The 71083-nt window shown below is 43.6% G+C and overlaps 5 protein-coding genes across 7 annotated transcripts; 3 read left to right on the top strand and 2 right to left on the bottom strand.

The window, feature by feature from the left end:
- Positions 1-2951: 2951 nt before the first annotated feature.
- Positions 2952-6042, bottom strand: LOC117741443 (complement C1q-like protein 2). Its single transcript, XM_034548503.1, has 2 exons — positions 5201-6042; positions 2952-4678 (listed from the first exon to the last, which is right to left on the bottom strand). Exons 1-2 carry the CDS (start codon positions 5798-5800, stop codon positions 4499-4501), a joined length of 780 nt encoding a protein of 259 aa, XP_034404394.1. The 5' UTR covers positions 5801-6042; the 3' UTR covers positions 2952-4498.
- A 5087-nt stretch (positions 6043-11129) lies between these two features.
- On the top strand, positions 11130-17203 carry steap3 (STEAP family member 3, metalloreductase). 3 transcript variants are annotated; one of them, XM_034548479.1, is made up of 6 exons: positions 11130-11232; positions 12047-12280; positions 12747-13013; positions 13109-13633; positions 13723-13881; positions 15680-17203. In XM_034548479.1, the coding sequence occupies exons 2-6, from the start codon at positions 12053-12055 to the stop codon at positions 15965-15967; spliced, it is 1467 nt and encodes a 488-aa protein (XP_034404370.1). In that variant the 5' UTR covers positions 11130-11232; positions 12047-12052; the 3' UTR covers positions 15968-17203. The 3 variants fall into 3 exon arrangements, with proteins under 3 accessions (XP_034404370.1, XP_034404379.1, XP_034404361.1); XM_034548488.1 differs by having other exon boundaries at positions 11164-11266; XM_034548470.1 differs by lacking the exon at positions 11130-11232 and having other exon boundaries at positions 12023-12280.
- A 1753-nt stretch (positions 17204-18956) lies between these two features.
- On the top strand, positions 18957-21001 carry LOC117741450 (acyl-CoA-binding protein-like). Its single transcript, XM_034548515.1, has 4 exons — positions 18957-19033; positions 19301-19421; positions 20285-20347; positions 20496-21001. The coding sequence occupies exons 1-4, from the start codon at positions 19028-19030 to the stop codon at positions 20579-20581; spliced, it is 276 nt and encodes a 91-aa protein (XP_034404406.1). The 5' UTR covers positions 18957-19027; the 3' UTR covers positions 20582-21001.
- Positions 21002-21238: 237 nt separating this feature from the next.
- On the bottom strand, positions 21239-26090 carry LOC117744502 (vasoactive intestinal polypeptide receptor). Its single transcript, XM_034552850.1, has 13 exons — positions 26049-26090; positions 25873-25972; positions 25369-25482; positions 24783-24889; positions 23849-23958; positions 23615-23747; positions 23384-23537; positions 23227-23287; positions 23056-23125; positions 22557-22648; positions 22215-22353; positions 22068-22109; positions 21239-21986 (listed from the first exon to the last, which is right to left on the bottom strand). The coding sequence occupies exons 1-13, from the start codon at positions 26088-26090 to the stop codon at positions 21801-21803; spliced, it is 1350 nt and encodes a 449-aa protein (XP_034408741.1). The 3' UTR covers positions 21239-21800.
- Positions 26091-27465: 1375 nt separating this feature from the next.
- On the top strand, positions 27466-42127 carry cfap221 (cilia and flagella associated protein 221). Its single transcript, XM_034551986.1, has 25 exons — positions 27466-27595; positions 27729-27829; positions 28206-28292; positions 28412-28507; positions 28803-28903; positions 29052-29155; positions 29979-30138; positions 32173-32302; positions 32763-32889; positions 33068-33179; positions 33367-33454; positions 34346-34435; positions 34881-34976; positions 35370-35457; positions 35747-35835; positions 36035-36115; positions 36729-36836; positions 36955-36963; positions 37045-37128; positions 37261-37346; positions 37480-37555; positions 37758-37858; positions 40892-40984; positions 41069-41176; positions 42004-42127. The coding sequence occupies exons 1-25, from the start codon at positions 27466-27468 to the stop codon at positions 42125-42127; spliced, it is 2469 nt and encodes an 822-aa protein (XP_034407877.1).
- Positions 42128-71083: the final 28956 nt, after the last annotated feature.

Raw genomic sequence — 71083 nt, forward strand, 5'->3', positions numbered from 1 at the left:
CAGATGTCCCTCTTGTACAGTTTTTTTTAGCTCGTGCACACTTTTGGCATTTGCATCTCAGGCACGAGCGTTACTCGCGGATCAATCATGGCGGGGCCAAAATCAGAGCGGCGAAAGAACGAGGAGAGCTTTTAAAAATGTCACCCCTATAATTGGTGGCCTGTGCGGGGAGCTCGTCGATTGTCAATCAGGCACTTGCTGAAAGGCAGGCTGCTCCTAACCGCTGGTGTGTTTGGGCTTCATTAGATGGGACTCTTTACACGCAGGCTTTCAATTAAAAAGAATCATAGTTTACTCTAACGAGGGCGTCATGTACATCACCAAAAGACTGCAGCGACACACGCTTTCATTACGCCGGTATGATGCCTGTTGCTCAGCTGCCTGTCAAGCTGCATTCTCCTGAACACAACGTGTGTGTGTGTGTGTGTATATGTGTGTGTGTGTGTGTGTTATCTCATCCATCAGAGAATTTCACTACTCCGTCTGTCAGTCAGCGATCCCTCACTGTCACCCAGACATGGGGGGATGGATGATCATCTATCGTGTTTTATATGTGTGTGTGTGTGTGTGTGTGTGTGTGCGTGCGTGCGTGTGTGTGGGCGTGTTCATCCGTCTGGCAGCCGGGTGACACGCACTGCTGTTGATGTCTCAGTTGGTGTCAGCAGCTCCACTTTTCATCTTAAATGTGTCTGGAGTGGAGGCTGAGAGCCTGTACAATACCATCATGCTCTGATCTTTAAACGCTTTGAGAGGGGGGGCCCCGTGGCGCCCCACAGAGCCCCAAAACAACAACAACAACAACAAAAACACTTATAGCTATCTTTAAAGAATGTCCTTGAATAAATCATGATCATCTTTTGCTCTTGCAGACGCTGCTGTGTGTTTACATATGTGACTTACATGTTTTTTAAAGGCCCTCTAAATTGTAGGAAATTAACAAAGATTTAATGCATTTTTATATATAAATAGAGATTAAATACTAGAAAAGTGGTGTAAATGGAAACGAAAAGTGCATCAGAAACCACATTGACCTCATTGACAAGCTCAGACAATGAGGACGCTGGGAACTTGAGTGAAAACAAAGTCATGTACCAGCTTTATTTCACTGCACCCAGGGTCTACTGTTAAGGTATACTGTGCATTGTATAGAAGTCTATGGGGAAATGACCATACTTTTCACTTGATTTATTCCCTCAGTAAACATTGTAAACAAACTTCTTCAATACAGCATGTTTATTTGGTCAATTATGGTCCATTTAAACTAAAAATGGCAGGGCTACGTTGTGATTGGCAGGGCTACGTTGTGATTGACAGGTCGCTAGCACAGCGTTGCCAGGTCTGGGAGTTGTACATGTTAAACCGCTTTGCTTTGTGTTTTCAGTTTCTAGAGGTTAATCGTAAAATGTCCACCTGAAATGGTCTGATTCAGCGTTTGGTTGCACTCCATCCTCTTGTGTCACTACTTACTACACTAACAAGGTGACAATGGCAAAAAAACAAGATGGTGACGGCCAAAATGCAGAACTCGAGGCTTCCCAAACCAATGGGTGCTGACGTCACACTGGCTTCTTCCACTTCTTATGAAACCGTCTATGCCCCCCCCCCCCCCACCCCCCTCCCCCCAGCTCAATGACACCAGAGGAGCACATCCCCAGACCGCGGACTGACAGAACACGGCCCAGTGGACCACCTGCAGCATCACACGAGGCAGCGAGAGTGTAAGCCAACCCAGATGCTCTCTTGTTTTTGAGCCAGCGTCGGCTCATAATGAGGGCTCATAATTTATGATTGAGCGGATTATTTTAGTTTGAGTACCTTTAACTAATTTCCTCCTGCTGTATTCCCCATCAATGCGTGTCATGCCGGGCTTTTCCCCATTATCTGCACATAAATTGTACCATCTTTGTCCCCCCCAAAAAAACTGTCTTCCACCTCTGTTTGTTTTTCCACAGTCCCCTCTTAGGAGGGGACACAGCCCATTTGTAGAGCAAAGCTAAATGAGCAGCCACCTTAATAGAGGTTTATCTAACCAGGCATGCTAATATTTGTTTTCCATAATTTCCATTTAAATTGACAGGGCTGGTGTGTAAACAGCTGTTTAGTGTGTGTTCCTGGGGGGGGTAACAAATAAATTATAATATTTAAAAAAAACATACACACACACACACAAAACAGCCATCATCTTAATGAAGCCTTACAGCCACGTCTGGTAAAGCATTTTGCAAATCTTAATACAAGTTAATCATAAGTGAAACAAAGGAGCCGGCAGCCACCGCTTTTTCATTTTTTTTACATCTGAGACGATCTGAAGAGACGCATGTTATTTAATTTCCTTCATGCTGAGGACTCGCACAGACAGCCTCTTGCTAACAGTCTGCTCTCTACTTAGCCGTCTTACCGTCCTTTAAATTAAGAGCATTGAAGTTTCAGAAGTACTGCTTATAGTGAAGAGATGCATGTTAAACATGTTCATGATAAAAAACTCCTTCTGTCTATGTAATCAAAACACAAAGATATTCAGTTTACTTTGCAATATGACAAAGAGAAGCAGTATAACTATCGATTATCAAAATAGTTGCACATTCTATCATCCGTCGATCAATGAATGAACTAAGAATTTCTTGACTTTGTTCCAGTTGCATGAAGCGAGGCTCACTGACCACAAATGTCTGCAAGCTACAGCCGATCAAAGGACATTCAGGGAGGCACCTGGAACCCGTACTGTGGGCTACAATGCAATGCAACACATTTGGACAGGCAGCCTGCGGAGCAATATTTATATATATATATATACATGGCTCTGACATTAAATCAAACCTGAAACACTCGGATTCAGTTAGTGTGTCCACACGAAGGCAACTTTTTGTCAAACAATATTTATTTGCATATATATGACAACAAAATGTAACCGATTCGGTATCGATGCAAGACATCCCAATTTGCTATCCTTCAGGTGTGGTTACTGGGTTATTTAGCGAAACACCAAACAGAACTCGAAGCGCCACGGTTTACGCTCGTGGTGGCGGCAATCGAGACGGAGGCGATCGAGGCGGCCTAGATTCATTGCAGCTCGTCAAAATGCGTTTAGAATGTGTTACGCTGACCTCATCGGACAACTTCAGCCGATTATGTCTTCTGGAACCGGTCCAGCTCATCCAGTTGTTGTCAAGTCGTTGCTCCCATTTTGCCATGTATGCTGATGATGCGCTTACTTGTGGGCAGATAACAAATAAATAAAAAAAACACGGGAAAATGGCGGGTATTCACGTGTCCGTAATTTAATAACCATTCGAAGGTCCGGTCGCACCAGAAAGTGGCATGAAAAGATTTGGTTGCAGAAGCTTGATGACGTCGGGAACTACTGGCGAGCGAACAGCTAACATGCTCTCCAGCTGGGAACATGCTAGCCAGCTGGCGAGCTAACGGCTAACATGCTCTCGAGCTAGGAACATGCTAGCCAGCTGAGCCAACAGCTAACATACTTGCCAGCTGGGAACATGCTAGCCAGCTAAGCTAACAGCTGTCATACTTGCCAGATGGGAAAATACTAGCCAGCTGAGCTAACAGCTAACATACTTGCCAGCTGGGAACATGCTAGCCAGCTGAGCTAACATGCTAGCCAGCTGGTCCCCCACCGTAGCCTTCTGAGCTTGTGTCTTGCCCCATAGCTCCCCTTCCATGTCCCGGCCTTCATTGGATAGCCTTGGTTTTAAGCTAGCCCGCTTACCAACTGTCAGCGACAAGCTTGCTATCAAAGTTCGCTGTTTATTTAAATCACTCGTCGCGTAGAGCTATCCGCAAAACACGTCTTTTTAGCGAAACAGTTAAACACAAGTGGACGCTACTAACCCTTCCCTCCACTCTCCAGCTCTCGGCCTGTGGTTGCAAATCTGTGTGACCAAGTTCAACAACTAGTTGAAAAACCAGCGTCTGTTTTATTACCGCAAAAGAACGGGGTGAGTTGGCATGGATGGCGTTAAATACCGGTGTGACCGGGCCTTGAGTCCAAACACTGGACTCTCAAAACAGCTGATCTGAGGGTACATCTCATTTCTTGACTAACCCCCTCTATCTGTTGTCATTGGAGCCTGAAATATTAGGTGCCATTAATACACACAGCTCTGAGGCTACACTCCCCCCCCCCCCCCACCCCCCTAAGGTATTTTAGAAATATGTCAAAGGAACTTAAGAATGATGCCTTCTCAGCTCAGAGCGCGTTCGAGGTGTTACTGCGAGTCTGCACAAGGAGGATCCGTACTCTGGTGATAGCAGAGCAGTTAAACTTGAGTCAAAATCAAACACACGCACACACACACACACACACACACACACACATACATACACAAAAGGTCTCTCACTAGATGAACAAGAACATATATACATATATATATACACGGTTGTAGATAATATGCTTGTGTGCTGCGGCAAGCGCCTTCAAACGAGGAAAAAAAAACACAATTTGGACTTGTGAACAGTTCTCGGCGCCGGGTACCGGCGTCTAGTCGGGGTACAGGATGAAGCCGGAGAAGGTGCTGTACTTGTTGTTGTTGCCCCCGTGCGCCTTGCCGCCATCCAGTTTCACGTAGATCTCGTCCCCAGAGTCCAGGTGCAGCACCGCACTGTTGCTGGCGTAGTCATAGTTCTGGTCGGCGTCCTGGGCGATGGCGCTGGCCCGTACCTGGGGGATAGGGGATAGGGGATGGGGGGCAAATGAGGGACGAGACTACATTAGTTGACAAGAGACTAAAGTTCACTTATGGCTGAGAGGCAAAAACCCCAGCTGTGATGCAGCTTTAAAAATAGACACTAAAAAGGGAATGCTGGGTAATTTAGAGGTTTAAACCACTTTAGCTACTTTATACTATATATATGGTAGTAAATACAATTATTAAATCGCCCCACCCCACCTCACTCTTTAGCGAACACATCTGATAGTATCTGACCCCTCATCCAGCTGCAGCTGTAAACATCTGACATCACACACAATCAGCGTGTGCACACACGCTCGGGTTGGACAAGAAATATCACCGATGTTACCATGAAATCCTCACTTATGAATAGTAAGAGTAGGGCAGGTATATAGAGGGTGTTAATAGGAAGAAGGGATCGAGCATCGTGCACGTTGTGAGAGCAAAATTAGGAGGTTATAATCTTTATCTAGGAAAAATAACCCCCCCCCCCCTCGATCATCTACACTCACCTGTCCGTTTTTGCACAGGTCAGCCCACATGCTGGTCCCGTCCCCTCCGCGCATCAACACATGGTAGGTGAAGAAGTAGATCCCGGACACATGGCAGGTGAACTTCCCAGTGCTCGCGTCGTAGTGGTCCCCCAAGTTTGTAATCACGTCGTCAAACTTCAGCACCTCGTACCCCTCGTGCGGGTTCTTCAGGCCGACGTAGAACGCGATCCTGAAGCTGTTGGCGGTGGAGTTCGCACCGTCCGTCCCGCCGTTGTCGGGGCCAGCGGGTCCGGACACCGCGGGGAAGGCGAGCCTGCCGTCGCCGCGCTGCCCCGGTGGCCCCCTCGGTCCCGGGGATCCCGGCTCTCCCGGCGGGCCCCTGGATCCGGGTTTACCCGGTCGCCCCGGCTCCCCGCGGCTCCCTTGCGCCATCGGTGGCTGAGGGGCGACGCCGTTCACGTTCTGGATCACCTCCATGGCGGTGGCGCCCCCCGGTTTCGGGGTGTACGGGTCGCAAACCATCCGACAGGTGCCCATCATCTCGTAGTAGTGCCCGGAGGTCTCTGGGGTGCGGAGCAGCAGCAGCGGGACGGCGACGGCCAGAGCCAGCAGAACCATCGCGACGACGGTCACCAGAAAGACCGACCACTTCCTCCGCGCGGTTCGCGGACGAAGGGACGACAGGAAACCCACGCAGCCGTTCTGGGGGGGAATTGTGCCGGAGGACGAAGGAAAAGAAATGGAGAAGAAGTTGATTAAGTGCGCATCCCTCGGCCCGGCTCTTCTAAGTGGCGGCTTCGTGCCCCTGGGCAGCGGCTGTGACCGGGGAGAGGGGAGCGCGTCCTGGCTGGCTGGATGGGTGCGCGCGGACAGCGGCGGTCCAGCTGCGGCCAGCTGCCAAAGTTAGCGAGGAGAAGACCGGAAGATAAGGGGGAGGTGGCCTTCAAATTAAAACAGCAGGACGGGTGGCGCCTCTGAATAAAGAATAGAAAGACATCAGCTGAGTAATTTAAAACAGACACAGGTTTAAGGGTTAAGGTTAAAGGCACGAGGCGGGTCAGAACCAAAACGGAAGTTCATTTTTAATAAGCATTCATTAAGATGGGAGGCTGCACATTTTCTGGGTCATAATTATAATTTGCAGTCAGAAGGCCACTGCCTACATTTACTCAAGTACTTTTTTTGAGGTACTTGTACCTTACTTTATAGTTCTGCTGCGCTGCAATACAGAGGGGGGTGTTGTACTTGACAGCAATAATTAGCAGGCAGATCTGTGTAGGATTAACATTTTTACAAATGATCAGTTTGTGAACTTTGATGCATTGTGACGCCGAACAGTATAATTGTTTTAATGAGCTGCTCCTCAACCGGCTGCAACAATAACAACAACAACCGTGCACCATTAATAATGACACACCGACAGTGACCGTGCTGCATAATTCAGCATCAGTCATATTTCTGCATTTGGAATATTTCCAGGGTGGTATATTGTAATTTTACTGAAGTAGACAGGCTAACTTTCGAATATCGATATCAGGAGACGTGATTATTAGAATTACAACTAGATTTTCGACCAGGGTTTTATTTTTTTAATACGCAACAGGAAGTGCTCTATTTTCTTTCGACTGACTTGAGGAGAGGTACAGCGGGTGCGTAAAGTTTAAGGTAATTGTCCCTCAAGATTGCACAAAATACGTAATCAGCAAAAAAACCTCACTCATATTTATATGTGGGGAAAACATCTCGATAATATTATACTTAAATGTGTCACTCCGTGCATATATACATAGCCTTAAAATGCCAAATGATTGCATATTTATTTTTCATAAAACCCGACAGTGTGGAGCTGGTTTGTGTTTTCTTATAGGTGGAATACATTAGAGGTCAAATATTACCATACAATGTATTCCCCCATTCCCCTTTGGAAACAGATCCATCAATTCTTCAGTTGCAAGATTGGGGATTTGGATTTATGTCGAGCCCATCCACATATTATCATAAGTCAGTGCTCAAAATCTATTTATATATTTTTTAAATCTTTTTGGGCAATCCATTATATGCCACCTATAATAGGCTCCCCAAATCGATGCATAAATGAATGAAAAATGTAAATGTTTTACTTTTAACATTAATATAATAATAACAAAAAATATAAAGGTTAAAGACAAGTTTTAACTTGTGATGATGACAGCAAGTAAATACGTCCAAATATTTGACTCAGACCATGAGGGGTCTTTTCAAAGTCCGAGCCAATGTCAGGTTCACTGTGGTGCCACCGCCAAATGACCAACTGCATTCACACTGCATACACTTCACACGCTCACACATGCACACATTTAGACAGAGGGGAGGGGGGGGGCGACAGAAGATAATATATACAGGAAATGGAGCGGAGATGTCTGAAGGCTGTCCACACCTTCGACTCCGAGCTCCCCAGCTGCAGGGACGCTCTTTTTGATGTCTTGTTTCGCGAGGTGGAGAGCCACGGGCCTTGAATTCTGATTCTCTAGCAAATTAAAATTCCCCCCTGTGCACACAGGCAATCACTACTCTGTTGCATACAGATATGTCTTAAATACCTCGTTAGCCACCGTGCACTTGAACCGTGCGGTTCATAAGCCCGTCAGCCGAAGTGGGAGAGCGCCACTGAGGCCGCTTCCACGAGTGGAAAACAATGCGTGTGGCGGCTTCGTGGTTCGGATTCGCTCTGAAACTAAACAGGCTCTTCCTTCACCCCATCCTATACCCTCCAGTTTCATGACAACCGGGCCAGTATTTTTTTATAATCTTACTGACAAACAGACAAACAAACAAAAACAACCTCATTGGCGTTGGTAAGGCTATCAGCGATGCCTTTCATTGGTTATTTTCAAAGAGTACAAGTTTCTCAGTGAAGAGAACATTTGCTCATTGAATAAAAGTGTCTATTGATTTTGTCCCTGGAGTTCAATCACCCCCTCCCCCCCTTCCACCCCCCACACCCTGAAGGACCTGTAATACTTCAAAAGTGCGGGTTGGGAACTAAGCACCTGGAATTGGAGCACAGGCCCCACATCCACAGCAGAGGCTTTAGAGCTCAAGGCAATGTTGGGAAATCTTCAGAGGCCGTAGACAAGGCTTATCTGAAGCCCCGCAGTCACACTGCAGAAAACCAACCTCCCTCCCTACTCCCTAAGCAATTTTCAACCCGTGCTCAGCTCAGCTTTTGACTCCACTGAACATGGCTGTAGCCGGGCCTGCCCATGTCTGAAGGTGAGAAAGAGCGCCACCAGTCACGAGGAAAATAAAATCGTGGGGTGGGCTATAAAATATGAGGGCCGCCCGGACGAATCTGGAAATCCATCTTTGAATTTTCATCCACAGCGGATGACAATAATCAAAACAAACGAGCGCAGAGAGGTACACGCGGAGAACAACCCGCTCCCAGACTCTGCTCTACGCAAGTGCAGGAGTGACCTTTACTCAGGGTTAGTACAGTGAACGGCATCTTGAGGCTGTGGTGAGCCACACACGGCACACTGTGGCACTTCCCCGCGTCTAATTCAGTGTCTGCCTTTGGACTTTAAACTGTATGCATTCAGGTAAACATGAAGACTGCTTCCTGAGCGCTTTTGTCTTGGAGAGAGAGTGGAGTCCAGAAAGCACAACCAACACCAGGTGGATGGAGTATTCAGTCCAACATTCAGAATGCAACAAAACCCGTTTTTTAATATTATTTGGGGCATTTGTTTCTCCTAAAGCCAATCAGTAATAATCTCTCTCTGTATGTGTTTTTTTATTGGTAGTGGCGGAGTCTGCTGTTCCCATGCCAGATTCAAATTGTTATGCATGAGGGATTCACAGGAGAGCAACTGTTAAGTCCACTCTATTTCCATCTCGTCAATCTCCCGCTCTCGTGAACCTATACCTTTCCCGATGGCGACCAGGGGAACGACTTGCATCGTGATGATTGCTCTGCGTGATGAATTACCGCACTGTATTGACTTCATTGTGGGAAACGTTCATTGTGGGAAACGTTCACTGTGCTACAACGATGCAGCGGTGAGAACCTGCAACATCAGCTCCTGTCTCAACATGTGTCCCTAATCCCCGATGAAGGGCACTGAAGACGCCTCCGCCCTTAAAAGCATAGAAACAAATGTCTGCCTCCATGTGACGCTTTGACAGTGAAGCCCCGTCAGATGTTAACATGGCTCTACCTGTCCACCTCGGGCTAACCGCCTACGACCGTGCTTTCACTTCTAAGACACAATATTTCCCATCCCATCCGACTCTTGAGATTGCCGGGGTAATAATAATAGACTATGAACCTGAAAACAGCATCAAGGAAAGGTTAAGAGACCCTGCTGTGTGCCAGTGCTGCCATTTGTCAGCTTAACATTTTCAGCCCAGATCACCAGGCTTGTCTCAGGTCGAGTAGTAAATCTGTCCCCACCGGATCAGAATAACTTCCATTGATTTGACTTATGAGATTAATGGGTTACCACCCTGGGAGACGCCAGTAATCGATACCAATGAATGAAAAATCTCAAAATTAACACACGTATGTCAAGGACTGTGACCTTAGAGGGGAAAGATCCCAGATTGGGAGCATTTCAGTTGCCTCTTGACAGCTCTTAACATGGTGGTAGCGAACCGGCGGCTATAAGCTAACAGTGTAAACAACGCGTACAGTGCAAACTAGGGCGAAATGGCTGATCATACACCTTAAATAAGGGACAGATATTTAACTGTTAACAGTATGGAAGAAAGTGGCAATTGTTGTACTCTGTACACGTATCTGGCTAGTTAGCTAGGTAGCTACATTGTCCTCATTTTTATGTAACCAGTGAAGTGCGATTAGCAATGCTAACTAACTAGCCAGCTTTCCAGTAGTTAGCTAGCTATCTTGCTAATTACAGGATGGCTAAATGCTACACAGGTTACCAAGCCTCTATGCGTTCACGCTGTGCGGATAAAGCATTAAGTTGTTAAGTTGTTCGTCTAACGCCACTCTGGCTCTCTAACGTATCGTAGCAGTGCAGACAAAAATGGCCGCCGCTCAGGAAGGAACGAGAGGGTGTGGTAGAAGCTCTCATGACGACACACACACACACACATACACACACACACACACACACACACACACACACAGGGAGAGCGGCTTCATTCTCTGCTCAGGCTTGACATTACTCCGCTCTATCTTTATATAGCAAATATATTTGTTTGCTGCTATATTAATGTTCAGAATGTAAAATACAGCTCCTCTAAGCGGTGTAAACAAACACGAGGCCACGGCCTCGAGAGAGTGAAAGAGAGGGTGGCATGCAGGCGCTCTGTGTGTGTGTGTGTGTGTGGTGACACTGATGCAGTGCTGCGAGCCAGAGGGGTTCAACCTTTTGCAAGTGGCAAAGGCAGACTTGATGAAGTCATGTTGACAGTGTGTGGCCCACGGCCAGACTTTTTTTTTAACGCGCTTTTTGCTTTTTTTGTTCTAATCCCAGGGCCTGTTTATCAAATAAACTGACAGCAGCAGATGGAGTCCAGGGAGAAACTGCTATTAACAGTCTGCGTCTAATGAGACAATACAACAAACAAAGGATTACACTTACAACGAGACCATCGCCACAACTAAAAGAAGACCAAGACCAACCACGGCGCGCTAATATGATCTCAATCACGATGCTAACACGTGTTCAATTTAGCATCTTTATTTTTGCATGTGGATTATCACTAAACAGTAAACACAAAGTATGGCCGACGGTGGTGGAAATGTCATTCATTTTAAACCGACTGTTAAGTTGGCCACATTTTTATTTATTTATACCTTTTATTTGATGTAAAGCAATTTCGATTGTTTTGATGTTTTGTAAATCTGTAATATAGTATATAATACACTCGTATTTCTACATTGGTGGAGCCCACTGCTCTCGCTCTCTCTCTCTCTCTCTCTATTTTTCTTTTATCTTCTGCACACACGCGGAGGCGTGGCCGGGGAGGGGCGGGGCTTTGTCCACAGCGTCACGTTATCAGGAAGAAACGTCCACCGAGCGGAGAAGCGACCTGACTAAGTAAGTACCTGAAAGTAGCTAAAAATACCGCCGGGTAAGTACTAACAAAAGCTAAGTATACTAAGTTGTGTTGGGTAATATATCGTTTTTATCCAAATGTCCGTTTATGTTCGCCTGCGTCGTCCTGTTCTCCAAGGAGAGGAACTTTATTTCCGGAAAGTTTCCACGAGTTGAGTCAAGGACAACGAGCAATGTGACGGGTCTGTTTTTGAGGAGAATATCAACGAGGATTAGTTGCAATGAAGCGTCTTTTTTGTCGCTCAATGAGCCACGCGACACCAGTTGAAACATGTTTCTGATTCTGCGCTTGAGGAGGATTCAACGGCTGAAGTAAAAAAAAAAAAAAAAGTACGTTTTGCACTATTTTTCCAGCGCTAATGTGCGCCAAGTGCCGCACGCTGAGGCTGTTTGGAGTTTAAACGGCGCAGTTCGAGAGGAGGCTTTGTTAAAGCTTCGTGGATATTGTATTAATATTGTGGCGTCCAGTTTTTTGTGCCAGCTGGATGGAGCAACTACAGCGTTACTGTCATCAGGCTGTGTAATATCTTTTTATTTTATTGTTGTATACAGTACTGTACCGTCTAGACATGACAGCTGAGAGAGAAAGATGATGGGAATCCCAGAGCAGATAAAACTGCATTCTTTTAAATGATGTGATTGCTTTAAAAACAGTCTGTGTGTAAAATATATTAAAGTCTAATTAAAGTGCTCGGCTTTTTAATCTCCTTTCTTTTTCTTAAATGTGCATTTTTTTCGGAACCAGTTGAGGTAGTATGGGTGCAAAAAAACCAACCACAATGTCCTCATGTCCCAGTGCATTATGCCAGATGAGATGGCGCGGCCTTTAATCCGAGGCAGGGGTGTAGGAGGAGGCTCCGGGCGCCTCGAGGCCTCCACGTCTGAACCTGACGCCCCAGTTGTCGGCATTCTGGGCACGGGCGACTTCTCCCGCTCGCTGGCCAGAAGGCTGGCGGCCTCCGGCTACCAAGTGGTGGTGGGAAGTCGAAACCCCAAGCGCTCTGCGGCTCTGTTCCCCGAGGAGGCTGAGGTGACAACACTGACACTCGCGTTCACACCCGCAATGTAATTGGTGTTTTGGTTTCTCTCCCTGTGGGGATAATTATATATTTGCTCTCTTTACCCATGAGCCATGATAACTGTTGTTATTATCCCGAATAGATACGTATCGACTGTAGTGCACAACAGAGCAGCTAATCTGACTCTTTTTTTTTTTTTTTTTTTTCTTTCTTCAAATTTCCTCTTTATATCGTCACACTGTCAGTTGGTACAACTCTCATGTTTGTGTACTAATATGAATTTAGAGCCAGGAAATGCTTCGCTTTAAGTCTGAAGAAGAGGGAAACAGATATACAGTACTATACTCATACTGAATGTTAGATTGTACAGAACTTGTCCAAGAATGTCATCTTTTGCTAGTTATTTAGTTGACCACATGATACTACGATGTTCCCGTGATTATGTGGAATCAAACCACTTTTGTCTCTGTCCTCCAGGTAACGTCCCAGGTGGAGGCCGCCAGCCAGGCCGACCTGGTCTTTGTCGCGGTGTTCCCCGAACACCACTCCACGCTGGTGGAACTGAAGCCGACGCTCGCCGGAAAGACGCTGGTGGATGTCAGCAATGGGTTGAGCATCAACCGAGACGGGCCTTCGAATGCCGAGCAGCTAGCCAAGCTGTTCCCGGAGAGTTCTGTGGTCAAGGGGTTCAACACCATATCGGCTTGGACGCTCCAGGTGGGACCTCGGGATGGTAACAGGCAGGTAGGATACATACCCTTGTGGTGCAGATTGAAAAAAGAAAAGAGGTTGTCCAGATTTAATGAATTTCTGAACCCAACATCACCGTGTCTCTCCAGATTTTGCTGTGTGGCAACAATAGCACGGCCAAGAGCTCGGTGATGCAGCTCTGTCGCAGAATGGGTTTCGTCCCCGTCGACATGGGCCTCCTCTCCTCCTCCCTCGAGGTCGAAAACCTCCCCCTCCGTCTCTTCCCCTCCTGGCGCGTCCCTGTCCTCTGCACCCTGTGCCTGTTCGCCTTCTTCTACGTGTACAACTTCCTCCGCGACGTCCTGCAGCCTTACATTATGGCGAAGAAGAAATTCTTCTACAAAATGCCCATCGAGACTGTCAATGCCACCCTCCCCGCCGTGGCCCTGGTGATGCTGTCGCTGGTCTACCTGCCCGGCTTGTGCGGCGCTCTCCTCCAGCTGTGCTGGGGCACCAAGTACAACCGCTTCCCATGTTGGCTGGACCGGTGGCTGACGAGCAGGAAGCAGCTGGGCCTGTGCAGCTTCTTGTGCGCGGCACTGCACGCCATCTACAGCCTGTGTCTCCCCCTGAGGAAGTCCGCCTACTTTAAACTGCTCATCGATTCAAAACAGGTGAGGGGTTAGACGCAATCATAGTGCACGCTAAATACCCCCACCTCAGGACGCGGTGAGGATTGACGTGTTTGCTGTGTGATGTCCAGTTGAAGGAGGGGGACGTGTGGGTGGAAGCGGCGGTGTGGAGGATGGAGCTGTACCTCTCGGTGGGCATCATGGCCCTCGGACTGCTCTCCCTGCTGGCTGTGAACTCGTTGCCCTCGGTGGCCAACACCGTCAACTGGAGGGAGTTCAGCTTCATACAGGTACCCACAAACGCACACAAACAGTGATTTTTCTAGTAAAATAATCAGAAGTTCCCCCAAATCTTTTAAATACATACCGCTACAAGGCTGGGTTTCTATTCTTCTTGGGCACAGCAGGGTAAAAGTCAGATGAGATTAATACAGACTGATGGCCAAAGACTGACAGCCATGACACTTGACACATAAAACACGCCGAAGTGCGGACAGATGCACACCACGTCTCCCACTGCGTCTGCACTCCCGCAGCTGCCCCAGATTTTCTGTTAAACTCGGACTGTGACAAAGCCATCAGGAGTGTCGTGACTCACGCACTTCCTCCTTCACGGCTGCTCCTCAACTCCCCCTCACCCCCCTGCCCCCACCCCTCGTCGCGGCCTCCATTTCTCCAGCACTCGCGGGCTCGTCAGTGGTCGCCTTTTCATCTTTCAGTTCGGCTAATCCGCCGGCCGTCAGATTAGCCGCGTGGCGACAGCTCTGAAGGAGCTGCGCTGCCCACAGCTGTAGGACAGCACGTCAGTCAATCAGTCAGTCACATGATTTACCAACTACACACTGCCTCAGCCCCTCAAGTCAGGACATTGTCTACTTGACCTGCACCTGTGAATTACAAAAACTGTTAAGCTAATTGAAAAGGTTGTAAAACCAGAGCAATTCTTAAAAAAATACAAATAAAAAAATATATAAAAACCTGTGTGCATCCGTGTGTTTTAGCTATTTGATCATATGTAAAGAGCCAAGAACTAAAATGCAACAGTGTATGATTACATGTTTTTATCTTCGGGGTTTAAAACGTGACCGAAAGTGCTCGCAACGTTTGGAGTGCTGTGAGATTTTGAAGTCAAAATGATTAGCGTAGTATTTTGTTTCAAGCGTTATAGTAATTGTGTACAAACAGTGGTCGCTGGATTGCATAGAATACCACATATTGCCACCCTGTGACCAGTTTTAGTTAACAGAAATGTCAAAAACGTGCCTCGGATTAGTTTTAAGTAATGCCCTAATCTCAGACCTGCTGTTACTGTCACAAAAAGACCAACAAAGCTTTCCAGCTGCCCGTGTGTGTGCATTTTTAAAAGGGATAATGGTTCCCTGAAATAGCTGGGCACCGTCGGTTAAGCCAACCTTTCTCCAAAAGGAGGGTGACGTCATATTTTCAGCTGACATAGATGACACCTTTTTCACGGCAGAAGTTTTGTCATGTCGAAGCAGGGCCGCCCGCACAGGTCTCACTACCAACAGGGTTTTGTACCTATCCTCTTTTGCAGTTCTCTAGAAACATCACTGGCAATGCATTTTTACTTTTGCCATCAAGCTACGATGACTATTTTTGCTGCTGCTTTTTTTTAAAAAATGTTATGTTGTAATACTGCTGTCGTGCTGCCCTGAAAGCACCACAATACATACAAAAGTCATCACTCCTGTCGAGTGGAAACAATTATGATCCACTCTGCCCAGTTAGTGTGAAAAATGAGGCCATTTTTAACCCCTTGGCCTCAACCAAACTCAACCTTGGGAAGCTTTTTTTGCTTTTTTTTTTTTTTTTTTTAATTGGGGTGCCCTGTAGGTACATTATATATAGTGCACACACACCCACTCTGGTGGGGTTCATGCGGGTCACGAGTGGTAGGTCAGTGCGTTTCCTCGGGTTCTGTAACACAGTGAGCTAATGTAGTGGACTGGCTGGATTGTGAGCTGAAGAGGAGTCACTTTAATTTTGTATTTTCTTTAAACCATGTGTGTCATATATTTAGAGGATAGGACAATTGTTACGCTGACGCCCCTCTTTCGCCTCCTGCAGTCCACACTAGGTTACTGCGCCTTGTCGATGGCCACACTCCACACGCTCCTCTTCGGCTGGGACCGCGCCTTCGATCTGGCCCGGTACCACTTCTTCCTTCCTCCCACCTTCGCGCTGGCCGTGGTTCTTCCCCTTACGGCCCTGCTGGGCCGACTGGTCCTGTTCGTGCCCTGCGTGGCCCGGCGGCTCGGGCTGATCCGCCGCGGCTGGGAGAAGAGCCGGCACATCCGCTTTGACCTGCCGGATGAGGGCTGCTGCAACGGGCTGGAGGACGCCAGTTACGTGTGAGGGTCCAGACAAAAACCACCCGTGTGTGTCTCGTGAATGTTCACAGCGGTCTCACAGGAGATGTATTATTTAAACACTGTTGAAACGTATTGAGGTCTCCTCTCTGAGGCCTTTTGAGAGGCCTGTGAGCGTCTTTAAAAGATTAGCCGGTAGTTCCTTCGAAATGGTTAACCAGTAGAGATGTGCTCGTCAACCGTATTGCACTAACATAGTCACTAACGAATATTTAATTAGTTATGCTTTTCAGCTTTAACTTATTGTTACGTGAACTGGTGAGAACAATGTTGGCTTCTCGTTTCATTTTATGCAACTTTGGAGCAGCAACACAGAATTTCGCCTCAGTTCACATTTGAGTCTCTGAAATGTTATTGTTCTCTTCTTTTCACTCTGATCATCAGAAGCAGACATGGCCTTGTGGATTCCTGTCAGTAATTTTTTTTTGGCTTCTTTTTATGCACTTCAAGACTGCTCCAGACTTTTGTTTTATTTAGTTTTTATATCTCTTTTTTTTTCTTTTTTTTTTGCACGTCAAACTGTTGGGTGAATTATCGGGCTGTGGGATGGAGGAGAAGCGCAAAGAATGTTACATGATGTGCCCCAATTTAAACATTTGCTGTCCTCCACTGTAATGTGAATGCAAAGCCATTATCAAGTATATGGCAAATAATGTATGTACCTTTTTAAAAAAAAAACAACATTTTGGCCAGTTTCTAGCTTCTGAATCTGGTTTCACGTGCCAACTGAAATGTATGCGGGGAAAGTGCTGTTGTGTTTTGGTTCCAGTGTTAACTTTTGAAGAAGAAAATTAATCTGTGTTCCAAGAATGTCCCCCCACCCCCCCAAAGTGTTGCTTTGCATTGTCTAGTTTGGACAACGTTAGTTCCTTCTTTTAGACATGGTTACCATTAAGGTGTTGTACTGAACTGACCTGCTGATCGGAACACATTTGACTTACAAAAATTTTAAAAAGGCTGTTATCAAACTTTTTTGTTTTGTTTTGTTGCTGTTTTCTAATACGAGCACGAAATGCTGTTGTGCGATTTCAGCCATTTTTGTGGTGTTATGAGTTTGTAGTCTCAGTTTTGTGTTCTTGCCAAAGATCTTTCTCTGTTACGTGATAAGTAGATGTTCTCTGAATCAAAATGCCACAGTAGTTTACTTTTAACTTCGAACGCATGAATGTGAAGAATTCAAATGGAAATTTCTCCAACATATAATAAATCTTTTTTTTTTCTACAACATTGTTCCTCCCCAGTATTTTATTCATGTCTTTAAAATCAAGTGAAATAAATGTATTTGTATATGCTTCACGTGAGAAGTTCTCAATTGTGTCCCAGGCTGAAATGAATAAATCTTCATTGTTTAACGATTACAGCGATAAAAGCTAAATCTCATCTCGGGCCCAAAGTGTGCAACATCAGATAAATGAACATGTGGATGCTGCCATCTTGTGGCGGAGAATCAAATCACAACGGAATGTTTGATTGAGAAATAATAAATATATATATATATATATATATATATATATATATATATATATATATTATTTCTTTTAAAAAAAATGTTTTAAATTTATATATACACACACAACCGGTCCAAACACCCCCATTTTTCCAGTTTTTATTGAAATGTAAGCAGTTCAAGTCCGATGAATAACCTGAAATGCTACAAAAGTAAGCGGCAAACTGCAAGAGGTTAAACACAAAAGTTTAGGTTACCAACAACTGAAAAATAATAATAATAATCATTTCAGAGTTATACAAAAAGTCATTTTTCAGGGAACAAGTAATGGGTTTACAACTTGCAGCTGCATGTAAATTAAGCCTTTAAAGTTGACGCTAACAATTCCTTACAAACCCTCTGTCTGTATAAAAGCAGTGTTGGAACAGACTGTGTTACTACACCCTCTTAAGCATTATTTGGACAGTATTGTACTGCAGGAAGTAGTATATTGCTCTTATAATGGCAAGAAAAAGGCAATTAACAAAGGAAGACAGACAGACCATTATAACCCTTAAAAGTGTCTTTCCTTTAGAGAAATTGCAAAGAAAGCCAAGGTGTCTGAGTACAGTTTCCTACACCATCAAAAGGCATTTGGAAACTGGAGGAAACTCTGACAGGAAGAGGTCTGGCAGACCCAAAGCCACAACAGAATCAGAAGACGAGTTTCTGAGAGTCAACAAGAAGAAGGTCTTATTGAACGACGAATCAAAATTGGAAATCTTCGCTTCATCACGCAGGGTTTTTGTACGCCACCGAGTAGTCGAAAGGATGGTTCCTGGGTGTGTTCCACCAACTGTAAAACATGGAGGAGGAAGCGTGATGGTCTGGGGCTCTTTTGCTGAGTGATGACACCCTGAACCAAAACGGCTACCACAGCATTTTGCATGGAATGGCCAGCACAGTCTCCGGACTGAAGGGTGAAAGCAAAGCAACCTACAAGTGCAACATGTGGGAACTTCTGCAACAGTTTTGGGAAGAACTTTCTGAACAATATTTGATTTCCATTGTATAAAGAATGCCACGAGTGTGTTCGGCTGTTTACATCTGCTAAAGGTGACTACTTTGATGAGTCCAAAATGTTGATTTTTTTAATCTCCAATTGTTTATTTGTTCTATGCTTTAATTTCAGAGTACATCGAGAAATTAAACTGTACATTTCAATAAAAACTGGAGAAATTGAGGTGTTCTAAAACTTTTAACCGTGTACCTGCAAACCCTCAGTGTGCCATGGCCACGGCGTGACTACATCTTCTTTCCATCAGAGTTAATTTAAGGTTAATTATTGTGGAATACAATAAAAAAAAAATGTAAAGTAGTTTTTCTTCATATTTTGCCATGGCTTCTTGCATCTTAAGTCGCCACCTACCGCTGCCTCATTATTTAATTAGAGAATTGTTCAAACTAACAAAAGCAGGTGGCTGCCTCGCAATGAGGGCGTGGCCTTAAGAAACCACCGCCCACTTTATTATGTGACAAACAACACAACCGGACTGGTTGGACGAGCACCGGCGGAGAAGAGCAGCACACGGCAGGGCGTGCCAGTTCCCCCCGGCAGTCATGAATGTAAGTACCGTGTGTTTCCTTCCATGTTTCATTGAGGATTCATAGTACTACCAAGTTGTCTTTGTAGTTTTTTTTTTTTTTTTTTAAACTTTGCTTGTTACAGAGCAGGAGTCTGTCTGCTTGGCTACAGGTGTTAAGTCCTGTGTAGATGTAATGAAGCCATAAGTCACATCATAGAACTAGAACAGAAATCATAAGTCTTTACCAGTTTTTAGATTGTTGTTGTTGTATCTGCTTGTGTTTTCTCCCCCCCCCCCCGTCCCCCCCCCATCCGAATTTGACAGAGCAGTCGAGGACGTGAAGGTGCTGAAGCAGAGGCCCGGGTACGGAGTCCTGGGAGACGTCTATGGGCTGTACAAGCAGGCCACGGTCGGCGACATTAACATCGGTGAGTCGCCCTCTCTGCTGACGTTTCTGCCGCGGTATCCACATGGATAGAGATCCAGTTTCTACCCACAGGAGGAGGACTCCAGGCGGGGTGGGGTGAGAAAGAATGCGGTCGAACACGTTTCTGTGTCTGAACACGATCCCAGAACGGATACGTTCACATAAAACCCTTCATTTGAAAGAAAAATGTTCCATTGAAATGGTGGAAAAAAAACAACTCTTTTTGACTGTTCACAAACAAAAAGTAACACTGACATGAATATTCAAAATGAGGTTTTTTTAAAGCGCCTCACTAAGTATTCCACTATAACATTAAATATGGATGGATGAATGAGCAAAACGCTACATTAAAGTAGCTAAAGTCAATATAAAAGACATGACTTATCTTACACTGTACATTTTATTCTGTCGTCACTTTGTTGATTGTTTATTTGTTGTCTACTGTTGTTGCTTGTGGTTTGTTATGTTTAACGTCCTATGTTGCACCACCCTAAACCTAGTGTGTGTGTGTGTGCGTGTGCGTGTGCGTGTGTGTGTATGTGCGCGTGTGTGTGTGCGCGTGTGTGTGTGACTGTGAATGTTTTAATTATTTTCATTTGATCTATTAACAACATTTTCCCCTTTTTTTGTCGAACATTTATCTCGCAAAATAAAGATTTCAATATTCCAAATCCTATAATTGGTGAAGAAATGCATACTTATTAATTTGTTTAAAAATAGTCGAATTAGTAAGTAGAATCAGACTAAAAAAATACCCCGTGTGTGTGTGTGTGTGTTTTCTGATGGTAGAATGTCTTTTACTTATGATACTTAAAATACATTTGGTTTCAGTCATTGATGGTTTATTTGCTTTTATGTCCACAGAGCGTCCAAGTATCTTTGACCTCGCAGGACGAGGAAAATGGGACGCATGGCAACGAAAGAAAGGTCAGAACTTTATGTAGAACTTTAAGAAAAGAAAGAGTAGATGCAAAACATAAAACTGATAATAATAAATATTCTACCTTTCACATGGATAAACAGATTTATTTATTTTTTTGTGCAAAAACCCACTGGTTTGCTTTTCAACCGGCAGGTCTGTCCAAAGAAGAAGCAATGATCGCCTATGTTGACCTGGTGGAGGATCTGAAAGAAAGATTTGGGTTCCCTGATATTATGTAGCCTTTTCAATGTCGCATCTCTCCTCTTGTTCTCAGTGGAAACTTAATAATATTGGCTGCACTCTTTGGTACTTTATTACTGTGTACGTCATGATGGGTTCAGATGCTTGAGAGCACAGAAGTCTGGAGTACTTACTGGTACTTTAAATTGGTTAAAACCCCCAAAAAGTTTGTCAAGGAATGGCAACACTGATTTGCTTTCTTGTTGAGAGCAGGAAAAAACAACAACAACCGGCTAGCCTTTATGCTAAGCTAAGCTAATCGTCCGCTGGCTCTAGCTTCATATTTAGCTTCCTGAATGGTATCAATCTTCTCGTCTAACTCTCAGCAAGAATGTGAAAAGATGTGTTTCCTAAAATGTCTAAGTAATGCTTTTAAGTGCGACTTCGATGTATTTAAAAATAAAGAGCATCTGTTTACAGGACTGGCTATTAATAATCAGATAAATAAACTTGTGCCTGATCTCCTCGAAGAAGCAACTACTCTGGCCAAATATCCTACACGTTACAAAAATAAATAATATAGTATTTCAACAGCATTTTATATATATATATATATATATATATATATAAATAAATAATATATATATATATATAAATAAATAATGCTGTTGAAATACAATTCAACAGCATTATAAACTAAAAAAGTTATAAAATAATATAAATATAACAGGAAGCCTGCGTTACAGTCTTTGGGCATTGAGTTCCACAGACATTCATGAAAAGATGCTGTTGCATTATGGGAAATGTAGGATCAAGTGGCCTTTTGGAGCTTTTACCATACTTGGGACAAAAGGGCGGGATATATTGGTCTCTACTTCATCAATTTGGACCATTCTTTTCCTAATCTGTCTCATCTTTGACCCCAGAACTTAATGGCGCGATACTAAACCTTTAAGTGTTTTTTCCAATTTTCTATCTGTTACTTCTGGACTTTAACAAATCATTTCCACAATAATCTTGTAACAGTATTGAGTATAGTCACCTACAAAAGAGTAGTCTGAGGCCTCCAGCTAACTAACTGGGCCTCAACAGTGCATTTCACATCCTTACGTCGCCAAATAAATGAATTAGAAAAATACCCATTCGACAGTATCAACCACTCAAGCTGCAGTTGTGCACTCTACGACCGTCGGCACTAAGCCAGGATCCATTAAATAAGCCAGGATCCATTAAAGTATCGACGAGGAGAGCGAGGAAATGAGCCGGCCCTAACTGGAGTCACATGTCCACCGTATCCACGGGGAGTCCGCTGGCTGCCGGGCTGCCTGGAGAGCAGGGCAGCAGGGACACCTGTGTGTGGGGAGACCCGCTGTGGCTGATGGAGCTGTGGTGCTGCCGGCGCCGGCTGGGGAGGTGCTGAGTCAGCTGCCACCTCCGCCACCTCCTCTGGAACTCATGCTGCACCTGGAAATGTGCACATCACATTCAAACCCCCCCCCGTCTGAATTTTACAAACTTGCCTCTGATTGGCCGAGCGGTTCTTACCTCTCCGTTCATGAAGCAGTAGAGCACGGCGACCACGAAACCCTTGGGTGATGGGAAGAGAGAGAGAGAGCGAGAGATAGAGACCAGTGAGTGTGAGGTTGTTGGTCATTGGTCGGACGCTCTGTCTCAGACATGTGACCCGTTTACCTGTGTGGAGGACAGAGCGAGCTCGGCAAACGTCCATATCTTAAACATGGAGCTGCTCACTTCAACAGGCAAGAAAACAAACAGGATGTAATGCAGACCAAACAGAGCCACCAGAAAAAATGTGGATTTGATCAGCCTCCTGGTGAAAGGAAAAAGGGAAAGGGCTTTATACCTATTGTACGGTGTCTTTGTATTTACATCTGTGTGTTATTTTACTGGGATTAGGAAGAGGCTCCGTCTCATCCTTTTATGTAAAATACATTCCCATCCCTATCCCTCAGACACGGCTTTTTCATATGTTAACCACTACCGGCTTCAAATCTAGTAGTGATCTCTACTCACTTATACTGGCAGAATTCATTCCTCTGTGCATCTGGCATGCGGAGTTTGTTCACCAGTATCCTCAAAAGGCCCAAGAAAAAGATGAGATTCATCTGAAATGATTAAAACACTGTTATGCCGTTTTGTCATGCAAATAGTTTAACATTTTGGGAAATTGGCTTTCTTGCCAAGAGCTAGATGAGCAGATTGATACCACTCATGTATGCTGAATATGGAGCTAGCTTCTGCAGTCAGTTAGCTTAGCATAAAGACTGGAACAAAGCACTGTACAAACTTGCTAGAAAGCTGATTTGGTTTGACCTTTTGTGGACAGAACCAAGCTAGCTCTTCCCCATGTTTCCAGTCTGTATGCTAAGCTAAGCTAACCAGCTGCTGGCTGTTAATTCTAATTTAGCATGCGTGTGTGGTGTCAATCATCTCGTCTGACTCTTGGCGAGAAAGTGAATACGTGCAACTTTTGATCATGTTTTAAAGAAAAAACTGAATAATGTTTTTTTACAGATATCGTCAGAAGGACTGGCACTCGAAGAATCCACCAAATCCATTCATGCTTCCTGGTTTCCCAACAGCTATGGCAATAAAAATGAGAAATCATAATAACATCATATGCCTGATAAATAGCACAGATAACTGCAAATGAACCAGTGAAACACACGTTTAACCCCCTTACCCCTCGTCTTCATAAAAATACTTGGCACATCCCCAGGAGACAATAACAATCAACGGTAAGCCTGTGGGATGGAAATAAATCTTGGGTAAACCTAAAGAGTGGGTATTTGTAAAGAGAGAGGGAGGCGCACTTGAGTTCCGTGAGCACGTGTCCCTACCCCAGCTTAGGACGATGTACCAGGCGAGGTGTTTCCTCAGGGAGAAGAAGGAGCGGCTCACCAGCGTGAACAGGAAGTGGCCCTCCGCCAGCAGCCAGCTGTAGTTTGCCAGAATGGAGTAGTTGGACAACGTCAGCGCTACCTTGCATGCCACCTGAGGGGAGAAGGTGTGTTAGTGGCGTGGTGGATGAAAGGGGACGACGAGACGGAGGGTTGTCCATCCAGCCACACCGGGTAGTAGTCACAGTGGTAGAGCTCCTCATCGGTGAACAGCAGAGAGTCTCTGACGAAGATGAAGATGGCTCTCAGGATGAAGGAGATAAACAGCTGGATGTGGATGTGGTTCCTGGTGCAGTGCAGCTTTCTGGAGATATATTAACACCCACTGTTTAATCCCTCAGTTTTCAGAGAACAGCCCAACCAATGCAATTCACCTAGGATGGCAAAAGAGAAAGAGATTCTCACCTGAACAGGCAGAATATGGTGACGGCGATGGAGAGGGAGATGAGGGAGAGCGTGTACCCGGCGGTGTACATGGTCTTCACGTAGGAGAAATACATGTGGGCGTCTGAGGACTGAACACGGGGAGGAGAGCATCACTTTGACAGAAGGACCGGTCCCAATTGACTTGTGTTTTGGGTAATTACAGGGGGCGATTCTACAATTTTATATTTTATATTTTATTTTACCAGAGTTGAAGTTTACATTTAATGTTTTTTGTTGGGTAAAATAAAGAAAAAGAAGCTAAATATTCTTTCTTGTTTTGTGTAAAAATGTGATAGAAATACAATATGCTAATATTTTACTACAAAAGACACACATAACTGCCCTGTAATGCTTAAACACTCTTCTTCCAGTCATAGCAGATTTTTGACAGAAGACACTTTAAACCTTCTCATTTTGAGTAACACAGATTTAATTAACTCTTTTTTTTAAACTTCACCTTTATACATTTGTGGCAGAAAATTAAGTGATGCTTCTAAGATACTCTCTAATTTGCTCACAGACACGAGCGCACACATAAATCAGTTATAGTCATTTTTAAATGACTCCAGCTTCTCCACCACCTCAAATGATACAGTGTGCACTTGGATAGTATAGTATTTTTGATAATGCAAAAACATTGGGTGCTTTAAGATAAAATAATCCTTTATTAGTCCCTCAGTGGGGAAATTACAGGATTACGGCAGCATTGCTCACAGTAATAAGTAAAAAACAAGTAGCATAATAACAGAAATAAGATAAAAGAGTAAAAACAAGAAGAATATTATATATACAGACGGAGTAGAAATAAAATAAAGTGAATAAAGTGTATAAAATAAATTAAAAAGTACTTAAACGTTTATAGGTTTATATTGGATACACTACAGGTACTGTATGCATATTAGATGACACCAACCTCTCCAAGAAAGTGGAGCGTCTCATTGAAAGTGTATCCGCATGCGTCCTCGTGTGGGATGAGCAGGTCCGTCCAGCCACTGGCGGTGCAGTTGCGGTGCACTTTATCTGCAAAATAGCAAAACAATCGTGTGTCTGTTATTGTTATAATGTCCAGACAGGAAAACAAATCTATCCTGAAAAAGTATATATCTATATATATTTGATCTGGTCGTGTGTGTGTGTGTGTGTGTGTGTGTGTGTGTGTGTGTGTGTGTGTGTGTATGGCATGTGGACTTTGTGCAGTAAAAAGCTGTACAACCATTACTTTCCCTCTTCAGGTGCTTCAATAAACATCTGCTTCAGATAATTCATCATGAAATCCATCATTCTCATCTCGCCACATAAACACAGTTTTATGGCTGAATGTTTGGATAGAGACCCACGTGAGGGGGATGGGGGGAGGGAGCCTTCTCAGTTCTTTAAGAAAACAAATCAGCTTCCTGGCAAATGATTAACTGGACTAGATATAATGGCTGCGCGTATGCGTGTGCGTGTGCGTGCGCGTGCGTGTGTGTGTGTGTGTGTGTGTGTGTGTGGACGCTCACCATCCGAGTTGAAGAACTCCGGACACGGCTGAGAGACGGTTTCCCCAAGAGATGCAGGTGGCCAGCAGTTCAGGTCATCCCACATTCCCATACAGTGTACGCTGATATTGTTTTCTTCATGCGTGGGTCATAAATCATACCTTTTTGTAATTCCTTTTTTATTTGCTGGGATTTTATAAAAATAATATAATATATATATAATAAAAAATAAATATGTTTCTGCAACTCCAAGACCTCCACATCTGGATTAATCCTTCATTTTAAAATGCAGTCTGCCTCGTGTGAATTACGTATTTCAGGGTGCCTTGTGTTATGTGACCACTAGGTGTCACTAAAACATTGCATCACTTTTCTGTAAGGTTCATCTGTTTTATTAATCAGAGATAAACATTTATTTGTTTGAATGGAAAGTACCAAACCTGTTTCCAGTCAATATATTGCAATATATATTACAATTGGTGTAAAATACACAACTTGTACATTATCAATACACTATTAACTCACCTGTTGCGTTGTGTGACTTATAAAGCAGCATATCTGCCATACACCTTTCCTCCTCTTTCACAAGGTTAACATGAGGATTGCACCCCGATGACGATTTTGCCTGTTAAATGAATATACAATAATGCACTTGATCTTAAGATAGGTAGATTTAAATAAACATGCATCTATTTGCTCACCTGGGGTAACAGTAGCACTCCAATAAGTCCAACTTTTTTCATTGTGTCTGACGGGTTCCTCTGTCCATCAACATAGGCAGCTACATCCGAACCTCAAGCCGCATTTCTGATTAGAAAAGCAAGCATCCTGCCATGCAGCAGATATATGAGGTCTGAAAATCATACATAGGACTACTCAGTGTCGGTAATTATGCACGGTATTCCTCGGGACAATGTACTATCAAGGCAGTTCTAATACAATGGCCACTTCCAGTGAGAACTTTCAAAATACTGTATACTTATACTAAGTTATATGTGGTGACATATATGTTGTGTATGTAGGCAGCAGAGCTTTAGTGAATACAAAAGGTGAATTCATAAAATATGTCTTTACTGTGTATAATCAAGAAAATGATAAAAAGCAATACGTACACAGTGAGGTTTGTAGTCTATGCTTTTACTTTGAAGGTGGAATGGCTAGCTTCCGGGGTGATTCTGGGTGTTGACGTAGTTTAACGGGACTTGCAGCCAACAGATCGCTCTCGCCGGGGTGTTAGGGTCCCGCCCATTCAGAGCACGAGCGCCTCTATGGCAACAGTAGTGTTTGGCACCCGGGTCCTCCTCATCAGCGCCGAGCAGCAGGTGTGTGGCGTTAAACACAAACGCTTCTGGCGCGAGCCCAGACGGAACGTGGCTGCTTTATCTGAACAACTAAATACAACCTGTTGTCTAAAGCTTAAGTAAGTTCTGAAGTGCCATTGTTCAAACGGGTTTTCATGAAATAAAACTCTTAATAAAGTGCGAGTTAAGTTAACGCTATACAGCTTAGGAACATTAAGCTAGTTATTTAGCTAGTTCGCTTCTTTGCTAACGTTGCACTTCGGTTTGCTACACAAAAATATATCCAGCTGTCAATTCATTTTAAGACAGCTAACCTATCTTTCTCTTTCTGACGGCAAAGTCAGCTGCTATATCCGAAATATGACGTTCATTAATAAACGTTAACGTGACATAAAGCTACGGTATATTGTATAAATATATTTATATTTATTTATATATATATATATGTGTGTATATATATGTATGATGTATATGTATGTATATATATATATATATGCATTATATATATATATATGTGTATATATATATATCATACATATATATATATATATACGTATATATATATGTGTGTTTGTATATGTATTATATATATATATATGTATATATGTATCATACATATATGTATGTGTGTGTGTGTGTGTGTGTGTGTGTGTGTGTGTGTGTGTGTGTATACACACATGATAACCTGCTGTCTTTCTGATTATAAATTCATAAGTTTTCCAACACAATATTTCCCAACACGCTGCTGTCTCCTTGTCTGTCCGCCAGCCTTCTGTCATTTCCCTGATGAGGAGCCAGAGCTGACTTCTTGGCCAGGATGGAGGTGGCCCCTCCTGCCCCGCAGACACTAAGGGAGCCCCTCAGGAGGAGGACCCCTAGGCCTCTGAGCCAGCTGGTGGAAGAGAGCAGGAGTAGAGCCAACTTTCCCAATCATCTACTGGAATCAAGTACATATTAAGCAAGACCCTCTGATAGTCTATTTATACTGTATTCAGCCTCACACTTTTTTTCTATCTACATATATTTATGTCGAACCTCTTCGCTTATTACATTTCACTAATTGCTTTTTCCCGCTTATAGAAATCTATGCCAAACTGAAAAGCAACAGCCTGATCCATGCAGAGCCCCCAGAGCTTCACTTCAGTGGGTTTGAGCTGAGGAAGGATTACATAAAGATCCTGGTGAGAAAAATACTGTGGCGGCGAGTTTACAGTCATTTATGAAAAAATGATCTTGCTTGATGGAAAGTGGTCATGGTTAAGCTGGAGTCACTTTCTGTGTCACCAGACTTGAATGCAGCATCCAGGGCTTTAAGCAGGAAGTGGACCTTGGTGTTAGGCCAAGGTGTCTGTTTAGGTTGTGTGGTAGCAATATTCCTAACATAAATGCATCTCATTTGGATTCCATCCAGGCTAAATTTGATTTAATTGAATAGGCACTAATTTTACCCCATATATACAAGATGAAGCACTGGATGTAAACACCAAGAATGTGGAAGCGGTTTTCTCAAGTGTACATGATTGGATGACAAAATTCTTCTCTCTTCCCCTCTCTCAGAAACTAATCAACATCTCATCTGAAGTCGTGAATATTCACATCATCCCCACCCAAACCAAGCACTTCCAAACAACTTATACCAAAAAGGTCTGTTTGAAAATACTTTTATTACAAATTGCTGACCTAAAACTAACATCATGACTCCACTTGTCAATTAGTGTTGTTTGTAACGATTCAACTTCGTTCCCATTTGTCTACCTTCCAAGTATCGACTCATCCCAGGCCTCGCCTACACACTGAAGGTCAGGCTCTGTCCCGACGAGTGGCGTTACTTCTACGATTGCATTCGGGTTCACTGCAAGGTCAGAATCTAGCCGTTTGCGCACCGCTGTGGCCGCTGCACTGCGGTTTTACACTTACATCTTTAGACTTTGGCCAGTTAGCAGTAGCTGGAAATCACAGATGAGTCTCAAAGGACGATATTTGTCTGGTAAGCAAACAAACACCAGAAACAGTTCCTAGCTTCCTTCACTCCGCTGCTTTGATGATACGTTCCCATGTTTACCTTGAGAGAGATCTCCTATCTGTCTTTCCTCCAGATCTTCTCACGTTTCCTCTCTTGTCTTGTTCTTTCAACCAAACCACACTCTTTCCAAGGGGGAAGAGAACCTGTTAATTCCAGTTCATGCTTACCCTGTCATTGATGACCTGCACATCCCTCCTCGTATCGACCTATCAGCCGTACCACTTGGGCAAAGGTGTGTGCGTGCGCTCGCTTCCCCCCACCCACCCATCTGCCTAAGGGCTTGGCTGTCTCTTTCTATTCTTCCATACAACCAAGCATGATTCCATTCACCCGTTGGTGTCACATCATAGAAAATTTTATTTTTGTCCACCTGTCTCTAGTGTTCGCTATGCTATTCCTCTGAGATGCAGCTGCCCCATTGACTTTGAGTTCCAGGTGTACGTTATTCAGCCCCATGAGGCCATCTCCATCCATCCCCTTACAGGTATGGACTAGTGAAATCATTTAATTTCACGTCAAGGATTTCAACGTGTTTGCGTTTTGACTTGCGCTCTATTTAACTGTGATACATTTTAGAATTTGCATTTAAGATAGAATGAATGAAGTCGTTTTTCCATCGATGGTTCTCATTTTTCTCACCATAGGACATAAGCCATCAGGAGAGCAGGTGTGCTGCGTTTTCTCAAAAGCTTAGACTGTTTGTGTATTAAACAAGTCGCCACAGAACTTGAAGGATACCTCTATTTTCCACTAAGCACTATTCATGGTCTGGGAAGCATCATAACACATGGCGGAAACCAGCACTTAGAATTACAGCTTCAGTTTTAACTTGCGTACTAACTTGGAATGAGAAGTAGAGATATGGATGAAGTGCTTTTGTTTTTTTCCTACACACACACACACACACACACACACACACACACACACACACACACACACACACACACACACACACACACACACACACACCATGGCCACGTAACACTACACTTTAAGATCAAAAAATAAAATACTCCTACCTCTTAAATTGTTTGCAACTGACTCAGTTTGGGGGAATTGTGTGCTGTGCGTTTAGCCAATTGTCGAATTGAATGAGAAGTTGAATGTTAGTTAGTCCTGATGGGTAGGTGGCACCTTGCATGGTAGCCCCTCCCATCAGTGCATGAATGGGTTTGAATGGGTGAATGATGACAAGTAGTGTGAAAGCGCTTTGAGTGGTCGGAAGACTAGAAAAAGTTCTATACAAGTACAGTCCATTTATATACAGACAGAAACACCTGCTCATCTCTGTGGTCTTGCTCTTCCAGGTGTGATACCAGCCAACGGTGAAGAGACGATCACGGTGACCTTCAGTCCTTTCCAATATGAGACTTGTCACGTCACCATCCAGCTGATCATCTCGCAGTTCAACACCAGACCGTACCTCTGTACCATCACTGGGAGCTCCGCCCCTCATGTAGCCCTCAGGTAATTACAGCGGTGGATTTTTTAGTAGAAGGATCCCCAATTAGCCAAAAAGACAATGTATGGATTTTCTCTAATAACCAGCAGGAGGCGACTCGTCTGGTTGCAAAAATATAAGTCCGCTTTTATAGAAATCTATGAAATAATGACTTTACTTCTCACTTTATTTATTACCTCAGTAAGCATGAGTTTCTGGTCTCAATTTCTAGTTTAAAGACTTCTTTAAATGTTGTTAATTTAGTACATTGTATTCCATTTAGCAGAGAATATACCATGAAGCGGGGTATTCTGTAGTGCGTGGCTACTTGGGGATTGACAGGTTGTTTTCACTTCATGAAGGTTAATTGTAGCTGTTCCAGTCACAAATGTCCGCCCTCTCCGGTCACTTTTTGTTGTATCAAAACAAGATAGCATACATTGTATGACTGTTACGCATCTTGTTGTTTTTCTCTCTGTTATCTTATGATACTATGCCATCTCATACTGCTGTCTTTGCTCCCTTCTCAAGTTCATGCCCACTCCGGGTTCTATTGACATTTTCAGCTAAAGTTTCTTTGTCATTTTTTGACGCTGAATGACTAATTACCAAGCACCACATCTCTGGTAAACATAATATTTAAAGTGGTGCTTTTGTGTGATTCTTTGGAGAGGAAATCATCATCAATTAGTTTGAAATTCGTGAGTGTTAATTGAGTAAGAATGTACTAAATTGAGGACATCCCTCATTTCAACACACATTGCTGTCATATAACAGCGTGAACATACTTTAGGTTGAACCTAACTTAGTTCTTCCCCATGGTGCTTCATTTGGTCGCCATGAAAAAAATTAATGATGGGATCAAATGGTCTCTCCTTGCTGTCCAGTAATGATACCAGCTCTCAGTTGTGTGTGCAAACTAATTACCAAACTAGCTGGTCCGTGCTGGGGAAAGATCAAGCACCTAACTGGATTCAACTGGAAAATGGGCTTGTGTGCTGATTAGAAGTTCCCATTCGATTGCCTGTGTGTAACCTAATGTTTAACTCCGTTCCCATGAGAAGGATGGTGCCATCCATCACACCGCAGTAGCTCTAGCCACCGCACCGTCTTGGTGTTATCTCGGCCGAAAGTTAATAATTCATGAAAATAGCTCGGTAGCTGGTGCAGTGATATCGAGATGGATATGCCTCCAGATAGATGTTTATCATATTATAAAACATTCCCCCTCTGTTTGTCGTTTCCTGCTGTGGAACCAAATAAAAGATGAGATGTGTGCTATTGAAAGATTAAGAAATGAATGCAAGAGCCAATGTTTCTCCAGCTAGGACCAGGGCCTGATACTCGCCCGTTGCTTAGTGTGGATGCTGTTCTTAAAATACACAGATCATTTTGATATCTCAGACTGACTTTGCTTCCATGTTACATTTTCCATTAATCTAATACCCTTGCAATAAATCCCTAAATAAACCCAGTAAATCTTCGGGACGTTTATGATGTTTAGCTGTTATTGTGTGAGAAGTGTTGAGTCAACTCTGTCGGTCAATAAAGACAGCGGTTAGTGATGCGGTTGCATCTATATTGACATGTCTTTTTTTAATTATCGTCCACCCCCCCATTTACATGAAGGGGACACTGACACAATCTGATAGCTGAAGAAATGTAAATCTAATGAAAATTAATTACCTGGCTTCTGACCTCGTTGCTCAGCCTCCCTGCCACCCTCACAGCCTCCCCACTGTCCATATATCATTGTATAAACACCCAATTTAGAGCCGGTCTCACTCCGCCACGTCCTGGACCTCAAAACAAAAAGCGAGCCAATTACTGTGCTCGCCACCACCTCCCCACTGTTTCATTTCCCCCATCCACTGTTTGTTCTTCCAGATTCTTCCACTAGCAGCCTCAAATTAGTTGCAGAAATTGTCACTTGCAGTCAATTGAGCATTCGATACTGATGAATCTATTTTCGCCCTTACTAATGTGTGCAATCCTGCCATAATTTAAAACAAGTTTTTCACCATAACATGTACTTTGGCGTTTACTTTTCTGCATCACAGTGAGCCGTGGAGAAAGTCGGGTCATGGAGTTGCAGTGCCTGCAGAATACAAAGGACCTTCCCCTGCCAGCCAAACGGCCCCTCAAAGTAAAACCAAATGCAGGTCAACTAAAGAGGCTGACAGATCAAAGGTAGTGTATGTGGTGTCTGATACGGTGAAAAAAGAGATTAATAGGTTGATTAATTCATTATTATGCTGTCAATAGTTATGAGAGGCTTTCCTGCACCTTCATGAAAAAGAACGAAGATGTGCATATTTGTCTCTCACATTTTTTTGACACTTCATTTTCGATTAAGAGAAGGAAAGAAAAGTAGTATTGGTACCGAGTATTATCCTTGCACGCAATGGGGTTCCTTGACAAAAGAAAAAAAAAATAATGTATCTGTCACTTTAATCTCAGTGAACATTCAAGTCTAGTACATTTTAGATTTTTCTTTCTTGTAGATTTGCGACTTTAATCTCTGATTATTACCCCCCCATCCCTAAGCTCTAATGTATTTCCTTTTTTTGACCTACGATGGCCCTAATACATCATCACAGTATAATAATATCTTTTGGTTCATGCTGTTATTTCTGTCCCTGTCCTTTAGACATTGACAGATCAGGCTGGTGTTAAGGCCAGACCGAAGCCTCCAGTAGATGTCTGCACTCCTGCGGGGGTGGCTAAGATGCTGATCAAAGACACCGATAAGCTCAGCTCTAAAGACCTGAGGGAAGGTAGACACCACCCAGTTTTACTGTTTTCGCGACATGCATGTCACCTCTGCAAACCCGCTGTTGTATGTTATGAGTTCACGTATTAGGGTCCTGTTGTATTCTGCTTTTGCGCAGTATCTTTTCTCTGAAGTAAATCGCATTTCAGGTTATTCAAATGTCTAATTTCGCTTTACTTCAGCCATATCCTGTGGCAGCACAGTTGTTCTGCAGAACAGGCAGATGAAGGAAGCCCTCTTCATGAAAAAGGTTCAACAAAACCTGAAGGATGAGCAAGCCAACCAGCTCAGATGGTAGGATTGCTCATCCTTCATCCTTGCTCATCCACATTTTAAGTTAAGAATTTACAGATACATGAAAGAAGATTATGAAATGTGTGTCTTGCTTGTATTGTCACATATTATTATTATTATTTTTTACCATATTGTTTGTTTTTGTTGTCAACATGACAACTTTATTAAAAATATATATTGTATTCAGGAAAGTCCATCTTGGTAAGGACCCCGTGTCAGAGCACACCAGGCGGCAGATAGCAGAGGAGAGAGAGATCGCACTGCATGAATACATGGTAAGACTTTCACTTCATGTGGACATAGAGAAACAGTCTGCCCATTGTTATTCTTACAGCTAGTTGTGTTACAGAACAGTCCAATATAGAGCAGGGGGGTGTTAAAGTCATCCAGACTTGGCTATCAGCACTTCCTGTTTGCAGTATGATTAGATCCACACTGTGATGTTCACCCTGTCATGCTGCCCCTGTGACTGATTGTTTTGATTCACAGAGGAAATATGCAGTTATTGAGTTATTTGAATAGTTGACCGAACTCTCACAGACACTTAACAGCACTTCCTCCCCCGACTCCTCTCTACCTGCACTGTTTATAACACACACACCGCCATAAAGTCTGCGTTTACAGCCTCATTTCACCACACTCTGGCTTTTGATGTGCTGTTATTATGATAGGATGATCTAGTACCTTCTATATGCTGTCATTGGAGTCATGACCGCAGGCCGGAACACAAAACACAAAAAGAGAAGCCGTCCTCCTCTGTTTGTGATGCTTTTCAGCTTTGTTGCTTAACCAATAATTTTGTTTCCAGGACACGAATTGGGACAAGGACATACGGTTTGACTTTGTGTGTTATTATCAAATGATTGTGCGATACCTTGACAAACCATTCCTACAAACAAACAAGGCCATACTCCACAAGATTAGTTGTCATTGTTGCTATGGTTTTGTAAAATTACGACATACCTCATGAAGCTTATTTCTTCCTGTGACAAAGAGACTGTTGCCTCTTCAGCCAAAAGATTTCAAGGCGTCCTTACGATAAAGAATAAACATGTTGGAAGATTTATTTTTTGTCCATCGGCCATGCACCATCTGTCACTGCCAGAACTCTGAAGGACTCCGCTTTCTGCTATATACCAACCTCCCTTTGTACTCTTTTGTTGTAGGTCAAAAGGGGAGATGGACGGCACAAGGAAGACTTTGCTGCTGGGAAGCCTAAACTTTCCTCCAGACGAGTGCTGTGTGAAGCAGGACAGGTGAACATTACACACCTGGGGGAGTGATGAAGATCATCGCTGTCTTCAGGATTTGAGCAGATTTAGGAGAGACTCACTCCCACAGACTCACACTCAGTGTCCCTCCATAGCAAAATTCGGAACCTCGTCTACCTCGTCTGCAACACTACAGTACTCACAATCTTCAGTTGATGCTGTGTAGATCAATATTTTGTCTTTCTAAATGTGTGGATACCTAGTCATTACACATCAAGATAATAAATGGTGTTTTTAACTGGTCGTGAATGAAATTAATCTGCAATTTGGTTAAATTTAACAGTCAACATTACTGTCATTTCTCCTTTTTAAATACTCCACGCTTGAGACCTTGTGAAATTTCACTTTATGGTCCTTTTCATTTGCACACGCCAAAACGAGCGCACGGACGCACGGAAGTCAGGAATAAGTGTGTTGTGACCTCTTCCAGGCCTGTGAGGGAGCCCCATCCTTCCAGGTTTACCCCAGCTTTCAATGGGAGCTGAGACAAAGAGCCCTTGGACTGTTCCAGCAGGCCGCACGCAAGGTAATCACATCCGAGGGCCGTGTAGTTACAGAGGTACATGTGAGGATGCAGACATGCATTTACCCGTACATAGATGCAAAGATACAGTACATGCATACACATGCTTTCCTCTTCCCTCAGGAGTGGACTAGTGTCTCTGTCCCTTTAATTCAGCCATGTGTAAATGCCTCACGCTAAATGTATAATATTCTTTACAGCACAGTCAATTTCCCTCTTAAAGCCCCAGGAAGAGCATGCCTCTTTTTTCCTAGTGGCAAGTAAAACACAGGTCTTTTTTTTCCATGTGTTTTGTTCTTTATGTGTAACTACGTCCATGTACCTTCATCTGAGCCTCAAGGAGGTGGATGTGACTGGCCAGGAACTAACGTCCCTGCACTGCTTTCTCCCTCGCAGATAGTGATCCGATGTCGCATGAACCGGAGACTGACCTGTTTGAAGAAACTGTCGGACAGCAGGAGGAACTTGCCCATGGCAAAGAAAGGTTTTGATTGTCCCATAATCTCCTCATTCAGAAGTAATCTCATTATGCCATGTCAGTAAAGCATGCTTAATTGAGTTAATTCCCCAGAGGTAAAATTGAATCCCCCTCTGGTTATTATGAGCGTTCTAGAACATACTTGCGGGCATCAGGGACAAGGCTATTTATGGTGCTGCCTGCATTTAATCATACATTAAATTATGCAACATTTCTCACTGACCCTGACAAATAAAAATCTTAAGAAATTAACTTAAAAAATAAAAGTAATAATTGTCTCACCTTTTTTCCGTAGAAGAGGAGATGACTTGTGATCTGAAGATCTCGCAAGACAAAGTCTTTGCATTTGCTTTCCCTGTTTTCTCTAATGAAGATGACCCACTGGTGAGTTTATTTCATAGCTTAAATCCTAAACTACCTAAATGGGTTCTGAAAAAAAAGAGTGCACATTAAACCATTTTCATTCATTATTCTTCCCTTGAAAGATGTCTTTGATCTAGCCGTGGAATCAAAGAGGAAGCTCACTTTCCCGAAAGGCCTCCAATTGAGCAAATAATTCCACTTGACTCCTTAATATTTTCAGGCTCCTGGTAATTTGGTCCCGTTGCCCGTGGATCCTGTTGACGTGACTGTGACAACACGCATTCCTCTCTTCAAGCTTCAAGTAGGCATTCATCGCAGCACCTGGTCATCCAAACATCATGCTTGCAAATCAACAGATGTGTTCTTCTCAGCAGCAGCAGTGGTGGAGAGTACTTGAGTGTGTTTACTCAAGCACTGTACTTTTATTGTACAAGTATATCCTTCTACTCCACTGGAAATATTGGACCGCTGGACTGAACTACCCAAAGAAGGCTTTTAAGGACTTTAACTGGAGTATTTCTACATTACTTATTGTAATGGTACTTTTACTTAACTCTCACCAACTCCAGTCCTTCTCAAATATTCATTCATTTTCAGAATTTTAGCCCTTTAAATAAGTGTTTAATAAGTCTAGGATATGTCAACAATTAGCCAACTTGATTTAATGTTGTGTGTCATTTTTGAAGCAAGCGCTCAAGGTTGAAAGCCTGATGTAATAGAATGCATGATTCTATATTTATTTCATTGGTTTCAAGGGGAACATTTTTGTCCTTAAGGGACCAACTGTCTGTCAATATTTTGGCTACACAGTTACTTATAAGAAGGGCTGAGTGGGAACTTTATAATTAATAGGAAACATAGCAATGTAAAAACATGCGCTTGACATTCTGCTTATTGATTTGTTCTGTCACTAGGTTCCCCAGCACTATAAGCTTATGGGCTATCGGTCTGTGTCAACCTGGGATGCTTTTAACTCTTATATGCCCACCACTCTGGCCAGACCACTTCGCACTGGAGCCCCGGTAACCCTGCAGTTCTGGATTACAGCATACACATTTCAATATTAGAGAAATATATTTATTCATTTATTTATAAAAAAAAAAAAAGGTTTCTCATTGCATTGTTGTCCCTTTTTTTTAGGACGAGCTGGTGCCCAGTGAGGTCAGAGCGCAATCTCCCGCGACAGTGGAGTCCCGAGCATGGGAGGGGCCGCAGCAGGAAAATGAGAAGGGGGAAGCGACGGCGGCCCGTCTCTCCTTCAGCGCCCCCGAAGCTCTGCTCAGACCTTTTCCGGCAAACCCACTCCGAATCTTCGTATGGCTGTCATTTACCATCATTGATTCAAAGTCTGAAATGGAATATTAAGTGTGTTTCTGTATGTGATACATGATGCATATCAGTGTGATATAACTCCTCTTGTTTCTGTGTTTATTTCATGCATTTTAGAACCCAGATCCAGGCCTGCAGACCTACAAACCAACCCCCAAGTACCTGGAGAGTGACCCGGAGTTCCACCTCTGCCCTCTGTCCAGGTAATAACAACACATTAGTAAATAGATATTTATGGTTATACACGGTCTTTGCTTTAGGAAAGATAGGTATTCTCTGTGCTTACATTAGATACTGCACAGCTATAGACCTGATTGTTCTGCTTTCTATATGCAGGTATACAATCCCTGAGAGCAACATGTGTGGCAGAGAGACACGGACCACACACACTCCGAAGTTTCTGGACCACAAGGTAATTTCTTTACTTTGCACTTTGAGTTTCCTAAAACCCAGTTCGGAGAAACAGACTGGAGAATCAGCGATGCTGTGGACGAGGGCAACCAAAAATAAACTATCAGTTTAAATATATGCTTTAATTGGAATATTTTCACCACTGTACCTTTCCGTTCCGACTGGGAACTGAAGCAGCTATCTATGCTCTCTTCAAACAACAGGAGGTGATCACAGGGATCATGACATGGAAGGATTTTGATTCGCTCGCCTTAAAGTATCTGTCCAACCAACCTGCTTTTACCAGTGACTGGGCCCCACGCAGGTAGGCCAGAACTCAACTTTACGTGGTAAAATGTCAAGTTGTACCAGAGCGCCCTCACACTGTACCGACCACAGCCACCCAGAAGGTAAAAGACATATAGTATATATATATAACCGCAGAGAACCTCCAACTGGACTATGGTGGGATAAAAAAGTACAAGTACATGTTTACACTACTCATTGTCAGGAGTAGCATTTTCATTCATATGATATAAAACGGTAAAAAGAGTAGAGTGCGTCTCATTGTCCGCCCCCCGTTTGTAAGACGCAGGCTTATATTACCGGTACTGGTTTAACAAGTGGTCACTTGGAGGAGACATTAATCTTCCTGGAGTAAATATTTTTCCTGTCAAATTGCCAAGACAAAGCTTGAATATTAATGGGATCCCATTCATCATCATCTTCAAAGAAACATGACTGCAGTAGCGACTGCCCTCGTACGGTCTCACCGGCGTTGACGGTCACATTGATGTTCTGTTGATGATTCAGGGCTGATTGCTCACCGCGGGGGGAGTTTTGGTCCGGCTGCTCTAGTCGGCGACAGACTTGTATTTTGTTGGATGGTGATTTTTACGTTGGGAGCCCATATGTGAGATGTGTGGCTTTTACTCCTGTAGTCCCGACTTGTTTATTTGCACAGCTTGCAAATCACTTCGTTCACTCTCTGTGGATCTCCTTTTTGTTGTTTGGTTTGAAAACCCCAAAAATCTCTTATTTTTCCCAAGGAGAGCAAACATCTTTCCCGCGGGAGTTAGTGCTACACGGGTAATAACTAGGGCTGTACGTAATAGTTTGAAGCTTCATTCGTAACGTTGGCATTCAAATTATTATTATTAATAATTTATGTGCAGTAGTCCTTCTCTTCCCATCTCTGCCGTGGCGAAAGTCAACACACACACACACACACACACACATACACACACACACACACACACACACACACACACACACACACACACACACACACACACACACACACACACACAGCCACAGCGAGTGACGTGGCGAAAGTCAACATGTATTGAAAAAAATAAATGTAATTGTTTCCAAAATTCATAACGGGCATAATTGCATATCGTTCTGTAATCGTGGACAAATATCGAGGCCAACCAATATCTCCTCCTATATAAGATATATGAATGCTGTCCAGCAGATTTGTTCAACTGTGTGCTATGCAGCCTGTCAAAGGGATTACCGCTCATGAATGCTCAACATTCTGGTTCTGACCCTTTCAACAGAATTAATCTCATGTACATTGTAATTTCTCTTGCGTGAAACAATTTACAGTCCTCATTTGACAACATCCCCCAAGTCATTAGGGCAGCAACTGTTTGCACGATGTCCTTGTGAATGCGTGGGTTTGAATCCGACTCCGCCACAGCCCCTGTCTCCTCACCTTTCTGTCTACTTCCCATTTCTCCTCCCCTTCCCGGCGTTACATAATCAGATGCCTGGCAAGGCGAGGTATCCCCTTTATGCCTGTCAGCACGGATCTGCGCGATGAGATGACTCTCGCCCGGCCTCCCTGCTCAGTCTTATCCGTTTTCCACCTGTGCATCGGCGGTTACACCCACAGTCTCTCCGGTTATCTTACCAACACAAACAATATAATTCATGTCAGGTGGCAATGATGGAAGATGAGAGTGAACTTGAAAGCAAGATAAGAAGAATAGTGTGTGTTTCCCTGATGATGAATGATTAAAAGGATTCTGTTGTATCTTGACTGGCAACAAACTTTAAAACGGTGACCCATCATACACCAGTTTGATTCAAATACCTACTTTTGATTTAGTAATTTAGTATCAAGTCACCTAACCATCCACTGCTCACGACCTGCTCGGCACCAAATGTCAGACACCGTTAAGAGACCAGCTGGTCAACATAGTGGAGCGTTTAGCGGCTTAAGAGACAGATATTCCCCTCAGGAGTTGGTGGAGACTTCAAACAGAGCTGAGAGGGAGTGAATACTGGACGTGCATTCATAAACCGCTGGCTGGAAACGTAGCAACTGTTTCCCAACAAGTTTGCATACTAAATACTGCATACTACATACTCGATCCCTATGTAGTGCAGACTACATGAACGTGTTAAGTGTGCCGTTACCAGCAGACTGTTCACACTGAACTAACATGTCTTCTCTGCATCACATGTCTGTATTGATCGGGATGTTACTACTCTTCTACTCAACGTTATATTTCCCAGTATTATTTGACGCAGAATAAATATAATTTATTTGACTCTTAGATATTCTACAGTACATAATGTTTGTCATCTTCTCCTGCTTTTACTCTTAACTGTATTTTAATGTCTCTTGCCATCATTTTCAATTATTTTATCCAACCGGTTAATTATTTTAGCCATTTGCCCCGCAGTCCACCATTACATTTATGTACAGTAAGCTCCCGTGTCATTTCCCGCGTACATAAAATCCACGTACTATGCAGCTGGAGCTACTTACTCATTTTGATGTCCTACTTAATATGAATGGACGGCCATTTTGAATGAAACCGACTTATTTCCGCTGCCTGAAATTGGGACGAAGGTGATGCTGCAGGTTTGATCTTTAAACACAGTAACAAGCAGGTCTAGCTAAATGAGCTAGCTGTCTCACACATCTAATGTCTGCTTGCTAACATATGACCAGCTTAAGCTAAGGAAATAAAGAGGTGATGTGATATATGGTAGTCTAATAAAGTCTCAAAATGACTCGAATGTACTTCAATTGCAAACTGTGCTCCCATGTCCCCGCCATTATGAAGTTTCTGTTCAGTGCCTGGGGGCAGGGAGGGAGGGAGGGGGGTCTCCAAATCCAAAGCTGTGGCTTGTCTGTGTTTTAATTCTATTTTGTGCCCGTAAGTGGCATCAACTTCTCTCGGGAGATCTTTTATCATTCCCGATCAAACTGCGATTTCAAACAACCCAAAGCGGTCCTTTCATCTGAGTGAGATGGAGTAGATATCCGACCATTATCTCGTTCCGGTAATGTGCGGTCTTACTCTTCAGGGGAAAAAGCAGTGTGTGTGTCCTCCTATAGGTGTGTCGACTACAGCACAGATATACTTCCACTCACAGCCCCGCCTCCTCTCACCGGCCCTCCTGCTGATCTGCCGCCACTGACGGACAAACCGTAAGCATCGACATCCAGTGATCTTCTTGTCAGAAGCTCTTCTCTGGTACGAACCGCTCAGACTATCTGTTTGTCTTTGTTTAGATGCAAAGGCTCAGGAGTGCAACTCACGCCAGAGATTATCAGAGCAGAGTTCTTGTCTGCAAAAGCTCTGGTCTCCAATAGCAACCTCACCAGCCGAACAACAGTCAGGTAAGTCTGGCACGATGTGTGTGTTGCTGAGGCAAAGATCACTCATGCAAGACTTTTTAGGAGTGATTGCTTATTTACATGAAGGAAGCGCCTCCTATGTATGAATAATATGACTGTTTACGCATCGCCATATACAGACAGATAGATTTAAGAAAGGGAGTCTTCCGGATAAACCAAACAATGAAGTGAATCAATCTTGTACCTGGAGGTCCGTCCAACAAAAGCTTCCTGGAAGCAGAAACACTCGGATGCTTTCATAACAAGGAAACAGAAGGAATTTCAATCTTGTTAGTCATTATCTTTCATCATGTATCAAGATTGCGTTGTTGGTTTCATAATGGACTTCCATAATTGTAGCAAAGACTCATCATTGAGGATGAACTCTGAATGAACTATGTACCTTCCATGTTACAGTCAGGAGCTAACATGAATTATAATCATGCAAATTCACCATCCAAGTCTAGAAGCTTATGATAATATCCCTTGCAAAGGGATTCCTTGACAAAACATCAACCATTTTAGTTGTAAATGCATATTGTGCATTTAGGCCATGACTAATCTTGAACATAGTTTTTCTCTCTAAATAAAGGCAATTTTAACCATATTTTAACAAATGAATATTAGGTCTGGCTAGGATTACTGTAATTTGAAAATGCTGCATTTCTTAATAAATACGTTATCTTAATGCTGTTTATTAGACTTTAAATGGATTTTTTATATAGATGCTTGATTATTAATGCTGAATCAGGCTCTAGTTTAGCAACCAGTCCTCTTAACCTGAATCCCTCCGTCTCTTTTATTGGTAACGTTGAATCGCTCCGTCACAGGCACCAGAGGGAGCTTCAGGTGGAGGCGACCTACAGGTCTGAGTGCAACCAGATGGGGAAACGAGTGATGGCCAGGCTGAAGCACTTTGGACTCAGAACTTCACCAGGAGAGGACTGTGAATAGGCAAACCCCCCGTCCCCACCACACGCACACACACGCACACACGAACACACGCACAGACGCACGCACAGACGCACACACGCACACACACACACACAACCAGAAACACCTTCAAATACGCTCTGTGCACACACACACACACAAACAAACACACAACCAGAAACACCTTCAAATACGCTCTGTGCACACACACACAAACAAACACTACCAGAAACACCTTCAAATACGCTCTGTGTGCGCGCACACACGCACTCACACAAACACTACCAGAAACACCTTCAAATACGCTACACACGCCTACACCCTGAATAAAGACAATCGCAGAACTACAAATACCATCCTACTCATCGATATGATACTCTACATTGTTTGCCTCGCCACTTCCGTAAAATCAAACCCAGTTCCTTTATTGCCCACGTATAAGCCTCTCCCACCACCTCCAAATTACAGGAAGCTATTCCTGCAAAGCCGGGAAATTCGTTACCCTTCCACCCACACGGATCCATGTATAAGCACAGTTACAGTATATTACAATGAGATACCTAACATTACTGACTACATTTAGTTGAAAATGATAATTCTGCATCTCCAAGCTGTAGTTGAAGGTGTCGTAGAAGCAAGTGAGCAACAAACAGCTTATTTCCTTTAACCTGTGTCGTATAGCAAACAGTGTCATACTGGATTTTTGGGGAAAGATAAACATGATTGACCCTTTCTGATGTAAATGCATTTGCATTAAAAATTAATTCATGAGTGTTGCTTCTGGTTTTGTGATGAGATTGCTGTTGTTCGTAACGCTAAATGGATTCTTCATATTGATTTGTGTAACCACTCGCTGAGCCAAGGATATTATTTCTGAATGAATTTGAAACCTTAATAGTTCACTGTAATATAAGCTTGTATTCATGTGGTTGTAAAAAGAAAGCTCCTCCGGCCAGAATTACATTTTTAAAAGAGCTGACATCCTGTGAACTCACTGGGACGGAGTCCAGCACAGTCCTGTGACCGTGCTCACCCCTAGAGGGCGCTCCAACTCTGAGTTTCACAGTTAGAGGAAGATGTCCACATTTATTTGTCCTCCACTGAGTGTGTGTGGGTCTGTGCACTCACACACACTCAGTAGAGTGCACACTAATGGTAGTGTGCTGAGTGGAAGGACACTGCTTATTTGAACTCCCCTATATAGACACAAACACTCACATTTCACATACTTAATAAAAACAAAAGCATTTCTTTAGACTTGAGGTTGGACCCACATGAGTACCAAAGCCTATAGCCAAACAGTGACGTGACAGTAGAGGTGGGGTTTAAGAGATAGAGCTTACACTGCAGCGTAAAATAGAAATAAATAATCCATTGAGAAATTCACTGTATGTCATTGTATTTTAGCGCACCAGTACAGGTTGAGACGTGGCAAATCATCATGGGAATAAATACTATAGCTACATATTTAATTAAAGCCACAGCAATGGTACATATTGAATAAGTAATGGATGGTGTAATAATAGTAACAATAATGTGTGTGTGTGTGTGAGTGAGAGAGAGAGAGAGAGAGAGGAAGCTGTGTATGTTTGATGTGTACGAAGAGACGGAGAGAGAATGAAGAGATACAGTAGTACAGCCTATTACAGTCTGTTTGTATAATTCATTCACCCAGCAGTCAGAAGCTACCATTTCCAGTAAAAATAAAAAAACTTGGTTTCTTTAACGGGTCACGTAACCGTGAAGCTTCCACCCCACGAATGTACATTTCTTTTTTCTTTTCCTTCGACCTGATTGAAACATTAGGGCGAACAAATTGACAGGGAAAACGGGAAGCGTGGCTTCAGCCAGACCATTTGTCGGCCCCCGGCATTCAAGAAAATGGCCTCGCCCAGTTGACACAATGACCTTGCCATCCAGAATGAAAGCAAGAGGGTCGTTTGTGAGTCTGCTTCTGTTCTTGTCTCTAAACTCCATCGGCCACGATTTACAACTCAAACCAACAACAACCTCCCCCCTTCTCGCTCTCCCTTGAACGCACTCGATCACCGACTTCCTCTTGGTGGCTTCTCACTTCACACATTTCAGTGAATTACTCCTCAAACTTCCTGGGAGAGAGCTGTGCCTCACAGTAATGGCCCCTCAGAGATACAACGTTCTCCCTGAAAGTCTTTGACTGGCAACCCGGAAACCTCTGTCACAAGCTGAAACACGTTTGGTCCGACGTTGAACAAAGTCTTTGGCGCAGTCCGTGTTTGGAATGGCTTCAAGTAGAGCTTTTGAATGTCTTCAAGACCTGATTTGTTTAGCCTTGACTACAAAGCGTTGCCTCTTGAAGCTTTTAAAAGGAATACAGCTTATTTACCTTATTTTTTTTAAAAATCATTCTGAATTGATGTCAGTGTTTTCAGCCAGACAGAGAAAAGAAGGAAGTGAGTGTTTATTGGTGACTGCACAGATAAGTTGTTTCTGTTTTGGAACCGATGCTGTTTCCCCCCCGCCCCCCGCAGCCGTAAAAAGGAATAAGAAGCTTTGTGTTTCCCCTCACAGACCATATTTTATTAAAGAAATACACACTGTTGCTTTCACTGGGGTAAATGACAAATGTGGGCCGGTCACATCGGCTGCCACTGCTTAGCGTAAGCTCCGTTTGTGTTTGATGCGTCTGTACTGAGCCACAGATTGTTTATGAGTAAAGAGAAGCTTCCCTCTGTCGCACCACTGTACTACAGCGACGGGAGTGGTTTTTATAGTCCCAATAAATCCAACAGAGTGATAAATCTTCCATCTAGCGGATCGTGTGACGTCAATTTCACATTATCTAGTTAAACTTTTATCTATATCATATCAATAATTTAATCGTATCCACTTTATAGTTTTTAACCAGGAAGTTCATTATTTAGACCAAGTTTAAAGATTAAGGGGTGTCTGTCATATTGGAACTACTGGCGGTTCTGTGGCATTTAAACTGAGGCCTGCAGAGCGCCATGAGAGCCCCAATGAGGCGGGTCAACTAGCCACTTTCAGTGCGTTCAGGCCTTAAGAGATGAAAGCGGTTGAATGTCAGTTTAGGAGTAACTGGTGAATGCAGCTGAAATGTCAGTGGACGAGTAAAGGATGAAAACACTTGAAATGTCAGTTTAGGAGTAATATATGAATGCAATTAAAATGTCAGTTGACATGTAAGTTGTAAAAGTAGCCGATGTGCAAGCAGTCAGGTGGCGTGAGAACGAGTTGAGCTTTTTAAAAGTCGAAGGAAGGTGGAACCTCCCCACGGATATAATGATGATTATTTTTTTAAGAGTGTGCTTTGCTGAAAGCGACGACATAATTACACTCGTCTCCAACGGCACCGTATCGTTGTCATGTTTCCGTAAGCCTCGACGGCCCTTTTTTCCATTTTCTTTTTAATTAGGGTCATTAACGACACGTGATCCTGCAGTTCATGGCACAAATCCTGCGACTCTGCCGGGGTTAATCCTGTCCAAAGAGCGGAGGAAGAAATGCTCCTCTCATATCACACTCGGCGTGAAAGCGCTGCGTTCAATGCCCATTGTACGTCGGATAATTAGAAACCCTAAGTGGTCTTAACATTGGTGCCGTTGTTTCAATCAAAGCCAACCCTCTATTGGCTCCATACTCTGTACAGCCACATGACGGGAACACTCACACATGTTAGCGATGATACCCGAGAGAGTCGCCAACACTTAAGGATAGCGTAAGACAATCTGATGGGTTACCTGAGACTAGTTCACCGCTAATTAGCTGAGTAATCACAGTGCAAACCCAGGGAAGTAAGCTTTACTCACTCCCAGACATCTATCCAATTACTGAGCAAGAGAAAGCCCATTGTGTCCAACCGTATTCCCATTGAGCAACACTGGAAGGTTCTCCGTTCTCATTTGTTTGCTTTGAATGCAGGTTGGTTCCTGAGAGGTTTGAATTGTCAGGGGAGAACTGGTCAACACAAGAAGAATGCACATAATTACACCGTGAAGATGAATATTGCTAAAAATAGACCGTTGTGGGATTTGAGGAATCCTCCCAGTTCCGACTTGTAGTTTGTAGCATTTACAAGCCGAGCTACCTGTGTAAAACAGTTTCATTCCCACAGTGCATTGAATGCACCATCCGATCTGCTGATCATCAACGGGACTGCATGAGGTCAGAACCCTCGCAGGGATGATTGTCATTGCAATCACTGAACCCCCAGAATTATGTGAGAAATGCACTCTTGTCAGCTCAGGCACGTCTCTCTCCGGTTCTCTCTCTCACTGAACTGACTCCTTGCTGTCTGTTTGTATGTCTGGCCCCGTTCCTGTCTTCTCCATCTGACATCTTTTGAGCAAGGGGAGCTCCATATTAACCACCAACAGATTCGCCGGATCCTGACTGGGCACTCGGCCCGTATCGTGGATCACGGTGCGTTTGTTGACCCCCGGAGCCTTTTTGTACCTTGGTCAGATGTCACAACGCGCTCTCACAAAGACACACGTTGCAAAAGCATTGAAGACCGATGCTCTCCCTGCTGTCGACGAGTTTATTTCCGTTTTCTGGGCTCATGTTTCTATTATTGATTTGACATTATCTAAAGCAATTTGATGCATCGACCCTGTTTCCTCATTTTGAAGAGCAGCAGCAGTCGCAAAACGGCCCAAAATCTGAGTTAATTAGAGCACAAGGTGTTGACAACTCCCTTCTGTGTAATTATTCGTCTGTTTTCACAAAATGAAAGGAGTTTGAGCACACTGTGGTTGCAGAGGAAAGCACAGTGAGGAATCGAAGCTTCATTTGAATGTTTTTAACGTGTGGTGCTGACCAACTGTGTTGGCTCTGGGCTTTCTCGAGAACCGCTCCATCCAAAAAAAAAACTCACACTCGTCACTGCTTCCTTGGGTCCTCAGCAAGGCCGACGCCAAGTCGCATGAACGGCTGTCGAGGAAATCGAAGGACGTACATACAGACTTCTATTTTAGCTCGATGTTGTCTATACTTTACTGAGATATACTAAATAAATAAATAAATAAAAAGGGAATCCGAGCCCCTGAGGTTTACTGTGCGTTGGAGGGACAGACCGTCCGTCAGATAGCCCAGAGCTGACAGTCCCTCAGCTGATTCCGTCACGAAAGGCAATTATGCCTGTGCGTTATCATCTTGGGATATCAACAGGCTGCCAGGTCTCGACTTCCTTCATTTAAATTGTGCCTGCTCTCCACTGTGCTGTGGAATGCTGTCACAGCAGGCAAACACCACAAGCGATACCACACAAATACCTGTTCTGCCTCCATCATGATATATCAATATATTATTATAACAATTGAGATGGATAAAGTATCTATGTGATGATGATGATTTACGCAATAAGGGAACTGACAAAGGCCGGTAGAATAAAATAAGCACACATTCAATAATATTGAAGGTGAATATAAATTTTAAAAGGGGCTTTACAGTAATATGAAAGTAATAAGAAGAGATTTGTTTCAACCCCGAGTTCTGCAGGCAAGTTGGTCTTTCAAATAATCAGGGGAACCTTGAAATCAGTTATTAAGTTGGCAACCAGTGTAGATATCCTTCCTGCAGCATACTGCATGGGCATCATTTTTAATAAGTGTTGTCGGGTAAACTGATGATTCGGACGAAGTGATCTTTTGCCGCTGATATTTTTACCGGCCCCGTGTGACATTTTGAGCCGTCATAACTGTCGCACCCGGTCGCTGCTAATTGGCACCCAGTGTGAAGCGACGCACCTCGCTTTTGTTGACATGCCGTTATCCAGAGTTGACGCGCGGGTCGAATCCTGGCGTTTCAGGTCGGGTTCCTGTTTTGTTCCCTTATAGCCGCTCGGTGTTAAACCCCATTCTGCTCTCGGCGCTCCCGATTTATTTAAAGATACAGCGGGTGTTGCTCGCTCCGTGGCCCCAGGCGGACGCTGCCCGGCTACAAACAAGCCGAGCGGGCCTACAACTCGATTTAACCCTGGCACTCAATTTCACTATTGTCTAATCTGTGGTGTCAGGTGGTGACTGGGGAGCTCAGTCTTGTGAAGCGACACACTTAGTGGTACATGTCGGGGTAGCGGTGCAGCTGAGGAGGGGACGGAGAGGGAGGGGGGGCGGACCTCGGGTGAGAAAGAAAGTGGTTCGAGAGGTCACGGACAGGTCCAAAAAAGACAACACGGGCCTTTCGTGTGTGAAATTTGTCGACCATGCGTGTTGCAGCTTAAGCACCGGAATTGAAGAGACAAATGTACACAACACAGCTGTGCACGCATGTCATGTACGAGTTGTCGCCGCAGCGCAGTAGCTGTTGTTTCCCAGTGTGGCATCCCGTTACATCGTCTCATCCTGATCCCAGATGAATTTCCATTGCAAGGACACCAGCGTGAGTTATCAATTGATGGAGGCTGCATTGCGACAGCCACCTTTTTAAATATGCGGAATGCTTTCAATTAAAGCATGCTTTAGAGCTGCCTAAGTGGGATTTATGCTGCCGGGCTTCATCAGTGTGTGTATGCGCTCCGGGGAAGGATTAAGGCCCATAGCACAGTTTTAATCTCTGATACAGATTAGGACTGGGTTTCTACGAAAGGCTTCACCACCACTCTGAGATATGGTGTCCGCGCTAGTGGGTCTCCGTGGTTACCTTTTTAAAAAACAATTGTGGCCGTGTACAAATGGGGGACTTTTTCTTTCACACCTTTCTTTTTTTTAAAAAGCCTCTCGCGCTTCTTCTCCACCAAACACGTCGTGCCGAAGACAGTGGAAGGAGTGAAAGAGATGAGACGTTGTCACCTCGTAACTCTTATTTAAACCCTTATTAACACGTTCTTGGTGACGAGCTCTTGCAGCAGCCTCGGGGTTGAGATGTTCACGCGTTCACACACTCACAGCTGGGAGGTGCGCACCATTACTAACCACATGGCATTTTAGCAACTTGTTTAGGGAACTTTTGATCACTTTACTGTTTAATACATAATATATTGGTTATTTTGCTCCTGTCTAGCTTTTATTATTAAATTATATTTGATTGCTCCGTCTCCGAGTATCCCTTTTCTCCTCTCTGCTGCTGGGGAAGTTCGGTCTGTGTTTTGCCGAGGTTCAAAGACACGTTAACGGTGGTCGCTTTAGCTGCAGAGAGTTTTTCGCTTCTCTCCACCTGCCTAGGTTTCTCCTGCCACTCCGGGGCTTCAGACCACCAAACGTCCTGTCACCGGCCCACTTTTTTTAACCCCTGGGGTCCCAAGTCACGCTCTATTTCCTGACCGCTTATAGAGATTTGGTCTGGTGGATGTGTATTCAACAGGCTTTCAGTGCAGGCTGCCCACTGGCTTCCACAGCAGGGGCAGAAGGCTTAGCTAATGGTCTGTTTGCTAAGCCAAAGCTTGGATAACATGTTCAGCGATTGCCTTACAGTACCTACTGTGAATGTTATTAGTTGTCATGTCATTGTGTCATTTTAAGTTTTTTTCCATGTAGATTTATTTATTCTTTCTCCTTTTTTTTTTTTTTTTTACCCATGCTAGCGTTTTGTAGTGACCTTCATGGATCAGGCCTACTGACTTTCCCTTTTTTTATTTTTATGGACTGACACAATGAAATTCATAATGTTCAGAACATAAATATGCAATAACTTTGGTGATCCCTTGACTGCCCCTCTGGCACCCCCATCCTGTCAACATTAGAATATGTTCAATAGTTTGGTTCATGCTTATTTTGTAGTGCTATTGAGCTAATGTTATCATGCTAAGAGGCTGAACTAATATGGTAAACACTGTCATAAGCATTAGGCCTGCTAACCATCAGCATTGTGGCATTGTCATCATGTCGACGTTAGCCTTTAGCCCCACAGAGCTACTAGCATGGCTGTAGACCTTTTGGTTTAATCAACTAATTAAGTTTAGCCTACTCAGATAGTTTTTTGTTTTTTTTGCACTTGCAGGCTATAATGCTAATGCTACCAACAACAGGTGTTGGTCACATGTACAGTATGTAAAGTGTGTCCACGTAGAACTGCATGCATACTTAACATTAACATGAGAGCAGGCTCTTCTGCCCTCGCCGTACATTCACACTGCACTTGTCAAAACAACTTTGTCTGGCGTATTTTTTGGTATTCCACCCACGTCCTTTCTTACATGCACGCACACACGCGTGCACACACACAAACACACACACACACACACACACACACACACACACACACACACACACACACACACACACACACACACACACACACACACACACAGAGGTTGTTTGGTTGGAGTCAGTTTCACTTCAACCCATCAGCGGTTCAAAAAGCATGTCACCATCCAAAATATACAAATCTTCCAGCAAATCACTGACAATTCATTTTTACCCCTGCGAGTACTCTGAGGCAGTGTAAATGCACACAGTGGATTAGTCTATATATGTGTACACGGGGCTACGCGGCGAGCAATAATCTGTCGGCTATCATCACTGTCAGCTATGCTGCTGTCCGATCCCTCTGGGATCACACACATGTGCACGCACACTCGCAGGCACGAGGGATGAGCGACACAGCTGCTTGAGAGAGAGAGGAGGCTGGAGATTACTAAGGGTTACCCACTGCTATGACGGTGTGTGAGCGCATGTGTGTGTGGTGGTGTGTGTGTGTGTGTGTGTGTGTTCTTGTGGCGCTGTCTTTGTGAGGACCAAATGTCCTCACAAGAAGGGAAATAATTAGAGTTGCAGAGATTTGATAGTACTGGCCTTTTCTTTTTTTTCTTTCTTTCTTTCTCCCTCACTCTCTCTTCTTGCGTTTGTGTGTGTGTGCGCTCGTGCATTATGTGTCTGAGACCTTGACCTGTTAGTGTAATGTGCATTCTCTCACCCATCGCTAACATCCATCAGTGTTATTTGTTGCACGGCGCTTTAGCTATAAACACCTGATGAGATGAAATATTGATTTCCCTTCCAGACTCTCACGCACACGCACACACACAACCACACACACCCCTACACACAGCGCCTCCCACCCAATAAAGCTAACCCCACAGCCTATTTCATAGCGCCTGTGCACTTTTGAGTCAGAGTACGCAGTCAAAATGATTTGTGTGGCGACTGCACTACTTCATCATTGCTTTATTTATGTTTTCCATTTTTCTCAGATGGTTAGAGATGCATTGGAATATGTATTTAACCTAAGGAATGCTTCAATCATTGTACTTTATGAGGGAACAGGTGGAGTATTGAATCAAAGGCTTTTTTGTTCTGCCTGACACATCCTACAAGAGTACAGACGGCCAGGGTCACTGCTGCAAGCCCTCTGAGCAAGAGTTGTGTCTCCTTTGGCACAAAGGCAAAGCACATTCAAGCTGGACTCACCTCAAGCTCATTGTCCTCATTTAATACTTATTTTCTTACTTTAGTGTGTCAGCATGCTAACATCTGGTATTTTGAAATGCAATTAAAAGTACAGCTGGGGCTGGTCGGAGTGTGGTTAGCTTTGTAAGAATATGGCCATCAAAGTGCTGGTGGTGGCATATAGCTGCTTTTTTCACACATTCTCCACGATCGATTGCCAAGGCCAATGTGCATCACATAATGGTGGTTCTGCAGGCCCCTATTGAATTTGAAGGCCACTATTTATCAAAACAGGGCTTGTGCTGGAGATTCAGCCTTGAATTGAAGTCTCTCTGCCCTTGAAGGTTAAAAGCTGGGCAGAGAGTCAGTTGGCCGCTGGTGCTGGTTTGTGATGGGAAATTATGCCATTTTGGGTGCAAGCTCACCAGCATGATGGTATCTGACAGCAAAGCTAGTCAGATACCATCTGGATTAATTTTGGAGCAGTTCACTGGCCTGAGTCGACCCAAACGATCCATACCTTTGTTATGTTGCTGTATTTTGATATACAGCAAATTATACTGTATATCTGAAAGGGATATAATGTGACTATATGTATACATATGGATAGCTTTTAAATAGAGATACTCACATATTGATGACATGCTAAACTGACAGCACCATGAGCTTCTCCAGTGTTAAATGAAAAGCTTTGGATGCAGGATCAATATTGCCAGTCGAGATGTGGTAAATACTCATGCCACAAATCATGTGAAAGTAACTCATTAAGCTGCATTTTAACTACTGTACCCTTGTGTGTGTGAGTGTGTGTGTGCTCCCTGCAAAATGAATTGCTGCAAACTAGATTTGTGTTGAAAACTAAGCTACTTTTGAAGGGAAAATAAATAATACTCTTGTGGATTCATCTGCACAAATATTACACTGATGGGCAGAAGGGAGAGCTCACTTCTATCGGAACACTTTCAAAGAAAAAAAAAGACCTTTATACAAGAGGACACGCAATCGCGAATAAATAAATAATTAGCCATCCGCTAGCTCTACTGTAATTGCGCAACGTTTGATTATATTATATAGTGTTTTTGACCACTTGTGATGCCATGTTTTGATGAGCGATTCCCCGCTTTGTATGAGCACAAGCACATGCATGAGACGGAGTACTGTACTGTAGTAGCATTCCTGTAGCATCAGCCTCATTGATGGTTTAAACCTGTGACGTCTCTTAGCTCAGTTGTTGGTCCCTCAACAATCCGGGATGTTCACCAGCTTTTCCCTAACATTTAAACAGGAATAGCTCGTCAGACCCCGGTCGCAGTGATTGGCCAGTGCCACGTTTGAGGGGCCGAGTGTCAAAGTCGGGTGATGATTCACGTGGGTTTGTCGCGATTCTCAAAACACCGTTTCAGCTGAGCTAAATGAGCCAATTGGGGCCATTAGCAGCTAATTAGCCTAGCTGCAAGTAGCCCCAATTGGTTTGAGCAGGAAAGCCTGAATGTGTACGGAGGTGTTTGTTTTTCTAGATAAATCCACACATTTAGGTTACACTTCATTGGGAGATGAGACGCGGTCTCTACACCTCCTACCTGCTCCCTGTGACTTTGCAATCAGAATGTTAGGTAATTAATTGCTTGTACGTGAATACCTGGCATTGACCCTTTTCTGATGTGCCTTCCTGCTTCGATACCCAAGTCAGGTCATTTTGAGCTTTTTGAACAATCAAGTCCTTCATCTGGCAAGGACACTCAATCAAATGAGCACCTCAACTACCATTATTAAAAAGTCCTTGATCAGAGCACATGGACCCTGCTCAATCACCAGTGGTTGAAGACTTCTGTTTTCCTAGCAGACCCTTGAATCCCCAAATAAATACTAGGTTTAAGTTCATCCCTGCTCTGCCCCAGTTCAAGAGGCGGATGCCACTTGGGGGTGTGAGCTCTCCCAGGCGTTGCATTGTGACACCAAGAAGGCAGACTGTTGCTCTGTAATGAGCTGAGATACTGCATCCCACGCTCTGGTTCTCAGCTGGCTGGAGTGTAACGGGCCTTGTGCTATTTCCGATGACACCTGACATGATGTCCATTCTGCTCCGACAGGAAGGGAGAGGACAGCAGACCAACCAAAATAAATTCATTTATTTCCATGCAGATGTTCCAGGCGTAACAAGCACAGACGCCCTCTGTTTACTGTCTTGTCTGTCTCTTTTGACTAACTCATTATTGTTATTATTTGGAGGGTTCTGCAGCACCAGTCCATTATCTTCAAGTGGACTTGACAGTGTGCCTTGTTAATATTTATAGTACACTGGGTACTTTGAATGTACTCTAATTCCATACTGTGTATGAAGGGAGGGTATGTCATTACTCCAGCATCTGGTAATACATCGCATACATATTGTACAGTGAGATTCTTTCCATAAACTGGTCACATTCGGAGTGGAACCTGGCATCTGGACAAAAGTTGTTTACTGAATGTCAACAGACATCTCCCCCCATTCCTCCGCCCCTCTTCATCCACTCCATTTCATTTTGGACATTTCGACGTCCAGGGCCAAACAAGAGTTTGGCGCGCTGCACAGCGCCCAGTTTATTTGTTTCTGTCTCTGCAGAAGCGCGGCTCTGCATGCAGCCTAAGCGATGACTGCAATCTGTCTTTTGAGTCTTCTTCGCTCTCCACAGATCAGCAGCTCGTGGCGGCTGGTGGGATCTGGGGGGTGGGCGAATGAAACGCAAAAGCTGATGTTTCTTCATGATGCAATCGCAGCATAAAGTGGGTAAGCACATCAGCAGCAGCACAACAGCACTATTTTATTTTGTTATTTACTCAGCGGTTCAGCCTGTGGGCGCATGCGTGTGTGACTCCGCAGCACAGACGAGGAACAATGTACCAAAGTGAGCTGCAGAGGCGCAACCTGCTTTCTCCAGTAGAGGAATATGGTTTCTTAACAGCTGAAAGAAAATGAGTGAATTTGTCTTTGCTGAAATGAATGTAAACCTAAACCACATAAGGACATTTTTCTTAGACTGTTTACTTGTATTCAGTGGCAGCTGTTGCTGTTCATTTTCATCCGTTATGGTAAAAGTACAATGCACCACTTAGCTCAAGGATTCTTAACAACTTCTCAAATAACTAGAAATGTGGGCGCTCGTAGTAACAAACCCTCCATGCTGCAGTTGCCCCTTCGCTGTAGAGAGCGTTTTAGCGTCTTTCAGCTCCTTGTTTTGGTTTTACAGCCTGCCTATGGATAGGTGCGCTTTATAGTCCTGAATTTACAGTACCTGTTACCTGTGCATTTTCTGGCACAGTTCTGTTGAATAAAGGGTTGGAAATTAATGTTTATTTATCCGATTTATCGATTAATCGAACAAATAATCGACAGATTAATCGATTATTAAAATAATCGTTAGTTGCAGCCCTACTTTACAGCTCGACAACATTATTATCTCAACTATGTTTTTACCTTAGAATAGATACATGAATGTTTTCAAATCAGACCTCAGTGTCACTTTTCCAAAGTGATATTCTGTGTCAGTTCTGCAAAAATACGAAAACAAGCTTCAGCAAAGCAAGCTGACTCTCATTGGAAAGTAGATTAATTGGCATGTCCTTCTCTCAAAGCAGCATATGACAGAAACATGGAGCGCACCCAGTCATGGCGCCGCATTGCAAAGGTTTCCAAATACCATTTTGATATGCAGTGTTTCCCCCTGCCAACGAGAATGAGCAATTAAGGCACGTTACACTCAAGGAAGACGGGCAGCGCTCGGCAAAAATCACACTGTGGCTTGACCCTCAGAAAATAAGCAGTTAACACCTGTTCTCCCGCCCTCGCTCGTCACTCCTGGCTCCCAATAACTATGTTCAAAGCCCTCGCTACTCTATTAAATCCAAAAGTACAAGCATGTGCGACTGTGCTATGTGCCTTTTCTGCCTCTCTGACTCGCTCATCCTTTTAGTACACAGACACTAAAGAAACCGGATTAAAAAACACAAACTTATTCCAGTTTGTGTTCCGACACAGTTTAACAGGCCAACAACACAGAATGCGCTGTTATTTATACTCTGAACAATCCTCCAGCTCTCACGCACGCACGCACGCACGCACGCACGCGCGCACGCACGCACGCACGCGCGCACACAGTGTAGGCAGGCCTCTTAACTATTCCTGCTCCTTCCATTACAGAGCAGCAACAGGGTGCATTTGCTGATGCACTACACTTAGAGGCAGAAAGGTACACGCTCACTCTCTTTTGAGTAGAAGTTTGTCAGAGAGGTAGAATCAGAGTTCACAGAATGGACCACATTGAGTGTCTGGTCTGTCGGTGTGTGTGTGTGACTCGTATCCGCAGTTTTGTGATGGAAAGTGAATTATAATCCGATTTTTTGCATTTCGAGGCGGCCAATCAGCTCTCTGAATATAATGTACTCTACTGCACTCATGCCGTGTAAACTTAGCCCCTATTATGTCCTTTTTCAAGATGTGTTTTTGTCGGAAACGCATGTATTGTAATTGCTTTCTCCTTTTTTAACTTCTACATCAAAACTCCGGACTGCAGCCAGTAAATCAAAGCTTTAAGCTCACAGCTGTCAAGGAAGCGTTTCCTTGACAGATGGCAAAATAAATCTGCTCCTATTTTTCTTGCGATAAGTTGTCCCTTTACCAGCAAGCGGTCTCGATGGGCAGGAGTGTCCATAACGAAGGAAGATGTCATAGCTTACAAGCAGCGTTCTTACTTTCTTTTTCAATAGGGAATGGTGTACAGACAGTCAACAGCACAAACTTTGAATAACTTGGAGACATTCTTTGCTGTTAGCAAGCAGCTCAGTAGCTTTATTAAAACTCTTTATATAATGAAATGAACAAAATGCCAGGTGGGAGTAAACAACACAGCACACAGAGAAGAGTGATTGACTAGCGCTTGCATGTCATGACCAGGTAGCATGTTAGCGGTTAGCTCTGCAGCAACTTGGGCCAGTGTGGTCAACGTGTGGGTTCATTTCATTCTTTCTGGTGTGACCGGGCAGATTGTGTTGGCTTTGGACGAAGCCTGGCTGGCTGTTTTCCTGTGCCTTATGCTAAGCTAGGCTAACCAACTGCTGGCTGTAGCTTCATATTTTAGAAACGGAGTGGTATCGATCTATTCGTCTAAAAGAAAAAAGCAGAGAAGCATATTGCTCAAAATGACAAGAATATTCCTTTAACATGGCCCTTTAACTTTTGGACAACCTCCAGGTCTACAGACGTGCTGCGTCAGCAGATTCACACAAACCCAAGCAAGTCTTGTGTGGATTACTGGCCTGAAAGCTGCTGTGTTGCAGTTGGTTTAACGACATCCTTTCAACACAGCAGACTTCAAGTGACGGGTATGAAACTTTTAAAAGGAACATGAAAACTGTCCTCAAGCCGGCCCCGGCTATTAGGTTGCCTTTGACTTCAGTAAGCTGCCCACTCTATTTGATTTGGTTTCTGTGATGTTTTGAGCAGCTTGACTGCTGGCGCTCTATTGAAAGATTCCCTTTTTTCTCCTCCTCCGCTGGGGGAGTAAACAGAGATGGCAATAAGAGAGGAGGATGGATGGAAAGGTATGTGTGGGGGGGGGGGGAGGACATATCCCACACATTTATCTATTAGGCATTGAACAGCAATGATGAATCGATGGGTACAGGAGCAGTTTAGAGATACATGGATATAAATAGACAAACCGAGAGAATAAGAAAGGGACCCTCCGTTCTCTACCCAGTTGAAGCTTGGGAAATGGCGCCTGAATAGCCTTTCAGAGGAGACATGATTTATTTAAACCAGTTTACATGAGGGAGCAACATCACGCAGTTCGGCACTCTTCTAATTCTTCCTTTTTTTAAAAGTAGGGATTTCTTCCACAAAAACCAAGCACTAAATAAAGACGTGCGAGCCCTACTTTTTATATCTGCTCTGTGCTGCTGCTGCTGCTGAGGCGTCTCTCTGCTCCCCAGAAAATAAGTTCTGTTTCAGCTGTCATGCATGATTGAATGAAACTCGCCTACCAGGGAGAAGACGGTCAAAACAAAAAAGAAGAAAGAAACCCATGCATAATAAAAGCAGGCGGCACAGAACCACAGCAGGAAAACGGAGAGGTTTAAAAAGGAAATGAAACGAATATGTATTGTCTAAGCAAGTTGCAGACACATGTAGGTGACTCTCAGTGTAATGTTCAAATAGCTCATTGTGTAGATTTAGCTTTTTTTCTGGCAAATTATAAAACTGTCATGCTCGGCAGCAGATGCCAGCCACGGACTTGGCAAATGTACATCCATCTGCTCATGGAGTTTGCTTTTCACATCATAATTCCAGTGCCCATTTTTGTAGAGATAAAAAAAAAAAAGACAACAACACACAGTTCACTCGTTGTGGACAGAAATCAGCCTGTGGAAAACCGCCGTATTGTGTCCTCGTAGCTGTGGAGGGAGCCTTCTCACCCCACATATTAACCCAGATGACTTCATCCTTGAGTTACGCTTCATAGTTCAGATATTTGACAGAAAACCCTCATTACAAGCTGGGGCCGTGGAGTTTGAAAGATGAGCGTGTCGAAGGTCAAATGAAAGGTTGCATGTTGGGAATTATAGGATCCAACTTTGGCTCGTATTAGAGACTAAAAATAAGGATTTATTTTTCACCTTAGATAACGCCTTAGCCCTAACTCGGAATGGAATTGAAGCAGTCAGATATATTTAAAGGTAGCTTTAAGTAATTCAATTACCTTTGAGAGAAGTCACTGTAACTCTTTTATCAAAGTGCAATTCTAAATCGCTGCATTATCTTAATGGATTTTGTTTAAATTAGCTGCTGCGGTTTTACCTTGTTCTCCAGCTCCATTTTGTGGTGCGAGTTATTTCCAACACGTCTAAAAATGTCTGCAGGGAAAGTGTCAGCTTGAGGTGTCAGTCCTCGGGGGAAGCACAAGTACCAATTTCTCTGCTGTCAGCTTCAATTGACCAGAATGCATTGCATTGAACTGCACACAGCCAGAAGACGCTCAGTGGTTTCCACAAGAGCCACGTGTGAGTCTCCCCTTCGCATACCAACACCTCTCTTCTCTTGATGCTACTAATGCAGTTGCTATGTAATCCCTCACCTCCTTTCCTTTATGTACAATCCGGCAAATTCAGCCTCCGACTAAGAAATAAATGAGCGGAGACGGCACTTTGCTTTGTGTTGTTGCGACACCCTGTCCTCCTCTCTGACATGCCTACAAACGGCACACAGACATGCACACAAACACAGCAACAGGCTTTCCGACTAATTATCCTCTTTTTCCGTAGCCGTGCCACTTCGTGGCTGAGCCTGATTGCACCTCTGCATGATATATTCTGCTGTCTTAACTTCTCCTGCCTCCTTCACTGTGCTCCTCTAATGGGCCCGATTGGGTTATTTATCCTCACATGGCAGAGTGGTTAGTGGCTTCGTTTTTGAAACTGCTACAATCAATACATTTATATTAGAAAGAGATCAAATGACTTTGTGTAACGTGGAAGGCGTTGCACTTTAGCATCTTTCTGCGAACACATCTCCCACAAACATCTGTGTTTATTCAAGACATTTTACAAGATTACATTTTAACACATCGGGATAACGTTTTGATTGACTTTAGCGCAGTACTCATCTTTACTGAGTGGTGATTGAACGCATCATAATCATCACTGCTACCTCCGCACGTTAGCTGTTAGCTGTTAGCTCCGTTGTTTAGCCGGGCGCTGCTAGCATGTTCAACGGGATACGGGCGTAGAGTTCCTAGAAGCAAACGCATTAACGGGATACTCCAAAAAACAGTTCATAAACGGGTTATTCATGACTCACTGTTTCAAGAACACGTCTGAATTTAGTTCTTTATTTTGACCGTAACATCTACTTAAAAAAAAAAAATAACCAAAGAGCTCCTTGCTGGTTTGAAGTCCACCAATAAGCCTCTCACCAGTAAACAGCAGAAAGGCCCAGCTCAGGAAACGGCCCACCTTTTGTGTGTCCCACAAGCAATGAGTGAAATTACATTTAAAAAGCAATTATAAAACAACTAAGGGGAAAGCACCTCTTTACCTTCTGAGTGATTTGTCTGTCTGCTGTTATTTATTCACTATTGTTTTTCCTCTAACTTTTTATTTGCTAACTTTTCCACCTCAGCCGAGCGTGAAAAGTTATTTGGGGAATTTTTGAAATTCCCTGTCAGCTTCTTGTACGTTATTTCATGTTTTCTTTTTATTTAAATTCAAGCTTATTTATTTACAAACTCACAACATGCATGAAAACTGTTTGATTGAAACCATTTGGGTGTCGAGGCTTCACGAACTGGCCACTTCTGGGTAAACAAGGTAATTTAGATGGCTGAAGCTATTAATCTGTCAACTTCTATGAGCAACAGCTGAGAGGGGACAATATCTTTTATCTTTAAGTGACTATAAATCGCTAATGATCTGTCTCTTTTGTTCTCTTTCTTTGCTGTGGCTACCTTTTTATGGTAGATGAGTTTTTTTCGGGGTATAATTCCCCAGAGCTGCATGTTTTCCCCAAGCTATCCACATCAGCAGGCTGCCCCTGTTGCAGCCCTTATCTTTCTCTTTCTGTCCTTCCTTCCCCCCCACCCCCTTTCTTCTCTCGCTACTCTCTCCTGCTCTATTCCCCCCCCCCCCCGCACACACCCACACACACACAATTTCAATTGTGTCGCCTGTCAATCATTCATCTCGCAGCAGGATATATTTGATCTCTGCTATTAACACCAACACTTTCAATGATGGGTTCAGAATCCTCTAACTCGTGATGAATACAATACAAGATCCTCATTTCTCATGCAAATGACTAATTAATTACAGAAACAGCATGAAGTTTCCATCAATCAAAGGTAAAAGAGACTTTAATCGTGTTTTCGGAGTCTGAAATAGGCCAGACATCTCTTACTTAAAGCTTTATGGATTTTAATTCTTCATCAAGCCAATGTCACTTTGTATGTCATTTCACACCAAGGCACACTTTACCACAATTGGCCCTAAAGGATAACAGACCTCTGGTCTAAATAGAGACTAAAAGCCCTAAAGCCCACAAAATAACACAATATAATATATAAATAGAATGTTCCATCCTCCCTGCCTGGAAACTGGTCCGTTGTGCACTTTGTTGGTACAAACAGACAGGTTTCAAGGCAATAGAAAACGGTCTAGATGTGGTAATTGTCTTTCCTGGAGGACCCTCGTCGAGTTGGCCATGAAAAGTGAAAAGAAAATAGTTGGCAGGAAAAAAAAAGGAGCGCCGAAGCGAGAAGGTTAGACTCTTCTTACTTTTGTCTGCATGAAGTGTGTGGGAATGTAGAATTGTTGGTTAGTTCTCAAGTTGCAGCAATTGTCTGATGCAACGCCCCCCAATTCCAGCATCAGAAAGGTGTAACCTTTTATTGTCGAGCAGCTCCGCCCCGAGCGCCTCGCTCGCAAAGCATAATTGCTGAAACACAAAGGAGCGCTACTCATTCATCTCATCTCTGATTTCAAGGGGATTTGAAACGTGGCCTTCCAGGCTCAAGCCTGCCTCGGTACCCTGTAGGCTACTATTTCACACCGTTAAGTGCACTAGAAACAAATAGATAAAAGCTCCTAAAACATTGGGGATGTCTGCTTTGAGCTTACGATACCAGATCAACCAGTAACACCTCGTTGATGAATACTGGGTCACCTTATTGAGCCCAAGACCCCCTGCAGGTTCCTGAGGATTTACCGTTTCACACCGTGTGTTACATTTTTAATTGAACGCCACTCTTTCTCAACCGGTAAAACGCCGCTCTCCTCTCTGAGCTCTTGCATCGTGGGAAATCACAAGATAACTTGAAAGGCAAAAGATCAGAAATGGATCTCGAGGAACTTTTTCGGTTCAGCTACTTTAGGGACAGAAGCTCCCGTCTTTTTATATTGGTGTCGAAAATAACCATGAAGAAATATACTTTATTTATTTATTGTTCCATCACCCCGACCTCATTCACGGAAAGCGGCATATTGTACCATTGATTATCGATCGAGAACAAACGAGCAGCTAGTCAAGAGGCGGAGTAGCATCGGAGATTAAACTGAAAGTGGTGTGAGAGTAATCGGCCCCGCTCAATCTTCAGAGCGCTTTCCTTCAGAGGGAAAGCTGTCGAGGCCTTGATGCAAAAGAAAATGGGGCGATGCAACCTAGATTATAGCCTGAATATTATAAACACTAAATCAATACACATGAAATATGGCAAAAGGTCGGTCGAGCATTCCCATAGAATACTGCATGGTGTTTAGACCGTTAGGTTTTAATACAACACTCAACACTGAAAAAAGAAGATCTCATAAAATTGTGTTCATAAGCGATCTGAGTAATGTAGCAAACATGCTGCTAACTGGCAGCATGCTGCCTCATGTGATTTGATCCCTAAATCAATTTGATAAAAAATCGTCTACAGCAAAAAGCTCCACGTGCAATTGATTCATACAAGTAATGTTAGTTTGTCAACGATCAATGACGGAGTCAACAAAGAGGTCTTTGAAACGCATCATAGTGTAACTCGGCCACAACACACCCCATCTCCTGTTATGTTATCTTTTTAAACTGCATAAGACACACACACACACACACACACACACACACACACACACTTGACATTACACCGCCCCTCGGATGAGACTGGTCCACATACCGTCTCTGCGCTCGGTATTGTCAAAGCATGCGGGGCAGCCACTGGAAGATCATATGAATGATGTATTCTGATGGAAACAAGGAAGCATGTTGTTCTTTGTGTTTGCTCTCCAGAGGGGAACTCCTCGCAGTCGGAGTCCTACGTATACGATGGAGGCCCTGTGGGACGGGCTCGCTCTTGAATTGGCTTCACATATAGTTTTGTGCCTTTCTCGTTTGAATCGCACAGCTTTTCAGAAAAGTTTTCCGCGCAAAGAAATACTTTTGCACTGTAGAAGAAACCCTCCCCCAAAAAAACAAATCCTTATTTCGAATAATCTTCTTTAAGAGGCAATCTGACCTTTTGGCACATTTTTCCCCTTGTTGTGTTTAAACGCTAAACTCTGGAGCATTTAGTTCAACTAGCTACTGTAACATGCGAGTCGTAAAGTCAGCGAACTGAATATCCATGTTGTGTTCACTGACCGTAGTCAACATTAGCACCCTATAGCTACTGGTCGCACTACTATAAAGCCCCTGGCACCAAAACACCTTACTCTGTTACCATTTATTACTTACTTCATTTGTAAGATGAAGAATGTTATCTCTTTTTTTTTCTTTTACATAATGCTGCTTTACGTTATTTAAGGGAAAAATATGAATCTATTCTGTTAAAAAAAAAAAAAAAAAAGTAACTCTGAAGGATGTGACATGTAAGAAGAAACATGAATATTTAGCAGTTGCTCATATCAAAGCGCTGAATGAGAACAGCTCTGCTCGTCCAATCAGGAGCCGGTGACCTTTGCCACATGTCATCCGTTTCCGTGTTGCGCCATCAGAAATGCAACGAGTATTGAAATATTCAACATTCAAACATGCAATGCGTCTCCTGCGAGAAACCATTAAATTGATTTTGAATATCAAGTAGGCGTACCCGCCCGCCCATAATTTGTAATGCTCATAATTCATTTTTGGACACTCACCACTGCGCATTTTAATAGATTGCTGTTCGTCAAGTACAGTACAAGCAATTCCAGCGGGTACTCTGTGTTCCTGCATGTCCCTCCTCTCTCAATATTCCGGTCTCATTCAATTTTAATTACCGCTCTCAGGATTTATCCGAGACTTCTGTTCCCTCCGATCAGCCGTATCCACCTTGTTTACGACCATCTTTTTTTTAGATGACGCACCCGACTCCTGTTTTAAAACGACAACAACACACGTGTCATTGGAGCGACGAGAGGGCAAGAACATGACGACTCTCTCCCACAAAACAACACGTCGTGTCGGTAGTCGATCCCGGGGAGTCGTCGCACCTCCCAAATTCGTGGTTACATGTGCACGGCCGTCCCGTTCTCCATGCGGTGGGTTTCCGGCTCCCCACGGGGGTATCCGCGCTGTGTGGAACCCCCAGGAATCAGTGCGTGATTGATGTGCGCTCTGGCAGGAACTGAAGCACCTGATTGCTGTGGCGTGCAAAAGAGGAGATAGCGGGGTGTTGAAGAGGTGTGTCTACAGCAGTGACTTTGGTCGTCATAAAATAGAAAGGACGGTTCTGCATCTCAGGCACGAGGGAGACACCATCTTTTCCTTTCTCAGCGTGGGAACATGTGCATCTCTTTGAGAATTGCATGCTATTTATTTTTGTCCAAGTAATTTCCCGACCTGTGACGGCCGTATTAACATGTAATAATAGGGCCATTAGCCGCTGCTGATGACAATGGTCAACTTGATGCATGGTTTGCACAATGCAAAACCCACATTCATCTGCTCTCTTTCTTTCTTTCTTTCTCTCTCTCTCTCTCTCTCTCTCTCTCCTGCCATCGATGCAGCGAATCAGGGCGCATGCAGATGATCCGAGCTGATGTTTCTTATGACGCAGGTGGACACTTGGGCAAGAATGACCAAGTGTGCACCTGAAGCGGATGCACATGAAAATACTTTTTGCAATAGTGTGAACTCAATCCTGATAAGAGCCCCCCCCCCCCCCCTCTGTAATAACATTTTAATTTTCGCCTTCTTTCCATCCACTTAGCGTTGTTCAGTTTTGCTGATTTGAAATCCAGAACACCATCATACTGTATACACACACATCCCTGGGATACATCCACCCACCTCTTTAGATGAAAGCATGTGAGACACGACTGTGTCACCAGCCAATTATCACGAACACACAAACACGATCTAAGAATATTCATACGCCGCCGCGCTCGTGTATTTTTTGTCACTACTAAGGCTCAGGGATACGCCTTGTCATTTCAGGCAAGAGTCGACAGCAGTGATTATTGGCCAAAAGAGCTGTAGGAAGGTGTGTGTGTTTTTTTTTTTCACCTTTCATGCCTTTAACCAAACGACACGTTTTGGTTTAGGTCGAGAATTAATTTTTTTAAATGTTAATTTTGTTGATAACCACCTGCTCCTACAAACACACACACACACAGAGGATGCGCACACATGCTAGGTTAACGTTGATTTGTTGATTTAGCAGCGTTAACATTCACACAGGAGCAAGGGCAGAAACAGTGGAAAGAGGAGAAGGAAAGGCTGGATACCCGTCTGATTGGGTTATAAATACTCTCAATGGGGTCTCTGCCTCATGAGGATTATCTGTAGCACACAGAGCACAGAGGCAAACAGTGTTTGTGGCATTGGTGTGTGTGTGTATGTGCGTGTGTGTGTGACACGAAGATATAGAGAGAAAGAGAGAGGCAGTGTGTGCACATTCAGAAAAATTCCATCCGGAGTGTCTTCAGCTTGCAGGGATGAAGCCTGAATATTTTATTTGACTCGAGCGAGCTCAAAAGAAAGAAGAGAAGATGCTCCAGCTTCTAAATGAGTAGGTGTAAGGTTCTCCACTTCACATAAATGCACCCTCCACACTTCTTATTATGTGGCTTTTGTGCCAACGGCCCCTATATGCAGCCATGTGCCTGTATTGGAGGCTTTAAAAGAGCCCCACAATGAATGCGGTGGGGCATTTCAGCCCAGATCCCCATGCAGGAGGAGCGCAGATATAAACTTTGTGCATTTAACCCATCTTATAGGTGTGCATCAATGTTAGTCTGGTTCACTCCCAGGCTCTAGTCCCCCTCTGTCATTATTAACTCATGTGAAGAAATCTGGTGTGGTTTGTTTATATATATATATATATTTATTTGAAATAAACTGAAATGTATTTAATACTTGGTACAGAAGCCTTTGTTGGTAACGACGCCTCCTGTATGAGAAGCGAGTCTCATGCATTGCTCAGCTGTGATTTTGGCCCATTATATGATCTTTCCATAGATTTTATATTGGATTATGTATGTGTTTAATACTTGGTACCTATTTTATACACAAAAAGTAGAATAAATGGTAAAGGCAGACTAATCTTATGTGTTTTTATTTCATTAGATGCCGGTAGATTGATTATGCATGACTACCCGATGTTTTGTGACCGTAACATTACTCACCTGTACTTTGGACCGCCAAAGATTCATATTTTGTGAATCGGCGCTGATATTTTTTTGGTGCCAATGATAACTGTATTTCCAGTGCTTGTCCAACACTATTTCAAGTCTCAAATCTCTAGGCCCTTTAAGTCGAATCAAAACCTGTCATCGCGTCACAAGGCTCAGAAATCAATTTGAACCTCCCGACCCCCAGATTGCTATTGGATTAAAACCTTTTCACGCAAGATTAAATACAGTGTGCACCGATAGGGGAAGGAGTTGCTGCTCCTCTGAACATCCCACCTCTGTGTTTGTGTTTCGGGCTTCTCCTCTGGCATCTGTCCTCGCCGACTCCACAGAGTCCTTGCTGAGGTAGCAGCTGCCAGAAGATTGCCTTTGTTTTTTTTGTGGGTTTTTTTCTATTTCAAAAGGTACATGAAAAGCTCACAGAGTAGATCGGCATCTCACCTGAAGTACGCATACATTTCTAAAAAGCCATTAATGTGAAAGAGAATGATGACTCAGTGTAACGGGAGAAAACATGTAATGCTTCTCATTGCTTGTCCATTAAGACACCCGCTCGTACCGTTTGTTGTACGTTTCAGATGAAAGCAACATGTGCACTTAAATCCCTTTTCATTCCAGCGGCATGACAAAGAAGTCATACAATACAGGAACCCTATCGCACTAATTTGGGCTCGGCTGATTCTTATTCCGTCTTTTGAAGCCAATTGGGACAGCTCTCCAAGATGTCTGACCGTGCTGCCAGTCCAGGATTCAATTTGAGTGCTTTAAAAGTGAGAGGAGTATCATGAACTCGAGGCTCAGACACCAGCGGCCACATCAAAGACACCACGACGGTCGACCTCCGGAGCCGCCCGGCGGTGACAGCTGGTGGATGTGATGACTTTGACTCCGGTTCCCCCTCACAGGATCCAAAAAGGCCAGCAGAGCTGTCACAGAGGTTTGGACAACAGCTGCTCATTTCTCTTAATGAAAGTCAAAGGATTTCCCCCGAGCCACGGGGTTAGTGCGAGGAGCGAAACAGGAAATAACCTTTGTGATCAATGCTTTAAAATCCCTTATTTGCAGATATTTAAGAGAGTGAGTATTTGGAATTATATGTTTATTTTTTGGTATTCCTTAAATGGCCGCCACTCTGTTGAACAATTAATCATCTCCATCTGCACTACTTGCACCATTACCACCTTTCTGCACTACATCCCCATTTCACTGTTGTTGTTTGTATTGTACATACATGTTGATATTGTTGTCTTTAATGTCTTTTTTATATTTATCCTGTCACTTGTAATACGTGTACGTACGTGTAACCGGAGTCAAATTCCAATAAAGCTGATTCTGATTCTGATAAGAGCCTGTCATCATTGCACAGATCAATCATTTTGGAATTGCATAATTTAAAGTCATTTACATTGTTTTACCTGAACATTTCAATGGAGTGAACCTTAAAAAAAACCCAAATATATAAATAATATACAAAAGCTGGGTGAGCAATAGGATCCCGTCAGATATAGCTCTTTGTCGGATTTCCCCGGAGCTCCTATTTGTTACTTTAGGCACCCAGACAGAAACGGGATCCATCTTTAATGAAGTCGTCAGCGGCGGGCATCATGTCCCTCTCTCTCCGTTTCTGATGCCGTGCCGCACACGTTTCTGCACAGACTCGGACAAACATCGCCGACGAGCAGATTTCCCCCGAGTTCACCGCTAATGAACGTCCTCAGATGAGACCCGATTGTGCAACGCGGCACATGCCTTCATTCCACGATGCAATTTTCAGCCTTAATGAAGTCGACATGCTCAGTTTTCATTCCTAAACTCCTCCGAATATCAGATTGCTTCATTTAGACAGGTGGCGATGGTTGATCCCTCGAATCGCACACCTTGATAGAATTATACCGCCACCGAGCAGCGAGGGGTTAACGGCCTTCATCACATTAAAGGCAGTTTGTTGTCTTCTACTTTGACTTTTCACGCGTAGTGAAATGTCCTTTCAGCGGTCCGAGTCTTTGCAGCAACAGTTCAGTTCAGGCTGTTGTGCTTTTGTTCCTTCCAGAGACGTCTGCTTTGAAACTCTGACATTCAAGTTTGAAAAGCTATTTGTTGAATGTTAGGACTCATATTGTTATACAATTGTGTCCATTAACAGTGGTGGACATAAGAGTGCAACAACAATCATTCGTCCAGCAGACACGCATCAATTTGCTGCATCAGTTATGGCTACAGATGAGTTTATTGAAGAACAGACATCCTTCAGCAACCCGAAAAGCTAAAAGTGTTTTTTTTCTTCTTTTAATTCTTTGTTTGAATTGCAGCGCTTTCTTCTCCTTTTGGCTTTGTGTTGCCGCTGCCTCCCAACAACACGGACCTGTCATATTGTATTTATTCCGTTAAATGTGCTCTTACATTTGATTACAATTTCAGGATTCTGGTCTGGAAATACAAAACCATTTATTTATCTGTGTTAAAAAATATATTGCTTCAACATGCGGAAAGTGTCATTGATTTGCTTCCACTTTCATATTCCTGCATTACAACTCAGCAGGTGGTTAGCTTAGCATTACATAAATAGTGGGAATGGGCGAAACAGCTGTAGCCATAGTTCACCTACTAGCGCCTCCAAAGCTTAGTAATAAACATCTTGTATTTTTTGTTTTTAAAAAAGTGTAAAAATGACTTTTCACAGGACTTGTTGCTCAGATGAAACGAACAAGACATAACGTCGAGAGGCGTCGGCATGCTAACGCCGGCATGCTAACGCCGGCATGCTAGCGCCGGCATGCTAACGTCGGCATGCTAACGCCGGCATGCTAACGTCGGCATGCTAACGTCGGCATGCTAACGCCGGCATGCTAACGTCAGCGATCAGCACAAAGCCCCGCCCCCCAAAGCTGCTAGCATGGCTCTATAGCAAGTTACTGTTGCGCATGTTGAAATGCTATCGGGTATAGCATCTTGTATCTGTTGTTCCCTACTTTTAGTCCTCATGCTATGCTAAGCTAATCTCCACCTGGCTCCAACTACATACCAGCCTATCAAATGCAGATTACAGATTGTTGTTTTCATGCGCCGTACGACTGAAGACTTATTTATCTCATTGCCTCTTCCTTGTTGCTGCTGATGAAGATCTTGTCCATGATCAGGACTCCATCAACATTTCTGTGTTGCATGACTGATGATGTAATCCCTCTGACAGCAGGTTGTTGACGCGGGTTTGTTGTTCACCGCCTTTGATCACGAATCCTCTGGATCTTGAAACTGATTCCGACTATTCATCGTATTGCAAAATGAGACGCAGCAACCTTTTTACTGACTGCGAGGCTCCACCGGTTCCCCCAAAATCAGCTTGTGTGGCATCATCGTAACGTTCAGAAATGCATGATTTGTTTCCCCCTCTGTGTTATCCTGCTGTTCCTGCTGCAGGGGGAGTAAAATCAGATGGTTGAGAGAGAGTGAGAGTGGATAATGACCCCCTGCAAAATGTTACCATTATCATGCGGAAGCATCGCACACACACACACACACACACACACACACACACACACACACACACACACACACACACACACACACACACACACACACACACACACACACACACACACACACACACACACACACACACACACACACACACACACACACACACACACACACACACACACACACACACACACACACACACACACACACACACACACACACACACACACACACACACACACACACACACACACACACACACACACACTGGATTTGGGCAGCCAGCAGGGATTTGTTAGTGACACTGAAGAAGTCCTATCACCAATTTCCTCTTCTCCTAGTTCGTGTGCTTCCTTATCAGAAAATAATGACACAAAACTAATGTGTCCTTGATTAACATCAAAGGCAGAAACACACTATTTCCACTTTGCAACAATACAAAAAGATGACATTCAAATAATTGAAAGATTGAGATTTAGCAAATTATCACTTAATGTAATGATGACAAGTTATTCTGGCTTTTTGGATCCGGTGGAACTCTTGTCTTTGATGAAAGTGAGGAATAAAAATGAAGGAGAAAAGACAGATAAACAACACTTTAGATCTCCACACCTGAGACTCATGAAAGTCGGATCTTTTCTGAATTGAGTGCATGATCTCTCAAACATCTGAGCCGATATGTGTCGATATAGAAGTCATGATACAAGTGCAGTTGCTTAATAACAAATTTAAAAAGGCAGAGCAAATCCTTAAGACCAGTTGCCTGCCTTTGGCTTTTGTTTACATACTTTACTGTTTTGGATTGACTTCGTAGCTCCTGATTGGATGAAAGCCTGATTCACCAGCTGATTGGCTTAGAGCTGTTTATCTCATCCCCGTCTCCTAGAAATTATCAACTAATTTGCAAAGGCAAATGTGTTTTTAAGAAATGTATTCTCAAGTGCTCTCAAGTTTACTAGTAGTCGAGCAAAGTACAACTTATGATGCATTTGTTTATAGTGCTATTCATAATACTGGTAGTCAAACAAGACATAAATGCTATGTAAAACGCTGTATTGTTGATGCATCAACTCGACTTAAAATCAATGTTGGTCTCCTTAATGATGCTGACAGTTTACATTGTATTTCCATCCTTCCTACAAAGAGCATTGTGCTTTACCATCTTTTCTCTGACTAGTTTCAACTGGAAATGAAAATAAAAGATTGAGTTTTTTTAACCTCAGAGACAGAACTCAGAGCTACAGTTTCATGTGAGAAAAGAAACCCCCAGGAGAGGATCTATTGGTGTTGTTGATCGTCAATCAAATACAAGACAGTAAAGGACAGCTGCGATAAAGATGGAAATATAATATTCAAAGGAGCGTTGTTGACGTTAGAAATTCTAGAGTGGTTTATTTTCTCTGACACACACACACACACACACACACACGGTAGCCATACACACTTATACACGCTACTCGCGCGTGCTCCCAACACACACACGCACGCACGCACGCACGCAGTCACGCGTAATGTATCAATCACACGTAATGTATCAATCACACGCAGCAGCTCACGAGTCTCCGACATAAGTGCATCTCTCCGTCCGGCTCTGCGCCTCGCGTGGGCGGCCGGAGAGCCTCCTCCATCGCAGCTCCACGCCGTCGCGTCCGCCCCCTTGACTCCACTTATTTGTCTGCTCGCTTCGAACTAGGTCAGCAAACTCGGGGGGTGAAGCGATGACGTGCTCGTGCATCCGTCGCTGGATATGAGTCGCGTGATTGTTATCGGGCCCGAGGACGTTTGTAACGCACCCTGTTGTTTACGGGGAGCTTCATTTGTCAACTGGCGCATCGGAACATTGAATTAGACTAACGAAGCCAATGGATGTGCAACGGGGCAACTTGTGAGCTCTGAGTTGCGGGGTTCCAGATGGCGCTGCCCGGGGTCACGTCGAGTGGAAAGGCTCAAATAAGTCTATGAATGATGTGGATCTGTGAGGTGTTTCTTTACTGAATAAATGACACCACATTTTAGGGACTATTCATAGTATTTCAAAGTAAAACTTTGAATGCAGAAC

The sequence above is a fragment of the Cyclopterus lumpus genome, chromosome 2 (assembly GCF_009769545.1).
Source record: "Cyclopterus lumpus isolate fCycLum1 chromosome 2, fCycLum1.pri, whole genome shotgun sequence".
Taxonomy (NCBI): domain Eukaryota; kingdom Metazoa; phylum Chordata; class Actinopteri; order Perciformes; family Cyclopteridae; genus Cyclopterus; species Cyclopterus lumpus.

Coding starts and splice junctions, on each gene's coding strand:
- LOC117741443 (XM_034548503.1), bottom strand. CDS start 5,800: ATGGTTCTGCTGGCTCTGGCCGTCGCCGTCCCGCTGCTGCTGCTCCGC. Junction 4,679..5,200: donor ACCTGTGCAAAAACGGACAG/GTGAGTGTAGAT, acceptor CCTATCCCCCAG/GTACGGGCCAGCGCCATCGC.
- steap3 (XM_034548470.1), top strand. CDS start 12,038: ATGTCCCAGTGCATTATGCCAGATGAGATGGCGCGGCCTTTAATCCGA. Junction 12,281..12,746: donor TGTTCCCCGAGGAGGCTGAG/GTGACAACACTG, acceptor TCTGTCCTCCAG/GTAACGTCCCAGGTGGAGGC. Junction 13,882..15,679: donor GGGAGTTCAGCTTCATACAG/GTACCCACAAAC, acceptor CGCCTCCTGCAG/TCCACACTAGGTTACTGCGC.
- LOC117741450 (XM_034548515.1), top strand. Junction 19,422..20,284: donor GGTCGGCGACATTAACATCG/GTGAGTCGCCCT, acceptor TTATGTCCACAG/AGCGTCCAAGTATCTTTGAC. Junction 20,348..20,495: donor CGCATGGCAACGAAAGAAAG/GTCAGAACTTTA, acceptor TTCAACCGGCAG/GTCTGTCCAAAGAAGAAGCA.
- LOC117744502 (XM_034552850.1), bottom strand. CDS start 26,090: ATGAAAAAAGTTGGACTTATTGGAGTGCTACTGTTACCCCAG. Junction 25,973..26,048: donor GAGTGCTACTGTTACCCCAG/GTGAGCAAATAG, acceptor TTCATTTAACAG/GCAAAATCGTCATCGGGGTG. Junction 23,748..23,848: donor ACCATATTCTGCCTGTTCAG/GTGAGAATCTCT, acceptor ATATATCTCCAG/AAAGCTGCACTGCACCAGGA.
- cfap221 (XM_034551986.1), top strand. CDS start 27,466: ATGGAGGTGGCCCCTCCTGCCCCGCAGACACTAAGGGAGCCCCTCAGG. Junction 28,904..29,051: donor GCCGTACCACTTGGGCAAAG/GTGTGTGCGTGC, acceptor ACCTGTCTCTAG/TGTTCGCTATGCTATTCCTC. Junction 41,177..42,003: donor ACCAGCCGAACAACAGTCAG/GTAAGTCTGGCA, acceptor GCTCCGTCACAG/GCACCAGAGGGAGCTTCAGG.